Source organism: Mustela nivalis (assembly GCF_964662115.1).
Source record: "Mustela nivalis genome assembly, chromosome: 8".
In the NCBI taxonomy this organism is placed as follows: Eukaryota; Metazoa; Chordata; class Mammalia; order Carnivora; family Mustelidae; genus Mustela; species Mustela nivalis.
Genome location: NC_139027.1, coordinates 12,990,353 through 13,062,441, shown reverse-complemented (window position 1 = coordinate 13,062,441; position 72,089 = coordinate 12,990,353). Strand labels below are relative to the sequence as shown.

Genomic DNA, 72,089 nt, shown 5'->3' with positions numbered 1-72,089 from the left:
TCTTTATTTCCAAGGCAAGACTCATAACAGAGCTACATTTGGCCAATAAATGGGAAACTTATTTAAAAAAGTTAAGCTACTGGGGCACCTGGGTGGCTCAGTGGGTTAAGCCACTGCCTTTGGCTCAGGTCATGATCTCAGGGTCCTGAGATCAAGCCTGCTTCCCCCTTTCTCTGCCTACTCGTGATCTCTGTCTGTCAAATAAATAAATAAAATCTTAAAAAATATAGCTAAGAATTTCACCCTATGAATGTCACAAAAATGTATCAAATCACCCAGTGTGTAGACCAGTACCATGTATCTAGAAATATGCTCATAAAAATGACTATAGAGGGGCACCTGTGTGGCTCAGTGGGTTAAAGCCTCTGCCTTCGGCTCATGATCCCAGGGTCCTGGGATAGAGCCTCACATTGGGCTTCCTGTTCAGTGGGGGAGCCTGCTTCCTCCTCTCTCTCTGCCTGCCTCTCTGTCTTCTTGTGATCTATCAAATAAATAAATAATTTAAAAAATGACTTATAGATGCATAAGATCCTTGTCCCACTCACTTTTTCTTCTCCCAGTGACAAACTCTTGTGGGCCCACTTACTACTTTGTATAACTTAAAGCAAAAATCTTTCTGGGGCTGGTCTTTTCCCATACAGTCTTTTCCCAACAAGAGATATATACATATATCTCTTGTTGTGTGGATGAAACAGCTAATGTATGCCTGCCTCTGCCTATTGATCTGTCTCAACTCCAAGTTTCCCTCTGCAAGAGAGGTCTTTTCAGACTCTAGTAGATACATAGTCTGCCCCTCCCCCTCCCCGGCATCCATTGTTATTGATGCCATCATCCCGTTTTCTTTCTTGGAGCACTTCTCATTATTTGAATTTATATGATTTCTTTATTTGTTTGTTTTTTAAGATTTTATTTATTAATTTGACAGACAGAGATCACAAGTAGGCAGAGAGGCAGGCAGAGAGAGAGAGGAGGAAACAGGATCCCCACTGAGCAGGAAGCCTGATGCAAGGCTCTATCCCAGGACCCTGGGATCATGAAGGCAGAGGCTTTAACCCACTGAGCCACCCAAGCGCCCCTATTTATTTGTTAATGAGTTTATCATTTGCCTTTTTTTAAAAATTACAGGCTCCAAAAGAGTAGGAACTTGACTCATGTCTTGACTGTTTCTCATGGATACTACAATATAGTTAGATACTAATTACGGGAACACTCTTCCCAATGCACTGAATGTTAATAGCCTCTCCTTACACTGAATGATGCAGTCTTTCCAGTGACATATATGGCAGCCTTGTTGTTCCACGATGGATGCTTAGTAAGTTCTTTGTGCACAAAGTAAGTGTGTAACAATAATGTGAAGCACTTATCTCTTGCCAGGTCCTAGAATAAGGGCTAGAAATGCAAAAATGAATAAAACACAGTCTCTGCTCACCATAAGCAAATCCATACTCTGGCACTGAAAAGTTTTATTTCCTTAACGTGGTTCTAAGGTCATATACAGCTACCTTTACATAACCATCAATATATAGAAGCCATTTGAAAAACATTTTACATTTTAAATAATTTCTTTTCATAATGATCATGATCATTAAAACTAACACATGATTTCCTGAGTGACTGCTTCCTACAAAATTCTGTACTAGTCACTGCTGAGGCACAGACATGACTAAAAGATTGTTTGATATTTACTGTATCCCAAATGTGGTTATATTTTCAATTTTCAGGGGTGCCTGGGTGGCTCAGTGGGTTAAAGAGTCTGCCTTCAGCTCGGGTCATGATCACAGGGTCCTGGACTCTAGCCCCGAGTCAGACTCTCTGCTCAGCTGGGAGCCTGCTTCCTCCCCCCTCTCTCTCTCCCTGCTTGCTTGTGATCTCTGTCAAATAAATAAATAAAACCTTTTTTAAAAAGTTTTCAATTTTCATATTTTTACGTGACAATTTAAGTGACACCTGAAAGCCACTGTTAGTGTGGTATGTTGGTTCATATCTAGGATACAAACCTGGATACAAATGCTCCCAGTAATACAAGCTGTGGCACCTATTCTATCCCGTGTGTGATGACAAGGAGAAGGAGGGTGAAGGGGAAGATGGTTAGCTGATGACCTAGTATAAAAAAGGTAAATTTTGCCCTTTTAATCACAAATTTACATCAGATGATCCAACATGAATATCAGAGGTTTCCAGATCAATGGGTAAGCCTGAAGGAAAGCATAGGTTTTCTAGAATCTTGTTTTGGAGTTCTGTAGTCTTCTTTTAATGGGGGAAGGAAGGCTGTTATTAGCAGGGAAGAGTGTATTTTTTCCTCTTCATCTGCCAATATTGCAAAGTCAGCACCCTGCCTCTTACCAAATACTTCTTTAACCTCAGAGACACTAGATCCTCAAAAGCTATTGAAGCCAAATTCCAGTGGAATTAATGCCATGACCAAAAACAAGGGCTGTTTTCAAGACATATGCTAACCCCCAGTGCTGGTGTTGTAGCTGCTCCCACCGTGCAATATACATTAAAGAGCACAGGACATACCATATTAGATGCCAAGGACACATTCAAGGTCATTGAGAAAAGGAGAGACAGCAGTGTCTTAAGACATATTTTAATGCCTTGCCTAAGAGTCTAATCCTCTTTCTCTATGCTCTGATGTTTCCTCCCCTAAACCATCTATAACTCTATCATGAATGTCTGTTAGAGCTTAATTTCTCTTTGATCTTCCCTTTCACTACTCTGTTAATGAACTACAATCTCATTTAGTCTTTCAAAGTCTCATACAGGGGACCTCAGAGACCATCACATGCAATCCTTCAACTCACAGATGAATATTTGACAGAAGAGTGGATGCCCAGAACTAACCTAACGATAGGACTTCTCTCACCAGAAATGTGAGAAACCTCTACTTTATGAAAATATAAAAGGAAAAGGAGAAGGAAGATCTTAAGGAAGAATCTGGAGGCTGCATAAATGTCCAAAACATAGCAACTCATAGATTTACTTATGACTCATGTAAATTTATGCAGTAGTGAGTATGCCAAATGAGTGAAAGGGGCCACATGTATCCCTAGGTTGAAAGGACAAAACAAGTTCCCTCTGTCTCTCTCTCTCTTTCTTCCGCCCCCCTCTCTTCTCTCTCTCTCTACCCCCACTCCACCCCCTCACCATCTTTATCATCCTCATCATCCTAACACATAAACATTCAGAAAACTATCAGAAGAAGAGTTAAGATACCAGTAGAGAAATTGTAATGTTGAAAAATGTAATGATGTAAGCCAAGAGGGCTAAGAGGGAACATTCAGGGATGATGTCAGATTAGGGAAATAGAAAGATAGTAGAGTTGTCAGAGGGAATCAAAGATATTTCTAGAAACAAGGTCTGGTGAGCCAAAGGGAAATTAAATGAATATGCTGATGTTTACTTTCCCAGCTCTTCATAGGAAATTGAAGATGGTTTTGTGGAAGGCAAGTGGGGAAAAGGTGAGTCTATAAACTATTATCCACTCAAAGCCTTGATTTAAAACATTTGCTTTCAAACACACTAAGGATTCAATATTTAGTTGTTAAAATTTGCAAAGTGATTTTTTTCTCACAATTTATTTGAAGAAAATACCTTGAGGAATTGGAAATACGCCAAACAGGAAAAAAAAGATGTCCAGCATAAAGACATACTGTTGGACTCTTAGGAGCCACAAGCCAGGGGTGTCCCTACCGAAGAGTTTTTTTCCCCTTACCCTAGCTCCTAGCCTTTGTGGTCTAAGATGGAAGGGGGGCTTGGCTTTCAGGAAAAAGCTGCCTATCATTTGGCTTCAGAATATCTTGGATATATCTCCAGCCATAGGTCACTCTTTCATTGGTGGAAAAGTGAGGACAGGAAGGTTGTAGACAAAATCCTGTCCTACCTTGAATGTCCTTGAAGGACAAGACTGAATGGTGTGTTCCCCAGTGTGGGGCCTCTGCGAGTAACTGGAAGTAGTCAGGTATTCTGAAAAGCTAGATCAGACTGGGAAAGAGAAATAACATGATTGAAGGCTAGCTTGGCTCATAGGAGGGATTTGTTCCCTCACCTGCTTCCCTCCAATGCCATCACCTAATGATATTAGTTTCCCCTGATGGATCAGAATCCACTTCCAAAAACGGTCCCAAATCCACTCTGCCATGGAGCCATGGCTGGACAAAGCAAAGGACCTAGAGGCTCCTAGATGGAGCTTATGGTCATTCCCTCAGTCTCTGCTGGGTGCAGGTCAGGAGACTCCTCTGTAAGCCACAAAGGAAGGCGAGAAAATTAAGGATCAGCAGATTGTTTAGGAAAAACAAACTGGAGCCATCACATTACTGCAACTAGAAGAATTCGGAGGTCAGTAGTTCATTGCACTGCCTCTGGTTGGCTTCTACCTCCGGAGTGACAATGTCCTCAGGGTCATTGCAATGTGTGGGGGAAGTGAGGTTTGGATGGGAGGCTGCTCCAGGTCTCTGGATCTCACTGGGCACTGCAGGCAGGTCTGGCCTGTGGAAGAGAAGAGGCTAGTACAGCACACCCAGGGCAGAATATGCAAGGTCAGCCCTCCCAGAATACCTGTGGATGGCTACAAATGGAAAGGAATAGACAAATGGAAGGAGAAGACAGGGAGATGAGGGAGAAGAGTTGAAGGTAGTGGTGAGTGGTAGAAAACAGATGTGTGTGTATCTCAGCCCTCCCTGCCTCTTCTCTCCTGGACCTGTAAATAGCAAGCACACTGTCACGACCTGCTTGCCATGAGGTACAGTTTCCCAGACCTTTCATTCTACTTTCTCCATTATTTATTCTTCACAATCAGCCCACTGTACAGCCTTTGCAATCCCATTTGATGAATGAGTATGTTGAGGCTCAGAAACATTTAGGAGTCCCTGGAGTCACCTAACTAATGAGGGGAAGAAGGTTCTTGCGTCCCACTTGTCAGAACGGAAGACAGGAGTCACAGCCATTCCCCTAGGAATCCACCAAAGAATTCTTCATTGCTTAGAACTCTCAGGGAGCAGAAAGGGAAACAGAGACACACGTTGAGAGGTCTATGGTAAGACAGGTGGAGAAGGCCAAAGGCCAGAGGTTAAAGAGAAAGAGCTGTGAAGGAAAGAAAATACTCCATCCACAGCAGTCGACCCTGTGTTAACTGATGAGTTTCACTTCACAGACTTTGTCCTGGGCTAGGTGGTAGATGAGAAGATGACCAACACCCATGCTGCTGACTAAGGCCCTCGGAGGAGGTGGCAGAGTGGAAGAAAGCCACAAACAGACTCTTCCCCAGGCCTTCAAGAAGGAAGAAGGAGGGAGGCTGTGTGATCATCAGTCGTGACCAGAGAGGGCAAGATGAGATCGGGAAGGGCAGCCCCTGGGCAGGATCCATGGGAAGCAAAGGGAGATAGAAAGAGCCCCAGCCGGTGACCTCACCAACTGCAAGTCCCTGATCAGCCTCCCCACAAACCTCACATTCCAGAATGAGTCAGTGTCATCTTTGATTCCTGCTGTGTTTTCTAGGGGTGGAGGGAAGGGCCCTGGTGGACAAAGAAGGCTCCTCAAAGCATGAGTTTGGCCCAGAATGCACCCAAAATGTCTGTTCTTTGCAGCTGTCCACAACCTTGGGATTCTATTAGGTAGAACACCTCCCATGCGATGGCACCCCTGATGTTCTCCTTAAAAAAACAAAACAGAAAACAAATAAGCAAACAAACCCTTTGTTAATTCAATCAAAAAGTCACTCGTTCACTTGTTCAAGAAACACAGTTGGGTGACAGGTAACTTGCTAGACAACATATGTGTCTAGCCTTGAAGGTCCCAGCCTTCTGGGGGACAGTGCAGTTTGGTGGGGCAGCTGGGCAAGTCAACAGATGATTTCAATTTAGTATGACTGGAAGATGTGATCCAGCCGAGTGCTGAGGGAGCTACACTGAACCTAATCAGAAAGTGGATGGTGAGTAGAAGGAGAGTCTAGGGCAGTCCGGGGTGGCCTGACTGTGCCATAATCCTGTGGGAACTAGACTCTATCCCAAAAGATCCCAAAAAACATTCTGCAGTATCCAGGGTGTGCTTTTGTCCTTATGACCCAAATGATTCATAGACCCCCAGCCATCACCACTTCATGTTGTAATACAGGCATGAGCAACAAACCCCACAGGCCTCATGCTATTCAATAGTCCTAAGGATTAATAAGTGTCTTCTTTGGTGCTTATCTTTGTCATCATTAACTCACCCATGCCACCAACCTCGGTATTTCTTCAATACCATCCTGAATGTGGAGCATGACATTGTACAAAAGGATGTAGTTAGATCCATCCACTCATTAGTTACCAGCATTGTACAAAATAATTTTTGCTGTCCTTGGACTCATCAGGTCTTTCTAATCCCTCAACACACATACGTGTGCGTGCATGCACACACACACACACACACACACACACACACACACTCACACACAGATATGGTTTGGATTATGGGTAGGGACCCCAGAGACCCGGGGCTTAAAGGTACCATAAGGTGTTCTGAGACGAGCCATCCCTCATAGCTTTTAGTTTGCAAGAAATGCAGCCTTCCCATGGGACAGGTCTATTAGGACACTGTAGTAACCGCCATGAGGCTGAATGACAAAGTTAGGGCCCCCAGGCCTCTTCTGGGCCTGGTACTTTCCACATATGCTGAGTTGACCCCAAACTTGATTTTGGTCATGGACTTTACTGATCTGGTCTAACTTGTAGCTTTATTTACAAATTTATGTCCTTTCTCTTTATTCTTGCTACTGCATCTTTCTACTTGGAAAGACTGAGCCCACAGCCTAAAAGGTTGCATTGTCTAAGCGCTGTATGTGGATCCAGACCTTCAGCAGCTTTGAGCCAGACCCTTATAAAGTTGTATGATATGAGATAAGTCACTTCAGTGTTGAGCCTGCTTCTTATAAAAACAGAGCCCTTAATAATCCCTGCCTCAAGGTTTTTATGAACATGAGCATTTAAATGCAAATAAGCTTGGCAGAGCCTTTCAGTAAGAAGGATAGTTCCCTTTCTTTTCCTTTAAAAGGGTTTTCTCTTCCAAAATATTTGCATCCTAGGAAATGGAGGGTCTCTGATTAAAGGGGAAGTAACTCAGTTGCAGAAACTCAGCGCTGGCCTGAATTTGAGGAAGCTTCCATAACTAACAGCACAAATTTCCTTTTCTCTTGGCTGACAGAATTGGAGGCAAGAGCCTGATACTTATCTTCTTCCATCTGTTTCTGTGTGCAGACTTATTATAACGGATGTTTCTATTCCAAAACGGTGGCCCCTTCTATACAAATGTGCAAAACATTTCTTTTAATTTCCTTGTGTTTTGCTCTCAGGCTTCCAACTGCAAAACCAAGAGGTGCTAAAAAGATGGCTTCCTCCTGACTTCTCTGCCAATAAGCAGTCCTTGAGGAGAAGAGGGCCATGAGGCCAACTCTGAGGGGGCAATGTTACCTCCAGAGACCTCTCTCTTCCCCCAAGTTTCCCAATATCCCTTCAACCCTCTTTGAGTAAACCCTTAGTTTGAGTCAGATTAGTTTCTTCCATGTTCCTCAAACATAGACTTTTTTCCCCACTTTGCTGGTTCTGATCTATTCTTTCTGTCCTTTGCCCATTTTCAACCTTTACCCAAAGTCCTGTTTCTTACCTAAACCTCCCACACCTTAACCCCCACCCCACCCCCAAGGTTGGTTTGTGCTTTGCTTTAACAGTTGGGAGAGTGCGGGTGGGACAGGCTGCCTGGGTGGCTCATTGGGTTGATCTTGATTTTGGGCTTTGGCTCAGGTCACGATCTCAGGGTTGTGAGATAGAGCCCTTGAGAGGGCTCTGCACCAAGCATGAAGCCTGCTCAAGATCTGTTCCCCCCACCCTGTCCCTCCACACACTATGTGAGCATTCATGCATGCTCTCTCTCTTTCTCTCTCTCTCTCTCTAGAAAAGTGAATAAATAATCACTGGGGGGTCTGGGGGGTTTATTTGGTTAAGTGTCAAACTCTTTTTGGGGGCTCTGGTCATGTTCTATGGTCCTGAGATTGAGCCCCTTGTCAGGCTCTGCACTCAGTGGGGAGTCTGCTTGAAATTCTCTCTCTCCTCTCACTCTCCCTCAGTTCTTCCTCCTGCTCATGCTCTCTCTCTCTCTGTATCTCTTTCCTTCAGATAAATAAATCTTCAAAAATTTTAAAAAAGAGTTAGGAGAGTGGTAGGTTATGTTCTTAGGCTAGTCTGAGAGGACTGGGGCTTCAAGCATTGCTCAATGGGAAGCAGAGCCTTTCCACAGGCAGAGGCAGACATGGAGGGAGCTTTGCTAGGATCTCATGAAAGAAGTCAGATGGGCCAGCCTTCCTGCAACCCCTCTGATTCGCAGGAACCTTCATTCCCACAGGTCTGAGTCTGTACTCAGAAACTGTTATGAAAGGAATGTATCCCCCCCCACCAAATTCATATGTTAAAGCCCTAACCCCCAGTGTGATGATATTAGGAGATGGGACCTTTGGGAGATCATTAGGTTTAGATGAGGTCATGAGGTCTCAGTTCAGATTGCCATAATAAATGGCCATAGACTGTGTGGCCTATTCAACAAACACTGGTATCTCACATTTCTAAAGGCTAGGAAGTCTAAGATGAAGGCAGATCCCCCATCTGGTGAGGATTTCCGGGCTGCACACATTCACCCTTTAATTGTATCCTCACATGGCAGAGAACAAAGAGAAAGGGCAAGTCTGTGGATCTTCTTATAAGGGCACTATTCCCATTCATGAGCTCTCCACCTTGACAATGTAATCACCTCCAGAGGGCTCACCTCCTAATACCATCCCATGGTGGGTTAGGATTTCCATGTATGAAGTGTGAGGGGACACAAATATTCAGTTTATAACATGGCCTGAACTGAGACACAGAGAAAATTCAGAGGACATCGATATCCCAATATGCTTTTACAAAATGCATATCCAGCTTGGAAATCCAAACTATTTGATATGCCCTGACTCTACAGCAGGGCCTAGAACCTAACATTCTGGGGCTGTGCCTCTTGAATAGGAAGCTTGTAGCAAAGTCTCCTATCCTAGACTGAGCTGATCTTCTCTCTAGAAACCTGTTTTGTTTTGTGGTCTATTTTCTGCAGTTGCTTTTACTCTAGGAACAAATGAACCCATGTGCCATGTGCCATGGGCATGATTTTACAAATAAATTGGTAATTTAAACCTCAAAATAACCCACTGAAATATATATGACAGTTTCCATTTTATGGGTAGGGAAACTGATATTTAGAGGAATTACTTCCTCCAGCACCATACAGCTAGGAAGTGGTCTGATGAGACAAGTGCAATTTTCTCTACATCCAAATTTCTATTTCTAATGCCATCCATTTCAGATTGTCAATTCAGAATGCAGAAGTTTCTATAGACATTAGATTAGCATGACGAATCAAACAAAAGAATTCCCTGAATCATTCTTTTTTTTTTTAAAGATTTTATTTATTTATTTGACAGACAGAGATCACAGATAGGCAGAGAGACAGGCAGAGAGAGAGGAGGAAGCAGTCTCCCCGCTGAGCAGAGAAGCCAATGTGGGGCTCGATCCCAGGACCCTAGGATCATGACCTGAGCTGAAGGCAGAGGCTTTAAACCACTGAGCCACCCAGGCGCCCCATCCCTGAGTCATTCTTAAATGACATCTCAGACAATAAATCCTCAAATGTATAATCACATCAATATATCTAGACTTCATTCTCTTTAGGTTGATCAAATAGGGACCATTTTTTCTTTGGACTTTCCACTACATCATCCATATGTCATTAACGTGGCCATCTATAACACTTATGATATTACATGACAAGTGGAGTTAGAAGAACATTTCACAAAATAGGAGATCTCCTTGAGATCAGGAATCATAACTTAATGGCCAGTGGATATCAACACCACCCCCAGACCCAGGTATGGCCCTGTAGGTCAAGCAGCCTCAGACTTCAGAGTAGCTTCCTGGATATTTTCTAAGTCTCCCTTGGAGACTTAATACCAAAGGCCAGGTCAGACCAGCAGTCCCATTTCAGTGAATGGAATTGTGCTAGGGTCACATGGCCAGGCCCTGGTTCAAGATTTCTGGGAAGGAAACTGGGGAGAAGTACTTCTCATTGGCCAGCATAGTATTTATCTCAAGGAAGGGCATGAAATTGCCAGGTACGGCTTCCATGCTGATATTTGTGACTTAAATGGTTATAAAGAAAATTACTTATCTGGAGCCCTGTATACCCAAAAGGCAACCTTGAGCTGTATCTGAATCTATACCCCCCTGGCACAAAGTATCTGCTCAGTAAATACTTGCTCAATCAATGGATGGGTGGATAAATGGTCTGCGATACTTCAAAATAAATTAGGAACACCTGGATTTTTTCCTGACTCTGGAGTTGGCATTAAAGGTCATTTTCCAAAGACAAAGTATATAAAACTCACTCTAGTATTAGAGTCCAGTGAATTGTTCCCAGAGTCAGCTTAACTCTGGGAACAGCCAATACCAAGTGGTCCATTCGGAAAGCCCAGAAAACCATTAAATGTGCCTATATTCCTCAGTCATGGGAAACCTAGCATCTTGAAAAGGCTGTCCTCCCCCTACCCCACCATTATAGGGTCACCAGGGCCAGAAAGTCCCAAAGACATTTAAAAAGAGCCTGATTTATCTCAATCTTGCTCAGGGCTAAAATGACATTATTTTTTAATTCCTATGCTGATGTTGAAAATGAAATCTTTAAGACAAATGGCTTTTGAGCAATGGAAATTCCAGCCTCAAGAGAGAGGAAGAAAATGAGCTTTCTCTAGCAAGGGTTGAAGCCACCAAGCATTGTGGTATCTGATTGGCTATATATGTTATATTTTGAGTGAGGACTGACAAGAGCCTTATGTGAAACCCTTATGTGATTCTGTGGAAGATACCTCCCTTATTTCTTACTACGTGATTTCCAAAAGAATTGGGCCTGTTGTCAAAAATAACATGCTTCATATGAAATACAGATTTATTAGGACTCGGGCAAGTTATTTATGATCTTGGCTTTATGGCTTTAATAACCTATTCTTCCAAGAGGGTGTCTGAAGAAGGAAGGCCCTATGGCGAAGGGCCAGTGAATTACACACCATGATAGAGGAGGAGGCCACACATTCCTCTCCCTTAGATGGCTAGTCCTTACAGATGTCCTGAGCAACTAGTCTGTGGGCAGCACCGCATTAAGCAATGAGTGTATACATACGAGACACAGGTCCTAAACTCAAGGACTTATAATCAAACTGCTCTAACATGAATACATCATGAATCATTTAAATGAATATTTAATTTACACACTAAGATTTCAGTTCCTAGTGGACTGAGATTCTTAGAAATTTCTGAACTTAGTATATTTTGGGAAGGGCCCTGAATATTAGATTTGTTTGTTAGGAATTTAAAAATTAATAAAAATATTTGAGTAAACATATGAATGAAGTAATATATATGGGAGAATTCAAATTACTTTCAAGCACAAAAAGGGGAAAGAATGGTTAGAGGGTCAGGATTTGGAGTGGACCAGAGGAATTCAGGATGAAAAGGCAGATTTGCTGATTTTATTCTACCTCAATATTTCTACTTAACTAATACATTGACTTAAGTAGTGAACATCCTTGTTAATAATTATTGACAATGAGTCTCAAATATATTGAAATTTATTCCTCTACCAGTATGTATGCATACGCATTATGCATTGTGTATGACTAACTGTGCATAGATGACAGGTGTTTGGTATATGATATGTACATGAGGGTGTGGTGGGATGCAATCATGAAATATGTGTTGTGCTTGGATATATATATTTTAGGTGGAGGGAACTTAACTGTGCTAGGCAGAAATGTATCAAAATTTTCCTGTCACTGAGCCCCGCCCTGTGGGCCTTCTAGTCACTACCAACAAAAAGACAGAGCTGAGTTGTGCTTTGGATCCTGAGATTATCCCGTATAGTTCCTACTCCCCAAAAGCTAACTGACCACTGGAGCAGACAAAACAAACCCTAGTGAAACACAGGGGATAAGTGAGGGCTGAGATAAAGTATCATCTCTATCCTCTGGTAATAAAGAAAGACACAGCCTGGAGACTTAGGGAAACTGATGTGAGAGTTTTTAAGCTGTATTTGTAAGATCTTAAAGTTGGGGAAAAGATGAGGTGAAGAAAGATTTCCAGGATGAGGGTGTCAGGGATAAACAAAGGCAGACACTAGTGAAGGTGGGCTCAGTAAATACTCTCAATCAGTAACATACTCTCGCAATAGGAAAAAGTGTCCAGAGTGAACTGAACCTACTTCCATCTGCACAGCAGCACCCAGAATTTTTAAAGGAAGACTGAGGGATTAAGGAAAGGGGTGAGTGGAGGCTCAATAGAGTCAGGGAAGTGAAGAATTAAAAAAAAAAAAATAGTGGAAAGGAAAGCTTGGTTGCTTATTGAAGTTAGACTCCTACTTTCCCACAAATGCTGGGATATGGGAGACACATCTTTGGGTATTGGCTGCAACAGTGAATTCTTTTGATAGTCTTGAGTTTTCGCAAGCAGGCACTTTAATGGAGGCCAGAGTCATGCTAGGCATGTGGCCTTGAGCTGTTACAAACTACGTCAGGGTTTTGCTCAAGTTCCTACAAGCCAAGATTAAGGCTTCATCCAGAAAGGGTTCAGAAGAGCCTAGCTAGAGCTTGGTCAAGGAGAGAACTTTGTCAAGGAACAAAATGAACTGAGGTATTGAAACTTGGCAGTGTATAGCACATGTGGTGAGTTACAGGTGAAAGGGACAATTAGGCCTCAGGTGCATGAAATAGAGGTGCAGGTAGGAGAGGGTTGGTGCAGGAGATGAAGCCAGAGATGTCATTAGAATCCAGCATTGGGAAGGTTTTTTGGGGTTGTCTGATGGAGGGATGACTATTTTCCTATGACATATGAACTCTGATCAAGGAGATACAATTGATAGCAGAATAAATATGAGGGAGTTATGATATGTAAGCCAGACTATTTAATTACATATTGTTCTTCATTTAATTTCCTTTAACCTTTTTCAAAGGGGGAAGATAGTCCTTTAACTCTTAGAAAGACCTTATTTACATCTTCCAGTTGAGTATAAGTTGTGTTATTGAGAAGTAATGGAGATTGTTACTTGTAACACTTCTGGTAGCAAGTGACAGGAATCTAATAGACATACAGGGATTGGATTGAGACAATATCTCTCTAGATCATCAGAAAAGACATTGCATTGCTTTGGCTAGCTATTCATGTCTGCCAAGGTATCCCACAAGATTGTCCCTGATTATTACTAAAATGATCTAGAATCTTGCTACTCAAAGAATGGAGCATCATCTGAGATCCTATTGGAAACACAGAATCTCTGGCCTATCACCAGAAATCAGAATTTACCTTAATTCGTTCCTCAGGGGATATGTATGCACATAAAAGTTCTAGAAGCACTTATTTAAGGCACTGTTGCTTCTGTGCCAACCACTACAAAAAGGCAAATGTGGAAATTTAAAGGAATGAAAAGAAGGATAAAAGTCATGAGCCTTGCAAGCAGGTAGAACTGGGTTCCAATTCTGATTCAGTGACATTGAGTAAGTTATGTATGTTGACATATGTAAACATTGATCAATTTCTGGAGCATAGGAGGTGTTACATACATGTTTTTCCTCATTTTCACCTAAATCTTGGGATACTAACACAATGTGCCTTGGGATAAACAGTCTGCATAACATTTCATGAGTAGTTACTGGTATTTATCTTGAGCAAAGAAACAAACATTCATGTATCAAACTTCTAAGATTATAGGGCCAAATTATATTGCAGCATAATCTACTCTAATATGGTTATTATAAAATTAGCAAAAGAAGTAGAATCAGTAAAAAAGAAAACTGCAAATATGCAGCATTGTTTTACACACCAGATGGTAGGAAGAGGCTCCGATGATACTGATATTGAAGGTGGATAAAAAATGATGATTCAGGGCATGCCACATGGAAATGTTAAAATAATTAACAATTATGACGTGAATTAATGAAACCATGGCTCTAAGGGAAGAAACAAAAAGGAAAAATGTCAATAGTGAGTCTAAAATGGTAGCATTTGGCAAGGTGCTATCGGAAAGACAGCACAGGAAAGAGTTGACCAGTTTAAAGGCAGAAGTAATGGGAAGAACTAAGTTAACAAAGAGGGTGGGTCACCCAGTGCCCATGTCAAGAGTGCCCAAGAAAGTTAAAAATGGAAAAGACCTTTCCAGAGGGTAGATCCAGAGGCCAAAGAGAAGAAAGTTAGGGTGTGCCCCTGCAGAAAGCAGAATCAGAACCCAATTAAGGAATAGTCTCCTTCCTCAAGGTAGGGGGCTCCAAGATATTCCCCCAGTTGGATTTGAGAATTGTCAGTTCTGTGCCTGGTGAGTGCTCTCATTCTTTACCTTTCTGTGTGGTAGTATTTATTATAGTAACCCTGCCCCTATTCTGTGATTGCATATCGCCTTTTTGGAACCTGTCTTCGGATCAAGAAAACAAAAATGCCCAAACCTAATGTAGAAACTTCTGTTCATGCCCCTGACATCTTGGATGTTGGCAGATTTGTGTTGAATGAAGGAGTCTTTGGGTTTTGCACTGGGGGCAGGATAAGGGCTTTTTTTTTTTTTTTTTTTTTACAAAAGTAAAGCAGTCATTTGATGACCAGAGGGCAGATGTTATTGACATTGTCGGTATTGACCAATATTTGGTCTTTTCTACTTCCAGGTTCACAGGGAATTGTATTTCTCCTCTGCTCAGCTAGGATGCACCATGAGACTGCTTCTGACCAAAGAAATACAAGCAGAAGTAACAATTGTCATTTCTTGGCCGAAGCAGTAAAAAGCCCATGTGAAATCATCTACTTTCTTTCTTCACTGTCACAAAGACCAGAGAAGGGAGTCTCTGTCCACCTGGGCCCTTGTGCAGTTGGAGGTCCCCCTTGAACTATGTTGGACATGCCATGTGAGCAGAGAAACATACCCTTGTGTAAGCCGAGAGATTTGGGGAATTAGTCTGTTACTGTCACGTAATGTAAAGCTACTTTGACAAGTGCCATGACAGTCCCACAGAATCTTTAGAGCACAATTACTCACCCAACTCAGGCTAACCTGTCAAGTTCCAAATGGATTAAAAACACTTTTATTCTAGGTCCCTCTGTCTTTCAGTTTGCCAATGGCACCACAGGCTACAGAGATTGTCACTGCTATGAACGATTAGCTTGCTTTTCCAGCTCTTTTCGATTTAACAAATCCAATCTGCTGTGCTAATTTTAAATCAGAAGATGCTGCAATATGAGTCATTAGTTTGTAATTGAGAAATATCAAGCAGGATTTGCCAAAATGAAGAAAAGCAGCTGACTGAAACATAACTCTTTGGCAGGGACAAAGTAAACACCACTCCAGTCAGAGGGAACAGCAGAGAATACAGTCTCCCCACTCTCTCTCCATGGAGGGGACATGGGTGACAGACAGTGGGACCTCAAAGGACACTGAAGTGGCGCTGCGCTTGGGGTGGGCATCTGGGGCATTTGGAATAAGGGAGTGGCTTTGAAGATAAATGAAAGCAAATTCTAGAACAATTCCATTGCCCATCAGTTAAGCAATCACTTGTCAACGTATATGCATTACTTATTATGTGTCAGTATTAAGCTGACACATATCAACTGACCGAAAACGATGATGTAAGATATCGGGATTTTTTCTGACTGAGTTAGAGGCCATTTTCAACTAGAGGATAGAATTGTCTGTAAAAACTCCCTTGGTAATTTATTCAAAGAACTGCACATTTCTCCAGAGAAGAAAGACAAGACAGTTTCCTTCCAAACTCAAAGCTCACACAACCTAAAGGTTATGAAAGTGACCAAGAGCTTACTTGAGCAAAAAAAAAAAAAAGAAAGAAAAGAAAAGAAAGAAAAAGAATCAGGTTCCATTCATGTTAAATGGTCTGGGCTTGCTGGAGTCAATAACCATTCAACTGGGAAGAGTCAGTGCGAACTGTGGTGATTCCACCAATCAAACTCTGGTTCTGTGTCCGCAGACTAAAAGTAAACCGAAAAGTAGAAGCTCGCTCCAAGTCAAAGGGCCAACAGACACAGGGAAGCCATGAGGCTGGTTCCCAAAGTTTTGTACCACAGTCTCTCCTCGCTTCTCAGACCAGGACCTCCTCTGAGGAAAACTCTGATTGCTTAGAGTCTCATACTAGCTGGATGAAGTTGTTGCTGCTTTTTCTTCTGCAGGTGAACAAACACTCAACAGACCAGGCTTTTCCTGAGCACCTTCTAGGCTCCTGTCTTTGCCCCAGGTAGGGGAGAAGGTGACAGCTTCCTGCTATAAGGGACAGATGGGGAGAAAGTTTGCAAACAGACATACAATCTCCAGGCCCCATCATAAAATCATGTAGCAATAAGGGGGAGGTCTGCTGGTATAGTTCCTGCTTCCCTAGCTCCAGCCTGTGAGGTTTAAGCCCCTGTTCTTTGTCACGGTCCTCTGGCTTTTGCATCTGCTGGTCCTTCAGTGTGGACAGCACTCCCTAGTCTCCTATGTGTTGAAACTTCACTTGTTGTTCACTGCCCCTGGTGTCCACTCTTCCACAACATTTCCCTTGGCTTCCTGAGTCAGATTCTTTGACCCCTTCTTGCATTCCTTTTGCCTTGACTGTGTCGGTGTTCCTCCATCGAATCCCACTAGGATGTGTGCTCCTTTGGAGAAGGGCCTGTGAGCCCTGTTTGTATTATTTTTACATACCACGTGCTACTAGTCAAAGCTCAGTTAATGACTATTGATTGCATTTATTCTGAAAGAAAGAAGTGCCCCCCCCCCCACTTTGGGGAGAGGTAGAAAGACAAGCGTTTTGGTGTTAGCTAAGAATCTTGGAGTTAGGTCGCCAGAGCATGAAAGATAGGACAATACTGGCTGTGAGGGATAGATCGTCTCAAAGGGGGAGTGGGGAGGAGGAATAAAAAACATGTGTTGGGACAGGAAAGTGAGGTCTCAGGTCTGAGCCTGGTGACTCCAGACAAGTCAAAAGCAGGAACGACAAAGGTGACCATCAAAAATTTAAGTCTGGAACACAGTGGGAAGGCAATGGGATGAAATGTTCTGTTGTGAACGCCATCTTACAAACCTACCTCAAAACAATATTACTTCCCTGAGCAAATAGCCAAGTTTCTACTCATATGGACAAACAGACTCTTCAGGTAAATGAGGTAAATGAGCCTGTGGGTTCTAAGAAGGGGTCTGGAAATGCTCAATGGGCTTAGCTCAGGGATTGTTCTCCTCCCCTTGGTCATGGCCCAGAAGACACTCCATGGCTCTGAGGAGCTGCTTCACCCTTCTTGGTGCCCATGGTGGAATCTATGGGCTCCATTTTACCCGTGTGATCTTCCACGCATGCTCGGCTCTATCACCACATTCGCAGGTCTTTCCATCATGTTCTCCTCTTTCCTACTTGATTGTTACTTACTACAGTAAGTTACCCACCCAAATGTTTCCATGAAATGATTCCATAAACTTAAAAAAAAGAAAAAACAAACAAACAAACGTAGAGCATTTGTGAGTTCAGGGTTGTGTTACATGATATCTGTTTACTCATTGACTAGTAATAAAGACAGTTTTGTGTAGATATTTCCATGTAAAGTGGATAAAGGCTGAATGACCTGCGATGGAGAAATATATCATATATACCAGGGAACTAGCCCTCCTGCCCATGCTTTCCAGACTATTCTTCCCTCTGCACTGGGTTGTCTTCAAGCAGTCAGTCTGAGAAATATTTCCTCCAGCCTCCTCTCCAGTTACTACTGCTTGTATGGGCAGACCCTGATGAACCCACAGATTAGTCTCATATTTCCTGCCTCTAGATACGCTAAACCAACAAAGTTACGAACGTGCTGCCAATTTCCCTGCCTGTGGGACTCCTAACATCTCGATCACGTGTACATTAAATTTAGTTTGTCAAACCTGGAAGCAGTCTGGGATGGTAACGATAAATAGCAACAAAATTCCCTGCTAATACTAATTCACTCCCCACTAAGTAAGTGCTGAACAAATATTGAAAGAATACTGGTTTGGTGGGGATCCAGAATATTGATCTTCCTGGAGAAGCCATGGGTCTCAGACTGGTCCTGAGTAGAGGATCCTTTCACTAAAATAATAGAAAAGGCCCAGGATCTCCAACTTCTCCAAATGCCCTGCTCTTTACCTCCCACGTGATCACTCCTCTTTCCCTTGCCACTGACCCTGAATACCTTCAGGCCCCTTTGCTCATCACCCTTCTCTCCACAGTCCCACTCCAGCTGGTGAATACTGATTTGGACGCAGAATATGAATCATAGTCTCCGAAGGGATGTCAATCTCAGGCACCTGAGTCTCCATTAAGAGGCACAGATAACCTAAAAAATCAAATTTATAGGTGAGCCAAGTATTCTTCTTTTCTTAGATTCATTCAACAAAAATAAATACTGAGTGCTTACCATGTGTACTATCATAACTTTTTGAAAATTATACCCTTTTTCCTGATCCTGGAATTTCCTTTTTCTCTCATTTTCTTATGTTTCTACAGTATCATTTAAAATGATCTATCAGTGGACTGTTCCATGTCGACACGCTGGCAGAAATTTTCTATGATTCCACATTTTATTCTATTCCCAAGGCAGGATCACCCTCCATGTATAGAGCTAGTTTATAGATTTAGTTTACAAGCAACTGATTCTGTTATTGAAAACTATAAGTATAAGTGACAGAACCCAATTCAACCAACTTAAGTTAAAAAAAATTAGAAGAGAATAGAAGAATTCGGAAGTAGATTTCAGACCAAAGGAAAGGGGACAGAAAGGAGGATGGCTCTGAAAGCCTCCAGACTCGAGACTCTGGACCTTGAGGCTGTTGCCTCTACTCTTCCCTGACCATTGGATTCCTTGTTTAGTCTCCTTTCTGTAGTGAGTTGTATTATTGTTAGACTTCCTGTTCACACCCTTAGCTCATCTCTAATAGGGAGGAGAGAAATTCCCTAGGTGTCCGTGCGTCATCTGCGGGGGAGCCCATGACAGGATTGTTTTCATCATTTTGTCACTTGAATCACTTATACCAGAGATGAGGACACTAATTAAACTGACCTGGTTCATGCACCAGGCCCAGGGGCAGAAGAACAAGGAAGCAGGGTATTTGCTTAATAGTCTACCGTAACCTCGTGTTTGGGGCTGGAGAAGAGCAGGTTATTGCTAAGGTGGTTGGGTTTCTGTGGGGATTGTTTTAGATGAGAAAGGATAAAATGTACAGTGTAGGCAAAAATAGCACATGCCCACATACTGCCTGTCAGTTCAGGTCCTCTGAGAAGCAAATGCCGAAATGGAAGTCAGGATGCAAGAGATTTACGGGGGACACTTCCTGTGAAGAAAAAGGGGAGAAGAAGCATGAACAAGTAGAGGCTCCTCAGAGTGGGATGCTGGTCTGACACTTCTAAAGAAGATGGAAGACGGCTGTGCAGGAAGAAGCTCAGTCTCCAGTGCATCTCTGAGCAGGCTGGCCAGGCAAGAAGGAACCCAGGCACCCACTGCCCATTAGACCAGTCTTGTGTGAAGCAGGATGGCCACGCGCTCTGTCTCTGCTGTGCTCAATAATCTGGGAGCATCCCAAGAAGAGTGTGGCCTTGGCAGGACTGCTATGGTAGCCCTTGAGAGTGTGGCAGCCAGGGGTATCAGCTGAGCACAATCCTCACAGGAGATTTTCTCCCTGAGAAAGATCTGAGTCATGCGCAGCCGTGGTGACCACACTGATGCTAGTGATCCTGGCACCTCCTGAAAGTGAATCACATGGCTAGCTCAATAATGGAGCTGAGAGCAGAAGTCAACATGTTCCACTCCTAGGTACTTGAACTTACCACTGTACCATACTTCCCCAAAGCAGGTGCTCCCATTGCTTTGGAATCTGCTTCTTGTTTGGCCATTCCATTGACGTGCATTGAGAAGGCTAAGCTTTATCCTGGGAAGGCTTTCATTCCCAAGACAGAGACCTGATCAAGAAGCCAGAAGGAAAACTGGTCCAGCCAAAGCAGTAGGAACCATGGTAAGTCTCCCTCAGCGGCAAGGTGATACATGAGCATGTTAAAAATACACCAGTCTTTAGCCTGATGGTACCATAAATCCTGAAATCTTGTCCAGCTAGAATGGATGATCCAGAACCATAAAACAGTGACACAAACAACTCAATATTGTTCAGTTTAAAAGCCCCATAGGTACATTCTTCCTAAACACAAAATCTCCCATCCAACTTGTCTCCACTAGAGGATTAGATTTATAAACTTTATATTACCAACTGGTTAGACAGCAAGAAATACATCAAGAATGACACAACCACCTACAGAGCTCAAAATTCTGGTATTTGCTCCTCCACGGAAACAGGAGCTGAAGGCACATCCACCAAGTGGCCAATGCACATCTCGGCCTCTGCCCACCAGCAGGAACCCGTAGTCACACCAGGCGTGTCAGTGTGCTGACAAGAAGAAATATAATCATTTTTTTAAAGTTGGAATCTAAGGCATGAGAAGAAATACCTTTGTGGTGTCTAGACAATCCTGCTCATCTTTAAATATATGCGAGGCCTAGAGTTGGTCATGTACATAAATCATACAACATTTTAGTAGCCACTGACCCTGAAATTCACCCAGTTTACTGTTTTCCATTCATGACCTGGTGGTGCTTTGAGAGAATTTATTGCCTATAACCAGGGGTGAGGATGGATGAGATGATTAGGATAAAGGAAAGAAAAGGAAGGTGATGCCAGTACACAGGAAAGCATACAGCAGTACCTGACTTAGGAGGTGGACACATCCATTTACCAAAGAATGAATCCTTCTGGATCTCTAGATATAGTTATCATACAAGTCAATCAGGTAAACAGAAGCATTTATGAGATGCACACAGACCCATCTATTTAATACTATTTTGCACACAATCCAAATAGTCTTGTGCTATCTTGATTCCAAGTTCATAGTCAATTACAAAGTGCAATTTATAGGGGATCTTTAGGGGTAGGGAGTTTTTGAGTGACTCAAGGTGACAGCTAACTGGCTGACAATGACGTGAAGGACAATGAAGACTTAAATGCAGATACAAGAGCTGAATAAGCAGTAAGATCTAGAGTTTGTAGCAGAACATTAAATTCTGAGCATTTCAATACTCCTTGGCACTTCTTATAGTGACGAAATTGCTACCATGAATACTGCTACATCTAGCAATAATTACAATAGCTCACACAGAGTGCCTACTATGTGCCAAGTATTATTTTTGAAGCTCTTATCTTGTGCTAACTCATTTAATCCTGTATTTCTAAGGGGTAGGCATTATTATCTTTGTTTTACCAACTTGGTAAGTGAGCTAAGGAGAGTTTAAGTAACTCTCTCAAGATTATAGGATTCCTGAAAAACTATATTACGTTCAAATAAACCCACTTTGGCTGAAAACAGATAGTGCTATTGGGTATTATATCCAACTGAGGTATAACTGAACTCTACATCTGAAACCAAGAATTTACTATATATTAGTTAATTGAATTTAAATTAAAAAACAAAAACAGACTGTGCTAGTTATTTAAGATAATTGTCTATCCAAGATAGTTACAAACCATCCCTAAACTAACAGGCTTTAGCTCACTTTAACAGACATTTATTTACCTGTTTATGTACCTGTGTCATTCATCGAGCCAGGTAGCAGAAATTCACAGATGCTAGGACTCAGTTCTACTCCTCTAGGGGATGTCTTCGATGAGAAATCTGATTCACTGATAATGTCGATTTCTCTCTCTCCCTCCTCTCTCTCTTTCTTCCTGTATGTGTGTGTGTGCTAAACCTAATGCTTAAGAGAATTATCTGAACAAAGGAAAGTTCAACACAGTGAACACATGTGCTTATTTGTATTTTTGTATCTATAAAGGTTACTTCCATCTCACTTTTATATATTTCCCTTTATATTTTATATGGCACTCATATAAAACTATGAGAAAACAGGGCAGTTTTCAGGAAAAAAATAAGATAGAAAATTAAAGATGCTTTCCCAGTGCCACCACTGAACACTGTAGTGTGTGTGGCCTGGCTTACAGCCTGGGTTCTGGAAATCTATCCCTTTGGTGAGGGTTTCTAGCCACAAGAAAGGGCAAGGAAAAATAGAGAAGGTGTCAACTGAGTGGAAGAAAAGGAAGAGTGAACTATGTCTCATTTCAGGACATATGCTTACTCACAAAAGGCCATGACCACATGAACACCCTTTGGCAAGAAGGAAGATTTCTGTATCTACACAATATTAACTCAAAGGGCTGGACTGGGGGTTTGTACCTGGGGCCCATACCTCTCCCAAAGAGATCCATGGGCAGAATTCAGTGGATTCTTAAACTTGTTTGAGGGGAGAAAAAAAAAATCAAAATTCTTTAAAACTGTTGGAGCTCTTAGACCTAAGATCTCACATGATCAGTTTCCTGGAGAATGTTGCCAGATTGCTTTAGGGTAACCCCAATCCAGGTATCATTCAGCCACCAACTACTAGTTGCCCAGACATCTGCAATAAATTCTCTCTCTACAATTGTTTGTTGATCAATATGTGGAAAAGGATGAGTCATTTTCATTATGTGTTACTGAACAGTTTCGGATACAAACTGTATCAAAGATGTTGATCTAGCCAAATATGAGCTCATTGATCGCAAAAGTGAAATCTCACTACATCAGAGTCTAACTCAAAAGTCCTTGGAGAGTTCTGGTATTCCTTAAGAGAAGACTCTCCTGGCCTTTAAATACCATCTATGGAAGTTTTCATTTCAAATGCCTCAATATATCTCTGTGAATTGGGATTTCTACACTTGTAACCATCAAAATAAAACAAACAAAAAAATCAACATTGACTAAATATGACATGTGTGTTGCCTTGACAAAGACCACCCCACAGTTCAATATTCTTATTCAAGCAAGTGACACTAGCCAAACTACACATATTGATGGTTCTGTAAAAACTCCCCTTCTAGCTTGCTTACATGTTTAATATTTTATTTTGCTCTCTAACATGTTCTTAACAGTACCATAAATTTTAATTATTTTTGCCTATCACTGGGTAGCTGTCAGATGAGCACTGGATGTTACACACAACTAATGAATCATTGAATGATGCACCAAAAACTAGTGATATACTATATGTTGGCTAACTGAACATAATAAAAAAAAATATTCTTGAAAGGGAGTTCATTTTATTTATTTTTTAAGGATGTATTTATTTATTTATTTATTTTTAGAGATAACACATGCAAGGTGGAGGGAGAGAATCTCAAGCAGACTCTCCACCGGCTGTGGAACTCCACTTGGGGCTCAATCTCATGACCCTGAGATCATGAAGTGAGCTGAAACCAAGACTTGAATACTCAACTGACAGCCACCCAGGCACCCATCATTTTTTTAATGTTATAGCAATGATTCCAATCAACGAGTTTCTTTTGTAGCACTGCATTAATATTTTAAAGCATTAAAAAATATTTTCTTCTGAAATCTATCCATAGGTTTCACCAGGCTGCCAAATATATCTATCACACAAGAAAAGTTAAGAACCCATCAGCTAGGCAATGTTACAGTAACTAGGAAGCCATGAGGCATAGAAAACCAAAGAGTACCTAGGTGTTCCTGAGATACACCATGGGAATGGCTAATTCAGCATTACCTTTTATTTAACTATATTAGTTAGTAATGTGTCAAGTGTTATAACAAATAGCCCCTAAGTGCCAATGGCTTAACACAGTATAAGTTTTCTTCTTGGTTATCTCCCAGTACCAGGAGAAGTGAACAGGTCAGTAGGGAAACCCTCTTTCACACAGTACGTCAATGACTCAGAATAACAGAGCCTGGGTCACTTTCAATTCAGAACTTTCAAGTTTTCCATGGCTATTGAGTCAGACAACTGGAAGAGGAAATGAGCATGGAGAAGTACAAATGGAAGGTTTTTATGGGCATATTAACTTCTATTCACAAGCCAGAATTCAGACGCATGACCTCAAGGAACTGCAAGGGAGCCGAATATCTTGGAAGGAGAAGAAATAGGTTTGGTGAACATCTAGCCAGTCTCAGCCACTTGGCCCCACAAGGAGAAATACAGGTTATAGCCATAATACACATTCTGTCTCTAAAGATAGCACCACCCTGCATTTGTTTACCTTGCAAATTATATATAAAAGGATGTTATACAAATCACTTAGAATTACCTGGAGAACTTCTTGAAAACACAGATCCTGGATCTACTGAATAGGAAGCCCTCAGGGTGTTTTATTTTTTAAGTACTCTAATATAGAATGATAAAAGAGATTACCTAATATCTTTAGTAGGGAATAATATCACTACAGAGAAGTAGGCAGAAGAGCCAAAACAAGAAACTCACAAAGAGAATGGATGAGGGAGTAGGAAGTTACAGGAATGAAGGATACAGTCCAAGAAAGAGGCAGCAGCCAAAGGCATTGAATGCCCTGGAGATGCAAATGAGATAATAAAGACAATCTGCACAGCTTGTGACTTCATTCTAAGTTCAGATGTGTTATTTCTTTTTTTTTTTTTTTCCCTAAGAGACCTGATATGATCAAACCTTTAGGACCACAACTCTGGTTAATGGTACAGGTATTCTTTTGCCTTTGAAAGATTAGGCATAGGAAACAATTTACTAAGATATCAGGATGACGGAGACACTGGTTTTGGGACAACAGGATGGGTTTGGTTTGGGGAACAAACTTAAGAGGTCTCTGAGACAATCAGGACTGCCTTTGTAGACATGATCAGAGCTCAGAAAGGATATGAGTCTACAGTTTACAAGTTAGGTTTTATCATCCAACATGTGATGTTAGGCTATGAGCTCAAAGAAGATTATACAGAAAGAGAATGTATAGTTGAGAAACAAACAAACAAACACAAAACAAAACAACAGAACACAGGAATTATCTGTATGATTCAAAATGAAATGTTCATACAATCAGAGTGATGGTCCAAGCCAGTGTCTGGATGACATGACACAGAATGTGACAGGTATTCAGCTGGGCAGCAACTTTAAAAATCTCCGTTTTGGATCTCTGTAGGTATCGTACAACTACTGCTCACTTCTCCTGCTTTTTTATTTCAAAGAATCCGCTGGAGAAGCTATGAGAAAAGTTGGCTTAGGTATTAATCCCCTCCTACTAATAGGGAATTCTTTTCCCTTTTGAGTTCATTTCTTGGTAAAAAGCGTTCAGTGTTATGTTTCTTTTCTTGGCTCTTTCATCTCCAGATAAGAGACATCATGCCCCATACACAACTGTCTTGCCTCTGGTCTCCCTGTGGACATCTTCCATTCCACCATCCCTGAGATGGACACTTCATGGAGGAGGAGAGAGACTTGCACAATCATGATCAAATGTATGACTTATTTTTAAACTAACAAACAATCCTTCTGACTCCCTCAGGAGACAAAGTCTAATATTTCCAAAAGAAAGTAGATCAACACTGCGGGCTAGCTCCCTGGGATATACTGTAAATAGCCTCCAAATCAGGAGTAAAAAATGCAATTGGGTTGGAAAGAACGAAGACAAGGCCCAGAGAAATGACCACGTTGGCTTGTTGTTTTTCTGAATATGTGTCCACATTGGCTTTGCTCAGCCTGATGTCGGCAGAATATATTTATCACTTCACACAGCCAGGCACTGTCATGTGCAATCAGTTGACATCTGGGGGCTGTTTCATGTTTCTCTCCTTCATCTGCCCTCACTCAAGCATTTGGAGACATCAGTTACTAAACCAAGCATGAAGAGAGAAAGCAGTGATAATTAGGTCATCTTCTCTATTGTACTGCACATAACAAAACTCTATTGAAGTAAAGGATGGAATCATTCATTCATTGATTAGCAAATTTATTTCCTGCCTGCATGAGTCTCATACGGGGGCTGGCTTCATTAAGGAACACAATTTAAATGAACAGACCTATGAAAATGTTCAGGACATCAAATGTTGGGAAAGGAATAAGACAACGTGTTTGTTTTTATCCTTCTCTTCTGTCATGTCAGGAATTGTGAGGTGGGTTTTTATTAACCATTTTCTATGCTGCGTGTGTATGGGGCAGGAGTTGGCACATAGAAGGGTGGGTCAAGAGCCACCACCATGGTGGACAGTATGGCATCCAACATGGGTTCTAGTATCGTCTTGGCACGGAAGCTAATCCCTGATGCAGAAACTGTTTTATTCAAGGAATTGAGGTTTAAGAGTAAGGCTAAAAAGTCTAGAAGTCTATTCCATAATGAGCAAACATCCAAGCTTCACCCTGAGGCAAACTCATTGGGTGTGTGTGTGTGTGTGTGTGAAAATAACTTTCTCTGGACCTAATGGAAGCTCTTTTATTTACACCTAGAACACCTCGTGCTCAACTTTCTGCAACAACTGATTAAAACCACCTCAGTTTTGTTCTAATTCTTTTCCAGACTCTATCCAGGTCATTTTCCAGAAATAGCTTAGACTACACTTTTTTTTTTTTTTTTTTTTTTTTTTTACTAAGATCAAGGCCATCTGAAAGCGGGTTCCTTTTGCCTCTCTATACAGAAGAATTTGGTGTAGCTTCTCACATCTTCTTCTCTTCATCCTTGGAAGAAGCTCTTCCTTTCTATCAGACCACCACAAGATCCCACTCCCCCAATTACCCTCAGAATCCATCACTGCCCCCTTCTCAGGGCCTCCCCCCACCAACTATTTCCTCTCTCCCTTTCTTCAGTCACTCCTTTCTATGTTCATTATGTTTGAAATTTTATAATGTTTCGACATTAGGTGTGTGTAGAGGGTGGCTAGCTGGCCAGGGAGAGACTGCCCTTCCAGCACTAGTTAATTCTTAGAGCTAATAAGCAACTCACCTGCGAACACACCTTTCACATGCATCCCCCAGCCACCTCCTTCATGGAGCTCACATGTAGCAAGCCAGCATTTCCCCTGCCCTGAATCAACTTCAGGCTGGGTAATAGGTAGCTAGAGACTGCTTCTACATCCCAGAGTCCGCAGACATTAGTCCAATAAGCCAGTTAGGAACTGCTTCTCATGCCCTGCCTTGCCTTGCTCTCAGAAAGCTCAGGAAAGGCTCTGGATCATGGTTTCTCCTCACTGCTTCTTCTGCCTCTAGGAAAAAGTTGGTGTTTCCTTGTGTGGCCTTGTGTTGCATGGTGCGCCCCTTGTCTTAAAAACTGTATATAATAAGCTTTTCTTTCAATGCCATCAGTCTCTCTGTATAGGCATCTAGTCATCTCCATAAATTAAAACCCCATGGGTACATTTTAATACACCTTCCTCTCCCCATCCTTCTCTTCCTACTTCCACCTCCTTCTTTTCTTTGCTCTGTCCCTCTTTGGGTCCTTCTCTTAATTTATTTAATGTATTTTATTTTAAAATGTGGTTGTTTTGGGAAAAGAATGCTTTAGAAATTTAAACATTGAAACGACACAGAAAAATGTACCAGAAATCTTTTGGTCCAGAGAATAACACTGGCGACGTTTTGGTGAACATCTCTCTAGATATATCTTGTATCATTACCTAAACAAGCATATGTATATTCAAGTGTATTTATGTATATATAATATTATAAATAAGTGGGATAGCACTATGAATCTTCACTCAATAATATGTGCATGGATTTTAATAAATAAATAATAAATAATAAATCTGATTAATAGATTTAAATGTACATTTAAATAAATAAAGATCCATGTCATTAGATTTGATTTAGTAGCTAAAGAAAATTTTAGGTATATCACAGTTTATTTATCTAATTTATCATATATTTTTTTTTGCCAATTTGAACAATGCATGAAACATCTTTATTTATTTATATTTTCATATTTATATATCTATTTTCTTCATGTAAAGTCCCAGATGTGAGTCTGGTAACTGAAAGGATATATCACTCACACCCACTTATAGGAATTATCAAACTGAACACCACAAAGACTGCTATATTTTCTATTTCATCCCCCTCCAATAATGCACAATAGTAATCATTTCTCAACCCTTCATTAAAAACATTAATCTCAATCTTTTTAATTGAATCACCAATCTAGCAGGTAAAAAGATTCCTTTATTTGAATATCTTTGATTAAGAAATAATTGGTTTTCTTTTGTATGTTGATCCTTTATATTTCTCCTTGTATAAATTATTCATTTATCTTCTTTGCTGCTTTTTCTATCTGACCAGTCATTTGTGTTTTTAACTGTTGTGTAAAACTCTTCAGGTGTTCAGAAATCCATCCATGCCAGACACTTCCTGTTGGCTATTTTCCTTCCAATTTTCTACATTACTTTTTGTTAAGTAAAAGTTGTAATTTCTTTTTTCTTTATTTCTAGAAGGAGAGAGAGAATCTTAAGTGGCTCCACGGCCACTTCCGATGTGGGACTCCGTATCACAACTTTGAGATCATAACCTGAACTAAAATCAAAGAGTTGGACATTTCACTGAGCCACCAAGCCTCCCATTAGGTTCAGGTCACGATCCCGGGGTTCTGGGATTGAGTCCTTTGAGGGGCCAGTGTTCAGTGGGGAGTGAGCTTGAGGATTCTCTCTTCCTCTGCTCCTGCCCCTGACTCTCTCTCTCTCAAACAAACAAATAGATCTAAAAATAAATAAATAAATAAATAAATAAATAAGAAGAAGTTCCAATTTCTAATGCAGCCCAATGTATCCATATTTTTCCTTTTTGGTTTTGAGCTTCCTTGGAATTTTTAGACAGAATTTCTTAGCAGCTACATTATAAAACATCTTCAGTGGTTTCAAGTTAACAGTGTCATATTTATCCAGCTGGGGTTTATGTTAAGCCCCAGGTAAGTGGGGACCTCCTTTCCCTTCCTCCTTTCTTCATTTTCCAGCACATGACTCTCTACCTTCAGAGTCATCTTGGTATAAAACCCAAGCTTCATCTGAGACCCTTCACTTGTATTCATCCCACAAATCCAGGTAGTAACTTAAATAACCACAATAGACTTCTGGTGTTTTTTGTTTTTTTTTCTTTGTTTGTTTTGTTTTTTTCCAGACTTGAGGAAGTGTCCCCACATCTGTTGTCTCACCTGAGCCTCACCACAAACCAGGAGGGATTAGATGAGCCTTCAATAACACATATGAATGGACATTGCTGGGGAGGAAGACCAGGGGGCCTGGAGAAGCTGTGGCTTCCTCCACTAGTTCCGAGTGAGAAAAAGGGGAAGGTCATGCCAGAGTCTGTCTGAATCCAAAAGCCACACTCCTTTTCTAACAACACATAGCTGCTGCACACATCCCAGTACCTCTGGGACACGTCTCTATGCCTCTCCTCATCTCCAGCACAACTATTCCAGTGCAAGTTTTTATTCTCTCTCAGCTGCATTTTTTCAGGTGTCCCTACAGAAATTTATTCATGGTCTTAGATTAATCTTCCTGAATTACAGTGCTATTTGCACTCTCGGAACACTGCAGCCTGTTGAATGTGCCTTTGCCAAGGCACGTAAAGACCTTCAAGATAGGGTGTCAGTCTGTTCTCCCCCTTTGTCTCCCATTAGCCCTATATATGGACTGTGGGTTTCAGGGAGCCAAGTATTGGCCAATACTCGAGCATGACTCCATGCTTCCCTATACTCACGCCTTGTTTCAAGCCACAAGTTCTTTTTACAAGAACTACTGTCTCTCCTTTCTCTCTTTCAGCACCCTATCCTGCCTTGAGGCCCAGCCCAAATTCCACATCCCTCATGAAACCCTTCCTGGAACATGCCAGTATTCTTTCTTTCCCCTTTAACTTCCCCCAATCCTTTATCTGTGACTCTCCCATGACTCATAACTTTCTCCTTCAGTTTGTGCCAACATCGTACTTTCCTTATCGGGCTGTGGACTTCTTGAGTAAATGGATCAACTCTTCTTTAACTTTTTATTGCCCATTTCCCAATACCTAACACAGGGACTAGCACAGGTAAATAACTCAAAACTGATTACTGAGTGATGTGTAAATGAACCATAAAATGAATGGCTAACTTTGGATTAGTTTGGAAAACTTGGGAAAGCCTCTATATTCCCAGAGGTTTTCTCCTTTTACCTCTTGTGCCCATCCCAGTGCCCACCAACACACACTTACCTGGTCACTAAAGTCTGCCATCCCACCAACAGAATGCCATGATCTCCATTTGTTACTCTGATCAATGCAAAAGCCTCATGTCCCAAAGGACCGGATACCCACAAATATTATATTATCTGTGATAAATGAAGGACTCGAGAGCAGAATTTTCCCTGAAGTCTGGGGATGGCTTCAAATGGAATAAAACAATGTGCCCCATAAGGCTGCAGAAGTAGCAGCTGAAGGAAAAACTGGGCCAATTTAGAGGAGTTAGCCCCTGACACAGGACCCAGCTGCTTTACAATTCTGTGCATCAGTTTTATAGCCTTTGAAGTTGTACATATGAGTGTCTCCTCCTTTGTGCTCCCTTCCCGCATATGACAACCTGGGAGCCTTCGGGGGTGTGATGGTTCTAGATCCAGTGCATTGGTGCTTGAAACAACAGACCATGTTACACACCCCTAGCACCCCTCTGCCCAGGGAAGTTCTTGTCCTCGGTTGGGCCATCATCTCTCAAAGAAAAGAGGAGTTGTTGTATGACATGTGGAAAGATGGTATGTTCACAAAGAAAACTGACAAACAACACTCTCTTGCCCCAAGGACAAGGCATTACTTTAGAGAGGGCTGAGTGCCAATTTGTTATAATTGAATAAATCAGATTTCTAATGTTTAATAACAGATGTTCTGGCTACAACTCATGAAATCATTTAATATTGCTTTATGCTCTGGTAATAAAAAAAGTCATCTGGCTCCACTTGGCCCAGGTTACATATCTTCCTTAAAGGGTCAAAATGATTTGATGCAGTTCTTGGATCAAAAGGGCTGATGATTTTTATATGTTATGGCTGTGGACGGGGTGTGCTCACAGAACAGGACAGATGCTGGCATAATACGGGCTTTGCATCCAATAGCCTGAGGTATATCTCTGACCACGAGACTTGCCCTCAATCTTGACCTTGGAGAATCTGCACGCTACCCAAAAGTCTCACTGTTTCCACTCTTCATATTTCCTTCATTTGCCAGTGCCAGCATCTGAGGAAGGCTAAAGCAGGTTGACCAGCTACTCTGGGGGAGATTGGCAGGGTACCAGAGCTTAATGCCTACAGCCCCAAAAGGGAGCAAGTAAATAAGAATGACCCGACTCTCTGGTAACAAGCTTCACAGATGAGTTTGGATTAATCTGGAGGTGGGGAGCAAGGGAAAATGTGTTTGATGAAGGCTAGTAATAAATCAGAAGAACTTGCAGCATGGATAAATGATGAATTGCCAAGATGACTCAGATATTAAAATAACCAAGTTAATCAAAAAAGATCTTTTAAAGAAGTTGATGATAAAACAAGGGGATTCCTTATCCTCAGAGAAAATCTAAGGGAAAAATTAAACAAAGGCAAGCAGAGGTCAAAGAAGACAGTGGGATAACTTAAGCATTGCTTGAGAAACCAATTGAAAGGAGGTAAAGGAAGATCCAAGGCTATTTAAAAAAAAAAAACACCTTTGCTACAACTCCTAAAAGAGAGTGATAATTCCTTCCAGGGAAGCATGATGTCAATACTTTGTAAAACAAAAGGCCAGTTCTGAGCTACAACATAAACATCAGGCTGGGTAACGAATTCTAGAGAAGTGGGCTACATGCACTCATGACATCCTGGAAGTAAGAATGCAAGGTAAACCTCACAGTCAAATTCACACACACACACAGGACCCCAAAACAGGCAGAAGCAAGGTAGAAAATAATCTAGGAATTGCTTCTGAGATTTCTTCTCTCTCCTCCCAGCAGTGTTCCCATGATACCTGCCGTGAGGAAGCCCCTTCCCCTCATCCATGCAAAGGAAATCGCATGTTTAGATCATGACTCAATTGTACACTGAAGTGCCAGGCGCCATGTCAGATTCTGTGGCTCCAGATACATCAGGCACATTCTGAACGTACAAGTATCTGACACCTATTTGGGGAAAACAATGTTCAAACCGACAACCACACACACCAGGATAGAACTGCGTGCAAAGGTGTGACGGGATCCCCGAGGCAAGATGAACATTGGGGACATGGTCTAACTTTGCATGAAGCCCCTGGGAAGGTGTCTTACTGCCTCCAGAGGTCCAACCTGGTTCAGAGTGCCATGGTGAGGATTTAGTCTACAGTTTTTATGCTGCTGGATCAGAATCCTTGTCAAGGCTGCGTAGGCACAGACGGAGAAAGCTCTTGTGATCATCTAGGAAAAATTCAGTTCACCAGGTTCTCTGAAGCAAACGTTAAGGCACATTGCTTCAAAAGAGATCATGGGCTATTTCAGGATTCCAGTGATACTATGAAAGGTGTAAAAGTGTTGTGATCCCCAGGGCATTTCTGTTTATGTGGACAGAAACAAACGCAATCGATAATATTGGTGCTCAACCCAGTAAGGAGAAGCATGTCAGAGAATCAGAATGTCAGGGCCAAGAAGGATTAGAAAGAGTATCTAATTCAACTCTCTGGATGATAGATAGTGAGACTGAGGCTTAGCAAGAACTGACTTGCCAAGGCAATGGTTGGTTAGTGGTAGAACAGGAAGTCAGTTTTAATCTAACTATATTTTTTCTGAAAGGCAGTATAATTTCATACTCACATTTCAATTTTAGTAAAATTTGAGTGAGATGAAATGCAAGCTAATGACCTGTTTCTGTATTGACATTTTTATATGAATAAAGCTTTCAATTTCTTTATCTTAGACATCTTATTTTGGAACTTGCAGTCCAAGTTCTAATACTCTTCTCACCATCTTATCAGATTCAATGAGGAGGCAGAAGCAGCTTATTTCCTTGAAGCACAAAAGTCAAAGTGTTGGAATACTTAGAGTCACATTGAATTTAAGAGTATTTACAGTCCTAGATATTCAAAAGAGAAAGGCAGGCCTGTGTCTTCCCGAGTAGGGTGATCCCATAGTGCCAAAACCCCACTCTCATCACAGTCCAATCTAATTGCAGGCTTGGGAGATGATAACAGTGATGCAATACTGAAATCGTTTGTTGAACACTCCCTGTCTCCCCCCACAAGGACTTTAGGCAGCACCAATGATGTGCTCTGCAGCTTCTGCCTCCTACTCACCTCTGAAAGGCCCAGCCACTGGCACTAGTGAGCCAAACTCCTAGGTGTCTGGCTTTCCATGTTCAAGGAGCTCAGAGCAGGAGCGTCCTGAAGTGAGCGGTGGTACAGGTTGGAGGACTGTAAAAGGCTTCCCCAGGACCAGCAGAGCAGGGCTTCCAGAGGAGGGCAGAGCTGCTCCAAGACCTGCTGGGTGTGGAGAGTGGCTGATAAGGGTGAACAAGCACTGACTTAGAGAAAAATACTGCAAGTCACTGGTGTCCCTGGCGCTAAAATTCTGGTTCTGCCACCAACTCTGCATGAGGTCAGGCAAGTTCCTTACTATAGTTCATTGGTTTTAAAGGAACACCTCCCCCCCCCCCATTTTAAAAATCTCTGAAATTCCAATGTGTCTTGCAACTGGTGGAGTCTTACAGTTATAATTACCAAAGTTTTTAATTTCCTTTTGTGATGGTAAGTAAAAAATGGCATACCTTACAACTAGTGGCATGTCACATTTAATAACATTTAGTAGTATTTCTGATCTTCTGTTTGTAAGATAAAAATAATATTAAATTAAAATTTTAATATTTGAGGTTTAATGTAACGGTTAGATTATATGATATAAAAAAAAAATAGGAAAGTATCCAATATCTAAGAGTGACCTCAATGGTAAATGTAGATGCTAAATGATAACACTGTTGGCTGCCTGAGCCAGGCAGGGTCTGTTCCCAGTTTCTGGTGCAAAAAGCTTACCTGGGAAAGTCAAATAAGAAAAATAGCTAGTATCTGTGGACTGTTGATTTGGTGTCAGAGAGCGTACTAGTTTGCTTCACTTTGTCTGACCATGCTCCAAGGATAGAACGTCAAAGATCATACTTACCTGTCCAAGATCCCACAGTTAATGACAAAATGAGGACTTGAATCCTTTCTCTCTGACAGCAACCCATGCTTCCCAACATCAAGCCTGATTACCACAAACCCTAGGAGTTCACAGAATCCTTCCAGGCTCTGTACACCCGACCTCTGGGCTCTAAGAAAGGTGGATGATGGGCTTTTCCATGCATCTTAGGAAACTGGATTAATATGTTGAAACTAGGTGTCAGGAACTGAATGAGGACTAGCCCAGGTATTATAGAAAAGAATCCTGCAAATGTGCCTAACCCTGACTCAACCTGAGATGGTTCCTGCCTCCTCCTGGTGTGAAGCTCCCACCTGACAACCTCAAGTAGAAGCAAAGGGGGTGGGGAAACACCCTTGGGGTCTTGTTACAATGGTTTGAACTCAAACCATCTCCTGATGGCTTCTCTGGGCCAAGGCCAACTGCAATGGTGTGTTCCTCACAAGTAGTCTATTCCCATTTCTGGGACTCCCTGAGGTGTATTCAATAATGCACTCCTCATTCTGAAGCAGATGGAAAAGTGTTTAAAAAGGTGCCAGGTTTATTTATGGAAGCATGAGATTGAATTTAAGAGATGCGCTTTGCCAATATGAAATGTGAACTCTCAAAACAGGAAGTGTGTTTTACTGCCTATTTATTTTATTGCCGTATCAGCTGCCCAGAGCCTAAGAATCCTTCCTCTCAGGAATTATTTATTTTCTAACTTCTGAACCAGAACATCTTGACCATCAGCCCTCAAGCTCCTTACTGCCAGATTCCCAACTACAAACATGTGCCTTGCTGTCTCTCAGAGGGGAGCCACTGAGGCTTCAGTGAAAAACATTTGGACTCTCGTATTTTGTACTGAGTCTTCTTTTTTTTCATGGAAGTAGAGATGTTTCAAGTAAGTTGAATCAAATGACCAAGAGAACGAAAAAAATTAAAAGCCTCTTAGAGTAACAGAGGAATTATTGAATTTTCTCATATACCTCAAGATACTCAATAATCAATATTCTGTCATTACCACTGAATCATTTGGAAGAATTTAATGGCAGAAAATGAGTATCTGGATATACACAATTGAAAAGTGGGCTGAGGGTGGTGTCAAATGAATATGTAATATAAAAAAAAAAAAAAAGGACAGGGCTTCTATGTAAGAGTTTTTCCAATTTTTAGGAAAGCCCATCCCGTCTAGGCCACTAGAATAATCTAGACCATTTTAGTCTGAATGCTTCAGAAAAGGTACATTTTCACATGTGGACTTTACCTGCAAAGCTCAAGCAGCTAAAAAGCTCTCAGGCAAAAGATGTGTTACAATGGTGCCATCTTCTGGATACTCTCTGAAACACAGCTTTTCTTCTCCCACTTCTCTCCCCCTCAATGGCTCCCCATTGCTGACAGAAACAAGTCTAACACTGGGTGTGGTGAAAAAATAATGATACTGTTATGCTGAAAATAAATAAATTTAAAAAATTAAAAAAAAAATGTGTACAACCCCCCCTTCCCCAAATTTCTAGCATTCAAGGCCTTTTACAATCTAGCACAAGTTTATTTTCAGGTGTCCTGACACTCCTTACCTGGGTAGTATGCGCCACTTCCCAGGATAAAAAAAAAATTTCCTGTCTATTCCATCTTAAGCCCAGCATTAATTCAATGCAATAAGCCGGTGGAGAATCACAAAGCAGTTGAGGGATTCGGGGCCGGAATCCCAATAGGAAAAATGTGAGACGGGAAGGGGTGTCCCAATATCCAATAACCGAATTATGTAGGACACCACGTGTTCATAACGACCTGCTCTGTGGTTAGTTAGAAGGTTAAATAGCAGAAAAGTGAGCAATAGGAAAGCAGGAAAAATCACAAACACACACACACAAGATATACATACTAAAATAAATATGAGAAACAGAGGCTAAAATCACAAATGATCAAAATGTGCAAATTAATATCTACCACCATCATGTTAGTTCACCAAATTTAAAACGACTGGTTGTAAAATGACACTGGGCCATGTTGGTGAGTATTTAGAAAATAGATCATCTCATACCCCTGTGCAGGGTAGCATTTCTGCAGGGCAATTTGGGAATACTTGTCACAAACTTTAGAAATGTATTTACACTTTTATCTAGAAATTCTTCAAAAAATGTCTTTAGGATATTATCACAGTTTTTGTACTAAGCTATGTCCATTAGAATGAAAACTACCACTGCAACATTAATTGTGATAGATAAAAAGTTGAAATGCATCACATGACTAACCACAGGATATTTGATATATTCATATGGTAAATTTAAATAGCCATTACAATTGGGGCGACTGGGTGGCTCAGCGGGTTAAGCCTTCAGCTTAGGTCATGAACTCGGAGTCCTGGGATCGAGCCCCACATCGGGCTCTTTGCTCAGCAGGGAGCCTGCTTTCTACTCTCTCTCTGCCTGCCTCTCTGCCTGCTTGTGATCTCTCTCAAATAAATAAATAAAATCTCTAATAAATAAATAAGTATATAAATAGCCATTACAATTGATATGTGACAAAATGTTTAGCACATATATACTGTTCCTATTCTTTTATTTAGTGAAAAAATGGAAGACTGAAACCTTGCTTGTTCTGTCTATTTTTGTTTTTAAAATATGTGCATAGAATAATAATCAGGGTTGCTCCAAAATATTAGTGATGTCTTATCCAAGAGGCAGCAATATGAGCGATATTTACTTTCTTTTTCTTTTGTAATGAGTCATATATTTCCTACTTAGTATATATATTTTTTTAAGATTTTTATTTTTTTTTATTTGACAGACAGAGATCACAAGTAGGCAGAGAGGCAGGCAGAGAGAGAGAGAGAAGGAAGCAGGCTCCCTGCTGAGCAGACAGCCTGATGCGGGACTCGATCGCAGGACCCTGAGATCATGACCTGAGCTGCAGGCAGAGGCTTTAACCACTGAGCCACCCAGGCGACCCCCTACTTAGTATATTTTTAAGAAATAAAATGATGATTAAAAAATAATAAAAGTGAGGGGTGCCTGGGTGGCTCAGTGGGTTAAGTCACTGCCTTTGGCTCAGGTCATGATCCCAGGGTCCTGAGATCGAGCCGGCGTCAGGTTCTCTGCTCAGCAGGGAGCCTGCTTCCTCCCCTCTCTTTCTCTGCCTTCCTCTCTGCCTACTTGTGATCTCTGTCTGTCAAATAAATAAATAAAATATTTTAAAAATAATAATAATAAAAGCGAGACCCATATTAGGTTGTATCAGTACATAATTTTCAATTTAACTGAATTTAGCTTGTCGTACTTTCTTTGGTTTGAGTCAGTGCCTATTACAGTTCAAGGTCTCTGGGATGCTTAATATTTCCCTCTTCACCAGGTCCCATGTGGGTGTGGATATAGTGAAATGGTGTCTGAGTAATTAATGCCAGGTAAATACTGTAGCTGAAAAAAAAGTGATTTGGAAAGCAACAAACATACCACTCTCAAGAGGCATAAAAATGGTTATGTATTTTAAGCTAATAATCCCATTAGAAGGGTTCTGTCCAAATGACATCCTTCCCTTGACTGAAAAAAAGGTATTCATGCTTCAAAATGTTCATTGCTGAGTTATCATTAGTAGGGAACAGTTTGCAAACAATTTAAAAATTCAGTTATAAGTAGTGGTTAACTAAATTCTGGGATAGGCACTCAATGAAAACTTTAATTCTTAGGAAAGTTACAGAGCAGGATTTAAATGTTTATGGCACAACAGTGAGTGAAAAGTAAGTGGATTACGACAGAGCTGGCTTCTCGTGACTAGAAGCACATAGAAGTCTGCATGTGGGGAAAGAGGAAAAGGAGATAGTAAAGAAACGCTTAACAAAATAGTCTTGAATTTTGCTGTTTTTTAATTTGAAATAAAAGAAACCTAGGCTAATGGTTGCAAATCTCCACCCCAGATGGGAGGCTAGAAAGCAAGCCCCACAGTTGTCCTGTGTGATGGAAAATTGAGACTCTTAAAGATGAAGAACAGAAGCCCCTCATCTCCGTGCATGGCGTCCTAAGCAAGTCTGCTCACAGAAAGCTCCATTCTCTGGTGGCTTTCTCAAAGGTTGTGTTTCGTCTACTAAAAATAATAATAACTATAATAAAAATAACGATGCCTTAGCTCTGATGTCTCTGAGCAATATGTAGGGCTCTGACCTCCCAACCCACTCTCTTTGACTCAGTGACTAGAGATTTTATAACAGGAACTCTGATATTCAGTTTATATAACTTAATCTGTTTGTAATTTTCTCTTATACAGAGACATCCTATTTTGCAGAGCAGTAGACCAACCCTCCCTAAGTGACCTGCAGCACCTAGATCCAAACAAGGAAAGAGAGATTTTTAAAAAGAGACAAATTGCCCTTTAATTGAAGGAAGAATGAGCCAGCTCCATGCAGCATTCTCTGGAACAGCAGATCCTCTGAAGACATGCTTCTGCTCTCAAAGAGGTTGGCCTGGCAACTCACTTACACACTCCACTTGGGGAAAATTCTTTTCAGCACTGGCCAAAATGCCGATCCAGGTTCCTTTGCCTAGCAGCCTTGAAAGCTTGCACACATTTACAGAAAATACTTTCAAATGACTCTGGAGTTCTGCTTTATGTTTCATGTTCCTTTGAACTTATTACCTCTTTACAATGTCTTGGACTATTAGTTTGGGAACATTTAAAGTTAATGACTATATGGAAAGTAAAACAACACTTTGATGTTGTCCAAGCCATCCATTTCTCTCTTTCATACACAGGAGGTTATAGAAGGCTGGCCGATGCCAGATCAAGTCATTTCAGGAATAAATAACTTATTTGGGGGTCTATATGGATTGTTGCTTGGGGGGAAAGGGGATAGATCAGCTCTGGAATGTCTAAGAGAACCAGAGCCATGATTAATGAGGGTCAACTTTAAAACTTGAGCACACACAGATAGGATTACTTCACACAGAACAGACTCTGTCTGACCCAGGCTTCCCCAGCAGGGCCCCCTGAGGTACATCATTCACAAATCTTGTTGGTTTCAGGGATATACTGACAGCAAAAAGAGATATGGAGAGGACCTCTGTGGACATAAGGGACAGAACCCAAAGTACCATAAAATGCAAAGATAATGGCTATTAAAGAAAGTTGGCCAATGTTTCTAGAAAGTCAAGATTCAAGCATTCTGGTTGGGTGTCTTTCAGCAAAGTGTAGTGGGCTTTTCCTGGTAACAGTCATTGGAGTTTTTGTTGGTTTGTTTCTTATTTATATAGGTAAGAGCTTGGAAGCTCTTTGTGGGATGGATTTCTCTGCAATGCATAGCAGACTCAGAAGCAGAGGTGGTCCCAAGGAAACAGTGAAACAAAGGAAAAGGGGGAACTGACTGCTCATCCTAGTATTCTTAGATAGTTCCTGCATCTGAGATTTCTGAAGTAGAAACAGAAACTATCCACAATATGCTGCCTTATCTTATGGAAAGCCCAGCAAAGCCAAGAACAGGGATGGAATCTCTAAAACACAAGAGAGACCCAAAGGGTATTCAGCAGAAACCCTAGAACATCATTCCCTGTTCTCTTTTCCAAAACAGCTAAATAAATGTTTAAATGTGTTAAAAATTGTGTTAGGTTGTCTGTGGAAAACCGTAAAATGATGCTTTTTCTCATACAGCTTGTTATTTAAAAAACACAACTAACATTTGCATCTCATCATTGGGCAAGTATTTGTTGTGCATCTACTATATGTTTGGGGCTCATCTAGGCATGGAGAGACAATGGTAAAAACACAGATAAGATCCCAGTTCTCATGAAATGTGTATACTTTTCTCATGTAAAGTGTAAGAAGACAGACAATAAATAAATAACAGCAAATGAAAATTGGTTCCGTTGTTTAGAACGATGAAGGAAATGAGAAGAGTGGTTTGGCAGAGGGTGAGTGAAGATGGAGCCATGTAGACTGAGTGATCAGGGAAGAAATCCCACTAAGGAAGACATACGCCAGCCAGGACTGTTTGGAAAGAGCCTTAAAGAGAGCAGGAGAGTGTTTGTAGGCAGGGAAACCACCTGCAAACATCATATGGCAAGGCCTGGCTTTGCTTCTTCAAGAAACAGAAATAAAGTCCCTGGAGCTTAAGTTTCCAGGAAGAGAGGGTGGAAGATGACTTCAGAAAGGTGTGCAGAGATAAGCTTATATTAAGACCTTTTGGCTCTTAAAACAAAACAAAACAAAACAAACAAACAAACAAACAAAAAAAAAAAAACAGAGGATGGGCATTGTGCCTAGATGACTCAGTCAGTTGTGTCTTGTGTCTGCCTCTTGATTTTGGCTGAGGTCATAATCTCACAGAGTTCTGAGATGGAGCTCCACCCCAGGCTCTGCCACCTGCCTGAGTCTCTCTCTCTCCCCCTCTTCTCCCTCTGCCCCTATCCCAACTCTCCCCCCACAAAAAACAAAACAAAACAAAACAAAACCATTAGCCAGGGTAGGAACTTTCCATTTTATTTCAGGTGCAGCCAAAAGCCACTGGAAAGATTGAAGCCCAGGAGTGACATAGGTGATTTATTATTATTATTAACATATACTGTATTATTTCACCTGGGGTACAGGTCTTCTGAGCGAAATAAGTGACTTAATTTTTGTGTGGAGATCACAATTATTGCCTTGCAGAGAATGGATGGTAGAAATAAGAAGGGTGGGAGGAGGAAAGAACCCGGGAGGTTGTGAATGCCTTGGGCAAGAAGTCATACGGTCTGGACTAGATGATAATAGGGAAGCCTTTGGCGTCCAGGCAGTGGAGACCACAAGCCTCCAACTTGCTGCGACATCAGGTGGTGGGGCCACATTCTGAGACAGGAGTGGTGGGAAGGACCTGACTTAGAAATGTAATATTTCGGGAAAGCCATGTGAACTCAGAGTTGAGTTTGGAAGAGTTTTGGAGAAGAGGTGAACCTGAGCTGGATCTCTAAGAATGGGAAGAATTTGAATATATATTTAATGATGAGTTGCTGAGACTGATGTTAGAGTGTGACTTCACCAACTTCAGCCATAGTGATTTTTTTTTTTTTTTTTGCCATATCCAATGTATTTTTGTGTACTCATATATATGGATTTTTTTGTTTGTTCATTTGTTTGTTTGTTTGGCTTGTTTTGCTATTGTTTTGGGGAGGTATGGGACAGAGCCATGTCACCTTCCTCTTTGCCAACTTTGTCCTCCTCTGACTTGGAGCTGATAGTGTTAGGCACAGAGGAAGCACTCAGCAAAGATTTGTTGAACAAATAACTCTATTAAGATTGTCTAATGGTTTGGATTTCTGGATTTCAACCTCTTGATTCCAATCTGTTGTGGGTTGAATGGTAACTCCCCAAAATATATGTCTCTTCCTAACCTGTAAATGTGAACCTATTTGTAAAAAGGATCTTACAGATGTGATTAAATTAGGGGTCTCAAGATGTGATCATCCTGGGTTGTCTGGGAGGTCCCTAAACCCAAAAACAAGCATCCTTGTAAGAAGAGGAGAAGACCTAGACAGGGAGGGTCATGTGAAAACAGCAGCAGAGGTTGGACTTACGTTGCCACAAACCAAGGAAGACCAGAAGCCAGACGATACCTAAAAGCTGGAAGAAACAAAGAAGGCTTGTCTTCTAGAGCCATTGGAGGAAGCAAGGCCCTGCTGACACCTTGGTTTTGGACCTTTTCTTCCAGAACCATGAAACAATAAATTTCTATTATTTTAAGCCACCAAGTTTGTGATCATTTGTTATGCCAACTCTAGGAAATGAATATACAATCTTTATATCTAGCTCAGTGAAGCATTCAGTGGGGAGCTTCCCTGTCTTGTCTAGCAGGGCTCAGATGAGGGTCCAGTGAGTGAGTGAGGCACCCAGGCCACAGAATTTAAGGAGGCTCTCACTCCAGCATGTGCCAGTCTGCCACCCCTGCAGCCTCAGGGATTATGCATGGGAGGGGGGTTGACGTTTAGAATTCAAGACAAAGTTCCGGGTATATTTTCAGTTTAAGACGGTTGAGGCATTGTGACGAGAATCAAGACACTTCAGTATGCCCCTACAAATAAATGTTCATAGAGAACTCGTTAGAGACAACAAGCCCCCAGGAGACTCTGTTCAGAGGGTTGGCTACAATTCCCAATCATTCAGACACCTCATTTTGAGAAAGGAATAAAGAGAAACAATCTCAGGCTGAATGGTAATTCTGTTAGCCTTCCCCTCGATTCTCCTGGGGTGCCAAACACAGATGGCAAGAAGGAAAACTGGGGAAAATGCAGGAATTTCGGAGTGTGATAAAGAGAAGCCCTGAAAAGTGTTGGATAAAGAGAAATTTATAGACAAGATTCCAGCAAATGCAGGATATCCTCGGCCAGCATGGTTATCAGTCCAAGTGGTGACTTGTCCTGAGTTGTTTTTCCCCCAACCGCTCCCCAATGAAATAGAGTAACTGATTCCTATTGATGCCAATTAACCAGACAAGTAAGCTTCAATGTCTATATTTCTAGATTTTTTTACGAAGTTAGAAATTCCTCTAATTTTCAATGGATCTAGAGTTGCCATTGTTGCAGTTGAAGGGATTTGTATTTTATTAACAGCTACTCAAAAAAAGACATAAGACAAAGATAGACAGTAATACATAAAACGAACTAGATGATCTAATCTCTGATTATTTCATACACGATCTTCAATGCTAATCTTTTCATATCCAACTTCCAAAAGGTCTCCAACTGGATGACCAAGAAGAAATACATCCATTGCCCTCAAGTCCATGATTAAGTGAAAAGAGGGAATTCCCTTATCTTTTGTCTTTTGTTTATTTTTTTCAAGTTCTTGTTTTTATGGAGAGACTTTGTACAAGTCAGTTTTGTCCAGTGATGTGAGTCTTCAAGTTGGCAGTGACCCCTCAGAATGTCTTCTGGAACCAAATTGCTCATATACAGAGGCAGCAATTGAGCCTCGGCCTGAAGAAGTGACTTGCCAAAGTCCTCAGCAATTAAACAAAGGAAGGCTTGTTGGACCCTGTTTTGCCCATATTTTATTACATGTTTTATCAACGTTTTCTTTTAATCTTTTTTTTTTAAGATTTTATTTATTTATTTATTTGACAGAGAGAAATCACAACTAGATGGAGAGGCAGGCAGAGAGAGAGAGAGAGGGAAGCAGGCTCCCCGCTGAGCAGAGAGCCCGATGCGGGACTCGATCCCAGCACCCTGAGATCATGACCTGAGCCGAAGGCAGCGGTGCAACCCACTGAGCCACCCAGGCGCCCCTCTTTTAATCTTTTTTAAGGAGTCCTTTTTTTCTTTTTTTTTTTAAGGTTTTATTTATTTATTTGACAGAGAGCGACACAGTGAGAAAGGGGACACAAGCAAGGGGAGTGGGAGAGGGAGAAGCAGGTTTCCTGCAGAGCAGGGGGCCCTATGTGGGACTTGATCCCAGGACCCTGGGATCATGACCTGAGCTGGAGGCAGAGGCTTAATGACTGAGCACCTGGCCATCCCTTACCAACATTTCTATCTTAAATTTCCTGATAGTCCTATGATGTTGTCATTTGATAAGTGATAAGAACAAGATTCAGAACAAAGTGCATGTTGTCTTACAGCAAGCCTCTTCCTTTGTGGTCTTTCCTCCTCATCCATCGATCTACTCATTAGACATCTGCTCCAATGGAGGACAAACCTTAAGGATGCCTCCATGTTTCCTGCCCCTCTGATATTCACACCCTCGTGCAATGTCCTTCTCTTGAGTGTGGGTGGGAACTGTGACTTATTTCCGAACAATAGAATATGGTAAAGGTGATGAGATGCCACTCACATAAGATTCTGTCTTGCTAGAAGACTGACACTAGAAATGTTCTCCCTTAATCTCAATGCAGGGTGATATATTCTATACCATTTTTTTAAGCTTATGGCCATGAACAGGAAAGATAAGAAAGAGCAGTGACTCCCTCTCCTGTCCCCTGTCCTCAAAGGCTCCTTTCCCTATATCTCACCCCTTTCTCAGACACTTCCAATGGAAATGTCAGGATTGATGACAACCCAGAGTGACACTTCTATTTTCAGCAAGATATGGTCAGAAATGTGCTCCCCTATATCTAGGAGTTCCCTCTCCTTCTCTGGCAGGTGGTATAGAAATTTTGTGGACTGCCCAGAAGTTGGAGTATATGTCTTGTGATAGTTCTGTTGGTGTAGTAGAGTGTACACTTCCACACCTGGTTCCTAAAGTCCCCTGCAAAGTCCTTCAGAGAGAATGGTTTTCAGACAGAATAAAAAGGATCTGATGGAAGACTCCAAGGCCCTGGAAGATGGAGGGATCCTGGGTCCCTAACCTTGTGGAAGAACATCCTTTACAAACCGTCTCACTATGGGATGAGGAAGACCTAAACCTGTGTAGTGTTAATCACTGGGATTTGGTTTGCGTATTACTGTAGTTAGTCTACAGGGAAATTGAATTTTAACTGGTATCAAAGATAATGAAAAAGATAGGACCGATGGATGGAGACCTTTCTCATCATTGCGTGTAGCATTTTTGAGAGCTCCAGGATCCTCAAGTTAAACCTCGGTGAACATATTAGCCCCTGGGGGCTCTGAGGGTAGGAACTATGACATGGATGGAGTCTGTACCCACAAACAGCTCTTTGCCCTCCAGTCTAGGGAGTAACAACGCCAGTGCTCCAACCTTCCCATCAACATGGGCTCTCTCTCCTTAGCAAGCCCATAGTCCAGACTTCCCAGTTCATTTCTAGCTGGTTTCTAGGACTATACTTTTGGGGTGAGGCCCTTTCCAAGGGCTATTATAAACTCTGGGAAAAAGGCCAGAATGTTTCATATTGTAATGGAAAATAATCCTTCCACCCTCAATCTGCACATTTTATTTAAGGTGTGAAAAATGCTTTCCCAGCTTCAGCCAGGAGCATTCAGGTCTCCATGGGGACCTGGGCTGAGAGGGGTGGGGGGCAATGATTAGGTGAGGGAGAAAACCCTCCCTGCAGCAGTTTCCAGAGAAGCAGCAAGCGTGTAGTCAGAGGAAAATAAGACTTGACCTCCAGGCTGGTTCGTATTACATGTCTCCGCCTCACCCTGGTGCCCAGAAGCTCCAGCTCACACTTGGCCCGGGACCAAGGAGCAGTGAATGCAGGGGGACCCCTGGTGTGGACTTGGAGTTTAGAAGATGTAGCGCTGCATTTGGAGGCTGATTGGATCATCAGGCCAAGGGCAGGTGAGAAAAAGGGGACCCGGTCCAGGTTAGCACTTGGGGAGAGTAGACTAACACTCAGACCCTTAGGTTTGAGAGTTGTCAAGGAAGCTAAAAATCAAATCGTTTTCGAAGGGACAAAATAACAGAGTACTTTGGTGGGTGATGTGTGCAGTAGGTGAAGTTTAATTCGTTCACAGTTCTGGATCCTTATGTAAGTACTTCATTATTATGTTTCCTTAAATATTTGTGATTAATATTATACCATTTCCAACAATGGTGTCCTGGTGACTAGATAATTAATTATACAATACTTAAATTTGCAGATAAAGTCCGTCAGATGTAATGATGTGATATTTGTTGGCTACTAACATGGTGATCTTATCCTAGTTCTTTTTAAACATCTTTCAAAATTGTAAATGAATCATTAGTCGTGTTCTAAGAAATTCATTAATTTTTAAAGTATGATTTACTTTAGCATCATTAATTTGCAACTTTGTTTTATTATCTTATGAAGTAACATCGACATTTTCGAATTAATGATCTGGTATTTTTAAAAATATTGAGTATCTGGCTCCAAGTTACAGACCAACTAGTAAAGCTTCCATTGTGATTGTAAGACAACCATAGCCCAGAAAGCTTACTTTACAATTCAAGGTCTACTAGGGAAAAGCAGATCTGGGATTCTCTACTGTAGGACACACTATTTTCCCTGACTTTAGGCAAGCCAGTTAAAACATTAGGGCTTTTACCTCAGAAATGAGTTTTTCTCAAGTCTTCCACATTTACCCCCATCATTCCACATTGATTTTCCTTTTTTATAACATGGGTAGAGCACCCTTCATCAGTTCTTTTCAGTTAGACATTTAATCAGATATTTCTCCAGTGGTCTGTAAACACATCCTCCTCATCTGAGAAGGGCTGACACTTGACAATACCATCCACTACCTACCTACTGCATACCAAGCACTTGCAAGGTATTTTATAGGCATTATATAATTTGATCCTTATTACTAATTTATGGAGGAAAGACTATTAGCTCCATTTTGCAAATGAAGAGGTAGAAAGTCATAGAGATAAAGTTCCTTCCCAGGGACCACATATCTAGCCCATGCTGGGATCCATCATCTCTACAGTGGCATAAGCCACTTGTGTCCAGCTTGATTCCTCTTTTCACCCTACTTTCTCTGCATCTAATCCATCATTTATTTCTTCTGGTTTTTACCTCAAAATAGATCCTGCATCTAAACATCTCATACCATCTCCTTTGTTATGATCCTAATCCAAACCACCTACACTTCTTGATGTAGTCAGAAAATTCATTCTCTACATAATAAACTGACCTTAAAAAATCTTATGACAAAGTCCTAATGGTTCCCCATTTTGTCTTATACATTTTGTCTCCTAGCCTATGATGCCCTGATGACCCAGCCCTTACCTAAATGTTATGTATCAAAATAGAAAATAAGTTTCCCAATTTCAATGGGTATATTTTATTTATGGTTTGTGTTATGGGTGAATTGTGCCCTCCCCTTAAATTCTTGTGTAGAAGTCCTAACACCCTGTACCTCAGAATGTGACTGTACTTGGAGAGAGGGCCTTTAGCAAGGAAATTAATGTAAAATGAGACCATACCAATACTCCATAATTCTCTACAACTGGCATCCCTACAAGAAGAGTAGATTAGGGTACAGAGAACACACACAGTAGGATGATGTCCTCCTATGTGAGGACACAGGGAGAACCAATATGAGATAGATAAGAGGAGATTTATTATAGGAATTGGCTTACATGATTTTAGAGGATGAGAAGTCCCATGATCTGCCACATACAAGCTGAAGAACTGGGAAAGCCAGTGGTGCCATTCAAAGTCCAAAGGTCTGAGACTGGGAGAATAGAGAGTAAGGGCTGATGGTGTTAAGTCCTGAGTGTGAAAGTCCGAGAACCATGAGTACCCACATCTGAAGGAGAAGATGGGTGTCTCCACTAAAGCAGAGAGAGTGAATTCTCTCTTCCTCCACATTTTTGTTGTATTCAGGCCCTTAACCTACTGGATGATACCCTCTAGTGCTGGTGAGAGCAATCTACTTTACTCAGTCTACTGATTGAAATATGAATCTCTTTCAGGGACACTTTTATAGACACACACCCAACAATAATCACTTGACAAGCTGTCTAGGCATCCCTTAGCTCTCTCAGGTTGACACATAGAATTAACTATCACACAGCCCTAGCAAACTAATACACTCAAAAAAACTCTTACCCAGAAGCATTCAGGTCTCCATGGGGACCTGAGTAAGAGGCGGGAGAGAACCTACCCCCTCATTGAAGCATTCATTTTCCCAGCTTCCCTCAAACATGCATGCCCAGCTTCCCTGGCTTCCTTTCTTTCTTGAACTTGTTTAACCCATTCCTGATTTTTTTCCTTAATGGAATGATCTCTCTGGCTGTTGAACTTGGCAAGGGTGCCTTCCTCTTTTAACTCAAGTACCAGTGATACTTTTCACCTAATCCAGTAAGCCTCCCACCACTGTTTTGCTTTTGTTTTCCTTCATAGCACTTTTTACTCTCCAATGTGATTGATGTATTTATTTGATGAACTGTCTCCTTTGACCAGTTTCATAAGAGCAGTGTCTGATTCATAAGTAGAAGCTCATTAAATCTTTGTTCAATGAATGAGTAGATAGGTATGTCTCTAACTCCTTTAAACCTTATTTATCTATATTCCCCTGTCTCAATATAGAGCTTATCACAAAGTAGATTCTCAATAAAAGCCACATAAATTAAACAGGCTCACTAATAAACACTGCATGGATGTTGAATGAATAAAATTAAGAACATGTTTTATATATATATCTCATGCCTATAAGTCTCTTCCTTTATGACTTTGAAGTTGGGAAGAAATATGAACAGAAAGGAAAAAAAATCTGTTCTTAATAAACCAGAATATTGAATTTTTGCCCAGGGTGTCAGGAGATATGTGAGAAAGTGATCTGGAGGGTCACAGAGCCAAACTGAGGTCCTGTCTTAGTCCTTTCCCAGTCACCAACATCATCCCGGAGCATTCCTAGAACAATTTGCCTATCTCTGTTTAAAATTGGAAATTGATTAATTCCTTATTTCTAGTATAAAAAGGAATCTGAACTCTAGAGAAGGCCATCAATATGTTCAAATATCTTAAAGCACCAGATTGAAGATAAGACCATATGCTGTAGCCATATCCCCAGGCCACTTTAACTTCTGTGAGAACCACTACTTTGCTACTGACTTCAATCCTTTGTTTCAATTATCCATTCAATTAGAAGACAAATTTGATATACTCAAGTTTGTAGAATGAAAAAAAAAAAGTGACAGACTGGATAGATGGTCACCATTCTTGCTTCCCCTTCTGGGCACACAGGCAAATCACATTTCCTGGCTCTAATTTAGAAAAGATCAGTCCCCAGTACTAGTTTTTGACCATAGAATGTGAGTAGAAGTGTCATGTGTCACTTCTAGATTGAGACAGTCAAGGACTTTGCAAAATCTTCTCTCCTATTTCTTTTTTCCATAGGGATTTTAGAGACCAAGTGTAGATGGTTGCCATTCCTTAAGTTGGAAGATATCTGGGCCCCAAAATGACTTCATGGAACAGAAACTAAGGCCAACAAGCATTAGAATATTTCACATCGGCAAGAAAAATACTTCCATTATCAATATTATTATACTATTATTACTAATAATAGTATTATTCTATTATTAATGTTACTTCTACTATTTTGAGTCACTGACATTTTGGTATTGTTTGTTATAGCAGCTTTATGGTACATGTTCTTAATAATATAAATAAAGGGACTTAATAGGATTCCTTGGGTTGATTCTGGTCAGTGTTTAGGATTATGGATATTTTTATTTCTGGATATATTGAGAATTATCAATGAAAGTGTCTTATTATTATGAGTAATAGCAACTTAATGAACCATGGTGTTAAATGTTTTGGAATACAGTAAGATTATGTTATCTCTCAAATTTTTAATTTAATATTTTAACCTTATATGCATAAGTCCATATTGATTTAACATATATTATGAATGGGATCCTGATCACCTTGAAGTCATGGAGAAAATGCATTCCCTGGTTGGAGGAAGGGAGATAATGACTTTAAGATTTTAAGAAGTAAGGCATACAGTGAAGATGGACAGGAAATGCTGTCCTAGCCCGTTAGACCTCCTAAAGGGTTACCATAGTCCAGGATACATCCACATACTGATGCCAGCAACATGAGGGAAGCTCACACTTAGGTGACTCTGTAGTTCATCTGATACTTCTCTTCTCCCTCAATGAGTTCTATGATTACCACGAATCAGTTGTTTCTTTTCTCAAACCTGTTTATATTGTGAGTAGTAATAGCAGGTAGCTGCATCTGCTATTATACTTATATAATGTAATTAAGGGTTATATAAAAGGGTAAAATAACAATAGAAAAAGCAAATTTTTGTTTCAATGAAAACTAGATAAAGGAAAGTTACTGAAAAAAACTTTAGTTGAATTTGGTATCTTTAAGGCAAATGTCAAAGAGAATGTGTGTATGTCTGCATGGGTGTGTCTGTTGGGTGGAATTATATCATTTAAATTTCCCTGTGTAATAGACCAACAAAGATGTTATACATTAAAACAACAACTAATTATTTAGCAAATTATTCTGCAAGTCAATAATTTGATTTGGTCTAAGTAACATTTCTTCTGGGTCAGGCTGACCGATCATGGGTGGTCTTGTTTATGTAGCCACAATTTGCTGGTGAGTTGACTGAAGACAGTCCAAATGACGGGAGCCCCTCCCTGGATGGTCTTGATCTTTTATCCTCCACGTGCTAGCCCAAGGTGTTACATGAGGCTTCGAGGTACCAAAAACATCAGGAAGATAAGCCTTAATGCACAAGTGCCTTTCAAGTCTGTTCACATGTTTGTTGCTTATTGTGCCATTGGGTAATCCAAATCATACATTTTAGGCCTTTCATCAGCTTGAGACATGAATATTGAAAAAATGAGAATGAATCTGGGATAGAACCACAATTATCCCACCATAAGAGCAATAATCATAAGAGTTCTTCACTTAAGTCATTATACAGGTGTTTTTGAATTTCTTGTTCCATTTTAAAGAAACCAAAAAATCCTGAATGTCATAGATAACATGACAATACTTAATGTAAAAAGATATGTGTGTGTATATATGTGTGTGTGTGCGTGTGTGTGTGTGTGTTGTGCAACTGTGTGCTATTATATACATTAATATAATACATAATAACAGAAGTAACATAATAGAAGTGACTTTCAATAATAATATATACTTAAGATATATGTATACATATATGTAGTACATATAATTTTATTAAATAACTTCTATACCATCACACAATTAAAAGATATAATTCAAACTGGGGAAATATATTCACCAAATGGGAAAGGCAGTGGTTTACAGCTCTTACTGTAATATGTAATATGGCCTTACCAAATTAATATTTTACACTTTCTGTATTTAGTTTTTAAAATTATGATAGTAATTAGTTGTTGTTGAAGAAATTTATGTTATATATATATACAAATGCAACATAAATCAATCCTTTACCATCTTAATATTTATATATATATTAAAATACTCCCAATTGTTTTTTATTAAAATTCAATTATATTATACGTATTAGTCAGCCAATCACTTTTTCTGCTTGAAAATATATCATAACTACTCCTACAAGTCAGTAATATAGAACTGCTACTTTTTTCTAGAATTTTTACATATACATGCATTTTATATGAATGGCACCATTTCCACATGTTCATTTCATTTATTGTGATAAAATATGTATAGCCTAAAATTTACTATCTCGCCATGTTTAAGTGTACATATAGCTCAGTACAATAAGTACACTCTTATTGCTACACAACCATCATCACCATCCATCTGCTGGACAAGTTCCATCTTATAAAACTAAAACTTTGTACTCATCAAACAATAATTTCTCCCTCCAAGCTCCCTGTTGCCCCTGGCAACCACTATTCTACTTTGGGCCTCTATGATTTTGACTCCTCTAAATATTGCACATATATGAAATCATGAGTATTTGCTTTTTGTTTTCTGAGTTTTTCTGTGACTGACTTACTTCTCTTAGCATAAGGTCCTCAAGGTTCATCATGTTACAACATATGTCAGAATTTCCTTCCTTTGTAAGGCTGAATAACATTCCATTGTATGTATATATCACATTTTCCTCATCCATTCATCTGCTGAAGGACACTTTGGTTGCTTCCCCATTTTAGCAATTGTGAATAACGCTGTTCTGAGCATGGCTGTACAAATATCTCTTTGAGACTCTGCTCTCAATTCTTTTCAATCTACCTATAAGTGAAATTTCTGGATTATATAGTAATCTCATTTTTAATTTTTTGAGGCCGTCATACTTAATTTTGGAATTCAGCATTTTTACCAAAATATATATGTTTATTTGTACATGTATGGTTTTCCCTAATTCTTTTTAATCTGTGATGTAAGAACTTTTTTACTATAAGGATTTCCCCATTTTTTTGTTTAATTACTTTTTCCTTCTATCCATCATTTATTACCCTCCAGGAATTCTGATATTCACACATTAATGCTTTTGATTTGTTTTAAAACTTGTCTTTTCCTGCATAGCTTCTTTTTGTATCTTTGGCTTATACTCGAGATATTTCTCCACTGGATAAAATGAAGCCTCAGCCATTACATGCTTTCTTTCAAGGTATTCTACAACATTTAAAAAAAAAAATCAATCACTTCAACTTTTTAACCTTTTTCAAATTATTATTTATTTCATTCAACAGTTGTATTTTTATGAGTCTGTTTCTGGTAAATACAATAAACCAGTATAAACTAAATTACACTGCAGTGAAAATGCCAGGGTATTTCTCTCTCATTATATTAGGTTTAGCATGATCTAGCGGAAGGCTCTGCTTCTCACAGCGATTCAGAAACAAGAGTAACAGAGGCTCCCCTCTCTTAAACTGTCCCTCCTTTAGAACAAGTCTCCAAGATTTGCCACAGCAGAGTAAAAAGAGAAAGAGAGAACTATGCAAAGCTAAATCAAATCTTTCGCTTCCATGTTATTGGCTAGATATGGCCACAGGGCTCCACCTAACTGCATAGAGGCAGAGAAGCCCAGATTTCCATGGGCTCAGAGAGGAAGGAGAACCTGTTATCAATAAGCACTAACAATGTCCAGCTCTGAAACTTCAGACTAAGAATGGAGAATCAGGCAGATTGGGGAATATATGGATATTGATAATGGAAATAGTCACAAATCTATTCAAGGGTTTATGTAGGATAGAAGATATATTACAAACTATTTATGTATAGTAAAAAATCAGATCTGAAAAAAAGACTAAACTAGAAGGGTAGTAAAGCTACAAATATTTTAAAATAATAAAATAGTATGAAACCATAGTTTTTTCTAAGAATCTTTAATGAAATGGTAAAAAGGTTTAGTATTTACTGTTAACTGACAAAAAAATTTGTTTTCCATACAATACCAATTTTTATTTTAAAACATATACAGTATGGGAGAAAAGTTATACAATATTAATTGTAATTGTCTCTGTCTACATGCTTACTCATTTCTGTGTCTTCTGGTTTCTTTTATACTAATTTGTTACATTTCACATTTTCAATGATGAATTTCTTTTAGAATGGAAAAAATACAATGCTTTAAAAAAAAAAACTAAGAATTTCCTAATAGTGTATCTTAAGTACACATATATCAACTAAAGTCAACATTTAACTGTTAATTTCCATATGGTAAAGGACAATTCTGGCAATGTTATTAATTACTGCTTAGCATTTTTCTCACCATTTATTCAATTATGGTTATTGTTATTTGTGTCTGCAGTAATTCAATAAAAATATTTTTATGACAAAAATGCAAGAATATATCCCATAAGGATATTGGTAGAAATGCTATTAGGTTGTTGAATTATGTGACTTTTTCTCTATTTAAAAAATTCTTATTATATGTTGTTGTGCATTTACAATGAGTCAAATTTTATTTGGAAAAAAAAATGGTAAAACAGATCTTCCTTGACTTATGATGGGATTTATGTCTGGATAAGCCCTTCATAAGTTGAAAATAAATCAGAGAAAAAATGCCTTTCCTATACCTAACCTACTAAACATCATAGCTTAGCTTGGCACTAACTTAAATGTGCTCAGAACACTTCCATTAGCCCACAGTTAGGCAAAATCATCTAAGATGATGTCTAATTCATGATAAACTGTAGTCTATTGAACACTGTGCTGCAAATGAAGAACAGAGTAGTTGTATGGGCCCAGAATGATTGGCAAGTATATATGTTGTTCACCCCTGTGATCGTATAGCCAACAGGACCTGTGGCCACCACCACCATCCTGGTTCGCAAGAGAGGATCACACCATGTATCTCCAGCCATGGAAAAGATCCGAATTCAAAATTCAAAACACGATTTCTCCTGAATGTGTATAGCTTTCACACTACTGTGAAGCCAAGAAATAGTAAGTTGGACCACCATTAAGTCCAGGACTGTCTGTGTTTGGACAGGTAATTGCATTTAGCCAGGAGATAATCTTTATTAGAAATATTCTACCTAAACAAAATATAGAATTCTCAACTCTAAAAGAAGTCTAGAATCATCAAATTCGTATAATAAATTACCCTAATGTTATCCTTAGATGTTTAATTAGTTAATTAATTCAGGTTTTCAATATTCCACCAATATTTATTAAGTGACTATCTCTGTGGCAATCCTAGTACTAGGGATTGGCTTTTTAAAAATGTATTAAGACAAAGTCCATGCCTTTGGGGACCTCATAGCCCAGTGGGGGAAAGGGGCAGATAAAATGACAAATAATTGCAAACTACTATGCTCAAATGCAAATATATACTAAACAGAGACTAGAGAAGGAACAAAGAAGCAAGCAAGGCGGAGCTTGGGGGAGGAGAGAACTGTAAAGAAATTATTCCAGGATGGGGCACCTGGTGGCTCAGTGGGTTAAAGCCTCTGCCTTCCCTGGGTTATGATCCCAGGGTCCTGAAATTGAGCCCTGCATTGGGCCCTCTGCTCAGCAGGGAGCCTGCTTCCTCCTCTCTCTCTGCCTGCCTCTCTGCCTACTTGTGATCTCTCTCTGTCAAATACATAAATAAAATCTTAAAAAAATAAAAAATAAAATAAATTATTCCAGGGGTTAGAGGATAGGGTGGGGCCAGAGAGCTTTTCGCTTAAGCTGCAATTGATATCAGGCTTTGAGTGATATTTGTTGGAGAGTCCTTAGTTCCAGAAATTTCCAGAAAGAACCATAGATTAAAGATTTTGAAAAACAACAAAATTTTCCCGTCTTTCTTAATTCAACTAATACGTACAGCTAATAACTTGTTTTGAAAGAGGCAGAAACATGAGTCACCTGGAATTAGACCCACAGAGTGGACATTCCCAAAACACCAGCTACTTTGCATCTCATTATCTATTCTGATTTAGGGGGGGAAAAATCTCCAAATTCTAAGATAAAAGATATTTAAACACTGCCAACCTCAGAAGGCGTCAGGAAGAAGGCTATGCCTTTCTTTCACTAAACTGGAGGCAGCCCTCAAGACCCTTGACTCACCTCAGACAGTGAAGGCTTTCTGGCAAACGTGCCTGCATTAGGACATGGGAGTGAGGGATGTTGGGACCCCTTGGCTTCCACTCCCCTCGGTGACAAGTTATTTTCTTGAACTTATTGCATTTAAAGATGTTCTTTCTTATCATTTGTAGAAAATTTTACAACAGCCAAAGAGAAAGTGTCTTAGACTCCACATTCATCAATAGCTTGCTTACATGGAAAGTTGTATTTTATAAAAGGTTGACTCATGTGTTTATGTAAGCATATCTAAGTGTTCATGCTGTCCAGTGTGGCAGCTCACGATAAATCTTTTGAACAAATGGTTTTTTTTTGCATTTCTACACATGTAACACATAGAGTTGCAACTGAACTAATAATTTACATTTTCAGATGTTTCGTCTTTCCAAGCTAATTGACTTCCTGAGCTGGGACTCTGATGAAATCTGCTGAGCCAAATTCTCCCAGTGCCAAAACTACTCCCTAGTAGGGTGAGACCCATTTGGAAGTTGCATTAAAACTTCTTAAGGCTTCCAGGCAATGACTGTTTCAAGCAGGGCTCAAAGCTGCATTAGAAAAGTCAATATATCTTGAAACAGAAATATTTTTTAACGTAAAATGAAAGCATGTATTAACTTTTTAAAATGATGAACTGGAAATGCTCCTCTAAAGAAGAGAGGGATTAGTCAGATTTTTCTAGTATAGACTACACATCTACACATTTGTGTGATTACCAAACTGGACAAGCTAATTGAAAAGTAAGCTAAAAAGTGGGGAGGGGGTAGTAATTAAAACTCTATTTTTTTTTAAATCATTTATATGTTTATTTTAGAGGTAGGGAGGAAGAGAGAGAGAAAGAGAGAGAGCAGGGGAGGAGCAGAGGGAAAGGGACAAGTACACCCTCACTCTGAGTGTGGAGCCAGAAGTGGGATTCAGTCCCTTGACCCTGATGATTATGACCTGACATGAACTAAAATCAAGATCAGACACTTAACCAACTGAGCCACCCAGGCACCCCTGAACTCTTTGTATTCAATTTCATTGCTTTAAAATTTAAACACCTTCCTCAAGAAAAAGCAATTTCCCCTAAAGTACAGAGTCAATCACTATGGTCCTAAAGGATTCATGTTAGGAATGGAATGAAAAAAAGTAAAAAAAGATTAAAAAAAGCAATGTAGAATAGTGGGGATGTGCATATTTTTTAGATATCATTCTTACCACTTCCCAGCTATATGTTTTTCGGGAAATTTCTTAACCTCTCTGAGCCTCAATTTCTAAACTGGTAAAATAGAAATCATATTTAGTGATGTCATATATATAAAGGACTTATGTGAATAAATATTTAAAAAGCAGTAGCTAAGGGTTTATCTTTTTAAGCACTTAAACTTAAAAAATCATTACTTCAAATTTAAATCTGAAAATACTTTATGTGCATTTGTTCCTTCATAAGGAAGAGATACTCATATAATTTAACATTTTTAAAATAACTCAATAGCTTGTTGGACCTTGCTCTTTTCAAGATTGCAAGCCTGGATTCTTGCACTAAATAACCCTTATATTGAAATTTAGCTGTGCTTGCTTTATATTGTTTAAAAATGTTCTTACTAGTCATAATGTGGCCTGAAAGAGCCTTTTTTTTTTTTTTTTCAAAGCAGATCCAATCTTGTATTGAAAGAATGGGATGGGCACAGGGAAAAAACCTAGATATTATATGATGAATTTTAGAAATTTTCTAATTAAAAATATTTGGGAAGGAAATAAGTCATCTAATGATAGAGCAGCTGGAATTTAAACTTTCCAAAGTTTAAATTATACTCCAATCCTCCAACTGAAAGAAAATATCACTATCAAATAAATGGTCTTAATGGAGTTACCATACATATTCCTCCAATAGTGACTCAGTATTTTACACTGAAGTGGGTATTTATAAACAAAAGACCCAGCCCTTGTTCTTTCTAGCCCTATCAAGTTTTTATCTGGAAAATCATACATTTCTGTATTTTCTATTTAACCGTTTCTTAAGACTACATAGGATGATGGACTTAACAATTTAAAGAGAGAATGAAACAATTTTATTTTTTTACTTTGCTTTTCTAAATATAAAATCCCTATAGATCTCTTATGATGACAATTTGCCCCAATAAACTTATTTCCAAAAGAAGGGATTTTCCTTACATTTTCCAATGATTTAATCAGAGTACATTGGCGTATTCACTCCTGGAAGAGCCAGGAAAATCTATATGGATTATTTCAATGCCACAGAAATGAAAACTAGGAGGTACTTAGAGCATTTTACAATGATTTACTCACTCTGTATGACAAAATTTTCCAACTTTAAAATTAGCTGAAAATAATTTAATTTCAAGATTTTATTGAAATGCAAAGACAGATTTTCTCAGTGGCCAAAAGACATGGCCAACTGGAATTACAGAGCCCAGAGAGTGTGTGTGCTTTAATACCCTTAGACCACTGAGTTTTTGTTTAGAGTTTCCTGCTAATTTCCTCCCTTTTAACAAAGACGCAGATCTGGGCACCTTGGTGGCTCAGCCAGGTGAGAGTCTGACTCTTGATTTCACCTCAGGTCATGATCTCAGGGTCTGGGATCAAGCGCTGTGTCGGGCTCTGTGCTCAGTGGGGATTCTGCTTGAGATTCTCTCTCTCTACCCTTCCCTACCGTACTCTCTCTCTCTCTCTCTGTGTGTCTCTCAAATGGATGGATAAATCTTAAAACAAACAAACAAAAAAACAAGGAAGCAGATCAAGGTAAGTTAGTGTTGAAACATAAACTAAGCAAAGAACATTCTAATTATCCTGAGAAACAGAATTCAACTCTCTCCTTTTCCCCAAGAAGCTAGAAAGTCACTGCATTGAGGGAGTCTTAGAAACTGCTAGTAATATCTACGATTAACTATTTTGCTTTGTGGCTTTGCCGTGAGCCTAACTGTTTTCTACCAGCCCAGGATTTTGGTCCTGAGACCTCTTTTTTTTTTTTTTTTCCTCAAATACACACACACACACACACACACACATACACATACATATACATATACATATACATACACGGTGGGGGGGGGCAGAGAATCTTAAGCAAGCTCCATGCCTAGTGTAGAGCCCAGTGCAGGGCTCAATTTCACAACCCTGAGATCATGACCTGAGCCTAAACCGAGCTGGACATTCAACAGACTGAGCCACCCCAGGACCTTGGTCATGAGACCTTTTTAAACATTACTTATATAATGGCAAATGTGAGAGCCTTCATCAGCAGGAGTCCAATCGCAAGACGGGAACCACACTGTAATTTGCATAGGAAAAATCTAATAGAATTAATAGCCATAACAAGGGATTGAAGTAATGAAGAATTAGCTCATAAGAAATAAAAAGAACTCTGAAGAACACAGGAATCACAGCTATAGGGGGAAACCACTATCTGTAGAACTCCAATAGGGGGCCAGAGCAAGACCCTCCCACCCATACCCCGAAGGCTGAGATCCAGTCCTTGTGGAAGGGCATGGTCAAGGCTCACAGGGTGGCAGCTGAGTTCCCGTGGGGCATACCGATCTGCTCTCCAGGGAAAGTGACTTTCTGGGGGCGCTGTGCTATAAAATCCCTCGAGGGGATCACTTGGGAAAGCAATAGGCTGCTGAAGGCTAATGGTTGCTGGTGTGCTCCAGGCTGCAGGGGTCAGGAGCCGCACATATTCCCAGAGCCAGGGACGGGCAAATCTGTGCCCCACAAAGGCCAGCCACAAGGAAAAGTGTGACTGACAGGGCGGGAGTGATGCAAGAGTCACTGAGAGAGTCAGCTGAGAGAGCACACTCAAAGCAGGGGTTACTCCTTCTTCCTGCAATATCTGACGAAGATTTAACATTACACTAGATAGCAAGAGAAAAAGGATTTCTCCATATTTTCACAAAAGAGAATGGTGGCTGAATTTGGAGCTGATAGGCTGGCAAAGAACTCAAAGAAGCAGCAGCTGTGATGCTGTGCTGGGAGCCAGGTTGCCCTCACCATGGGTAAGAGAGACCTGGTGTCAAGGAGTCCTTATGCCTATGGCTAGAAGGCATTTTCAAAAGTTTAGGTTCTTGGGTGCCTGGGTGGCTCAGTGGGTTAAGCCTCTGCCTTTGGCTCAGGTCATGATCTCAGGGTCCTGAGATCGAGCCCCACATCGGGCTCCCTGCTCAGCGGGGAGCCTGCTTCCCCCCCTCTCTCTGCCTGCCTCTCTGCCTGCTTGTAATCTCTCTCTGTCAAATAAATAAATAAAATCTTTAAAAAAAAAAAAAAAAGAAAGAAAAGTTGAGGCTCTGAGGGGCACCTGGGTGGCTCAGTGGGTTCAACATCAGCCTTCAGCTGGGGTCAGGATCTCGGGGTCCTGGGGTTGAGCCCCATGTCAGGTTCCCTGTTCAGCGGGGAGACTGCCTCTCCCTCTCCCTCTGGCCCTTCATCCTGCTCATTCTCTCTCTGTTAAATAACCCAAATCTTTAAAAAAATGTTGAGACTCTGAGACTCCCTTTTTCACCCTGTGCCATTGAGTTATTACTATGATTTTCCTTGACTTCTTCTCTGCTCTCTTTTGTAAATCCCAGAACCTCTATCAGGAATAAACATGTTCAGGGGAGGGCACTGCACAAACAACATCCTGCTTGGGTTTGTTGTAGGGAGGGGAGAAAATATATATATATATATATATATATATATATATATATATATATATATATATATATATAATGTTCCTATTCTGTGTCAGCCTTTCTGGTAGGTACTTTCATGTCTTATTTTATTTTAAATTTAAAGAATGTAGGTATTTCCTCCCCATTTCATAGAACATAATTAATATGGTCAAAATTACTCAGCTATTAACCATCTGTTTAATACTTTATATGAATGTAAACTTGCAACTTTTGGAAAGTTGTAGAATCTTTAGATGCATCAATGTCATCTTTAGAATAATGGAATAGTAGGGTCTGTAGTAGTAGTATTGCTTTCATAAGAAGAAACAGATGAAAAGAAAGGTACCCCAGGCCACAAAATGTTAAAGCACAAAGCTGGAATTTCAACACAGTCTTGTGAAAATTCAAGGCCCATTTTCTTAACACCATGCCATGCTTCCTTTTAGGCTACAAAATCTTTTTAAATTTTATTTTTAATTTAATTTAATTCCAATTAACTGCTTATAAAATTTCCTTTAGACCAAGTATTTGTGAGGAAAACAAATTTTGCATTACCATGAAGATGGAAGCTTACTCAAAAAGGCAAAAATTTTTTCCCTGTATTTTTTCAGATAAAAAGAAAAAAAGAAACATCTAAAATCTAAAAAATATATGGGCACCTGGGTGGCCATGCCACCAGGCAGTCGAGCGACTGCCTTCGACTTGGGTCATGATCCTGGAGTCCCAAGATCAAGTCCCACATTGGGCACCCAGCTCCATGGCAAGTCCGCTTCTCCGGCTGACCTCTCTCCTCTCAAGCTCTCGCTCTCTCTCAAATAAATAAATAAATAAATAAACAAATAAAATCTTTTAAAAAATAAAATCTAAAAATTGTAAACTTTAAAATTCTGACCTGTAATTAAGTTAAATTACTTAACTTAAAAAAAGAATTCTTTACTTGATAGAATATTCAGTATGGGTTTTCTTTAAGCAACCAAATGTTTTAGTGCATTAAAAACACTATAGTTGACACACTTTGATTAGAATAGCATTTCCCATGGATACTTTTAGCAGTTTAGAATACTGTTATATGTATGTGCCCATGTGCATAAAATCACTGCATTAGCTTGAGGGTTATAGGTAATTTGTAAATGCCATGCATAATTAATTATAAAAACATAGTAAATTGGACATAGTTCTTGGTTTATGCCTCAATACAGTGATGGAGTCAGACCAAATCAATGGTTTCCAAACTTGGGTGCCCTGCAGAACCCTTTGTATACCTACCACATGGAGCAGTGAGCAGGGATTTTTTTCAGTTTTTTTTCTTTCAGTCACTTAGTTAACAAATAATGGGCTTGAGTTGGAAGCCAAATTGTCCAGTACCAGAGCTCTTTTACTCTACGATGTTTGTCTCTCCCCAAAATATCAACGCACTGTTAGTTTTATCATTTTAGCACACATGTTGCCACTGCTCCAGTGCCTAACAGTGCCAGACATCAATCTTGGCTGTCTTTATATTCCCACTCAAGAGAGTCTCCTGCGAAATACCCTCCCATTCCTGCTTCCACTCATCTAAAAATTCTATCTTTTCTTTAGCTCTGCCTCCTTCCACAGAGCTGCATGGCTACTTCTAATCTCAAGAATCTCTTATCTCTGGATGGCTTTGGTCGTACTAATACAAAACATTTCCTTTTTGATTTGAATTATTATTTTTATTGGTCATTATTCTAGCTTTTTGCATCTTGTATTCTTAACATGAATTCTATTTTTAACATGAAACCTTTATTTTTAGATATTTTTTCATGCCCTACGAAAAGGCATATAACACATGGAGGGTCAAGAGAAAGTATATTTACTCAGGTGCTCAGTAAACACATATTGAAAGAATGTTATCTAATTGTCAATTAATATTCTCGGCTATGGACACATAAGAAACACCATACTCGGGCCCCTGGGTGACTCAGTGGTTTAAGCCTCTGCCTTCGGCTCAAGTCATGATCTCAGGGTCCTGGGATCAAGCCCACATCAGGTTCTCTGCTCAGAAGGGAGCCTGCTTCCCTCCCCCTTTCTCTGCCTCCCTCTCTGCCTACTTGTGATCTCTGTCTGTCAAATAAAAAAATTAAATTAAAAAAAACCATACTCAGTACAAACATCATTAATTTAGTTGTGGTTCGAACAACAATGACTGAATGTCAGCTATGTGCCAGCCATTAAGCATAAAATGCTACTATGTATAAATGTGTAAGTCATAAATAGATTGAAGAACCCCAGGCAGATTAGCAGATGAGGCAAGCACCTAAACTGACAGCCAAACGTATGAAGAAGGGGTGGTAAGAGGAATTTCCTAGGCCTGACTGTTAATCATTTTCAGGGTACAGGGCAGGAAACAGATTAGGACCATGCCCAGGATTTTCATCTAAGGCTCCAGACGACTCTTATTTGATGATGGGGTATATAGAAAGAACAGCAGGGTAATTAGATTGATCATGAATTGAATTGAAGCAATGTTGAAGATAGGACCCCGAGAATATTCTTGAGGCAGGTGGATAGACAGACCTGAAGCTTCCTGGAGACGTAAGTCCAGACATATCCATTTACTCTGTGGATAGTAGTTAAAATTGTGCATGTGGATGAGTATATGTAGGAAGAGAAAACAGGATGGAAGGGAAGTAAACCTCTTTGGGACCCAAGAGAACACCAGTATTTAAGCAACAGGTATCAATTATACCCAAATAAGGCTAGATCAAGGAAGGAGACAGGTGAAGAAGGAATTGGCAGAGAAGGAGACTAAGAAGGAATTCTAAAAATAAGTCCTTAGACATTTGTCCTTCTTATTCCACACAACAGATGTTAAAACTTTTTGTCATTCTTCTCAATAGGGACACTACATTTGTACAGCTCTAGGGGGTACCATTGATGTAATATATGTGAATGGACCCTTTAGGGACTGTGGAACTCTGTGCTGGGATGGCGCCCCGGGTCCCTTTTCCATTTGACCATTTGACCTCTTCATCCTCTACGATGAAGCATATGACACGTGGAGGGTCATGGATGGCTCAGTTGGCTAAATGTCTGGCTTTGGCTCAGGTCATGGTCTCAGGGTCCTGGGATTGAGCCCCACATTGGACTCCCTGCTCAGCAAGGAGGCTGCTTCTCCCTTTCCACACCCATCTCCTCTCTGCCCCGCACTCATGCTCTCTCTCAAATAAATAAATAAAATCTTAACAGAAAAAAAGAGTGATTTCCTTGCTCCCTTACCTCCCTTTCACTATTACCTCAAAACCTTCACCCACCCTAAGCCTAAAGGTCCTCTTGTTCGTTTGTGTGTCATGGAAGCTCGCTCCTCTGTTAACGCTCTCCTGATGATGTTGTCCAGGCCCACACTCAGCTTGAACAGAAATTTTATAGAAATGTATGAAAAAAATGCAATGGCAATACACCCCCTCACAGTCATTTCTGCAAAGGTGTTTTTGTCAATTCATTTAGGATTTGCCAGGACTAGGGGATATTTCATCTACCGTAAAAATAAAACATTCAAAGGTATCATCAAATAGAGAACTTTGTACGTGCTCTAAATGAAAAGATGTTCCCCTAAAGATGCAGCCCTTACTGCCTAGTGTAAAATGCTTGTAGCTTTTATTATGTCTTAGATGAAAAACATGTTTTACCACATACCAGAGTAACAGACGTCAACTCACTTTTCAAATTGGGAACAGCTTTTCATTTTGTTCTATTCAACAATTTCTGGGTCCTAATTCAACCCTTCCCCCCCTCCCCACTACCTCCCACTATGATGCATTTGTCTTTTCTCGAGCAAAACAGTGTCACAAACTGCTTTTTCAAATGGCAAAGGCAACATGTACAAGGTGACAGAAGGGGAATTTTCAAGGTAAGAATCTCCCGTGCTCTCTCCCCTTCCATTTAGGAAGAATAAAAGAGGAGACCTTGATGATGAAATATTTACTACCTTAACATTGCTGATTGAACACAATCCACAGGAAACCCTGATACCCAGGGTAGTAGATCAGAGAGGAGGAAATCATGTGGCTGGAGAGCCAAATTTTGATTTCTAGCCTCCTGTGCAAGAAAAAAAAAAAAAAAAAAAAAAAAAAAAACAGCTGCTATGCTGCCCAAACCCAAAATGAAGTATTTGTCACAGTCCTCTTCCAAGTGCCACTTCTTTATTTACTGATGATTAGTAAAACAAGTTCATTATTTTAAAAGTTTAAATAAATTGAAAGCTTAAATGCAATTTTAGATGGTTAGTGATTGATACAAAAATTTGGGCATTATTAAATTGTAAAGTTTACTCCTTGGAGGAAAAAGTTCAGATCTCATTTATTTTATAACTGAAAACAAACTTTGAACCTAGTTTACTCTTATATGTTAAATGTGAAGTTCTTGGAGCCTAAACATGTTCATCATATATGCTCTCTGCTGGTGGGAAGGATAGATTTCATTTTGTTTTAAGAAACAATGTAGGCCAGGGGCTGAACATAATCCTTGAGATCAGGAGATCTGAGTTTTAATCCTGATTCCTGTTCTGGACAAGTCTGTAAATTTTCTATACCAAATTCAAAATGGGGAAGATACAGAACTTGCTTCCGTTTGCTCTAAAGAGCTATTACCAGCAGAAGTGAGGTGATCAGTGTGAATGCATATTAACCTCTTCAAACAAAGAATGGTGAAGAAAAACAAGACAATGAAAATTTATTGAAACAATATATGATATTTTTCCTTCAGCTTTTTTTAGATAGCCAAGTTTGAAGTCGGTGGTACCCATTTAAAAAGGAAAAAATCACAGAAACATACAGGGAAATTTGGAATCAATTTATTTAAAGACATGTTCTTTGCAGCTGTTGTTCATTAGAACACTTTTATTGACGTGTCCAGAAATCTTTCCTAGTAGTTTAGGCACGCGGGGGCTTTGAGCCCTATGAAGTATAGCAAATTGCAGATGAATTGGTCCAGAAGTGTAGGTTTATTTTAAAAAAAATGCTTTGTAAAATAGAATATTCTCAAGGGAGTGATTGGTGGGGGAAGGGAAGTATGTACTGACACTTAAAAGATCCTTGACCTTCTGGAATGCACATCCAAACTTCTGCAACAGTAGCCTAACAGAACTGAAACTCCATGTTCAAAATCACTTTAATAAAACCCACTTTCTCCAAGGATCCCAAACAAAATCGTCCAGGGATAGTTTATAACAAGGTGGTACTTTCTTTAAGAGACTGGTTTCACTGAGAAACAGTGGCACACTGTGTGGCACACCACAGATTTTCTGAGTCTTGGGAAGAATAAGAGTGTGCAAATGGACTTTGCAAAAGATGGAGAAGGGAAAAGAGTACTTCAGTAGATGGAATAGTATATTCAAAGGGCTGGAGACTAAGAGTACAAAGCAAGTTTGGAAGAACCATAAACATTATTTGATTGTTCTTTTCTTCTTTATTTCATAAACATATATGGGGCTCCTTCTTATGCTGGTATGACTCTTAGTAATCACTAAGACCCCTTTCCAGTATCAAGCAATTGGCAGTGCAGTGAAGGAGGTGGAGATCACACAATTTCCATGCTGGGTGTTGAGGTTTAGGCAGAGGTACTGATAAGTCCTGTGGGGCTCGGTGGTGCAGGGATGAAGATAGGGTGTGCATGTTTTCAGAGAATAGTATCAGCAAGACAAGAAGACATCCCAGCAAAATTTTAACTCCTGAACTGAGACCTGAAGAGCAAGGAGAAGGAAACCATATGGCAATTGGGAAGAAAGGGTCTTCCAGGTTAAGGATCAATGATTGGGGTTCAGTGACTGTGTTAATTTTTAGGGTGGTGACTCCCTTGAGAGTGGAATGGGGGCTCCCAGTGAAAGACCAGTGAAGGTTGGCACACAGCCACCATGAATGGGCTGTGTGGAAGAGGAGATAGTTAGTGAGGCAAAGTAGCCACAGGGCCAGGAGCTTGGCTGTCTCTCCTCTGGGAATATTCACTGAATCCTGCAAGCCTGTGTCCACCACTCCATGGGTAATAACACCCCTCTTTCTGCTCATTTACTTGTGCTCTCTGAAAAGAGGGCTGTAGCTTAGTCACAGCTGTGCTCCTACAGCCTGGATTCATCATGGACAGTGATTAGAAACGGGTACAGGGGAGGCATCATGAGAGGTAAAAAGTGGGCCCTGGGAGTCTGAAACCTAACACACGGTAGGTAGTCAGAAATGCCTGTGGCCGTGAGTTGAGTCGAAAACTCTGACCTTGCCAGCATTCTCACTTGGTGGTGAGTCTTCAAAAAGTAAGGATGTTGAAGAAAGACAAGGTCTTGCTGTTATTTAATCAAGCTGAGCCCATATTTCTGGAAAGTGGAGACAATATCTGCCCTTTAAGATTGGGGTAGGGATAATTAGATGTAATATATGAGAAAGACCTGGCAGTTATTTAGATCCTGAACACATTGTTGGTTTTATTTTAAATAAATAATGAGAAGGAATGAGGAAAACCATTAATCTGTTCCTTAGATGGGCTCTCCTCATCTGGGCTCATCCCTACTGTGCCTGCTTCCCCATCTACTCATCTTCCATGACGTGCCGAGTGACTCACTGAAAAAGAAAGGTTATTATAGTTGAACTCATCTGTCTTCCCACAACTTCTCATCCTCCTGTATCAACGCCCACACTTTCTGTCTTCCTCTGTCACCTTGGAAGAAGGGTGCCTGCTTCTGTCCAAGGACAACACCCAAACTTGCATACTAAACCTTGCCCCCACTTGGCAATTGAGATTTCTCTTCTCAAATAATTCTCACTCTCCTCCACCAGCAACTTCTCTTTCCCTACAGCATGAGAGCCATCATCTTACAACCACGCTGCCATTTCTCCCTTCATCTCCATATCCCCAGCATATCTCTGCGCCAGTGCACAACAATTTTACTTAATTGCTTTCTCCACCATCCTCCTCATGCCAATGTCTATCCTTAATCTTCTCTGATTTCTACTCTGTGCCCCCATACCCCTGAGGTTGCTTTAGACAACATCACTGATGGCCTCCATGTTGTCACATCCAATAGCTCCTTCAAGGTTTTGGCCTTAAGTGACATCTCAGAAGCCGTCAGGACAAATGACCTCATTTTGGAAACACTTTCTCTCTCTGCTTTAATGGAAACACTCCCTGATTTTTCACCTACCTTTTTCCTTGTTCCGTGTCAGTGTCTTTTGCTGGATCATTCTCCTTTACCAAATCGTTAAATGAGGGAGTACCCCAAAGCTAAAGGACCCACTGTCTTCTCCGTTTATGCTCTCTGCTACATGACCTCCTTCAGTCTGCAGCTTGCAAAACTACTCATTTTCTGTTGGTTTCCAAATGTACATCTCTAGCAATGATCTTGCTCAGCCGCCTCCCTGACATTACACTTATAAATGTAATGGGTGTCTCAAAGGTGACATGTTCAAAACCAAAAACCTCTTCTCCATTCCTAAGTTCAGAAAATGACCCCACCTTATTTAGTTGATACCTTCTACTTTTCTTTAAGATTTTATTTGTTTATTCATTTGAGAGAGAGAAAAAGAGAGAGAAAGAGAGAGCAAGCTGGAGTCTGCGCATGCGCGAAGGAAGGGCTAGAAGGGGAGGGAGAGGGACAGAATCCTACACAGACCCCGTGCTGAGTACAGAGCCCAAAGCATGTGTCTCCACTCAGGGCTCAATCTCTCAACCCTGAGATCATAACCCAAGATCACGAAACCCAAGAGTCAGTCATTCATCCAACTAAGCCACCTAGCCTATCCTGTCCCTTTCTTTTACTCATTCTCTGCAACCACTCCATGAGTACATTTTGTATGTAGGCACATTTCTCCAGCTACTACTACCATTCTAACCCATGCCCCCACGAGCTCCCTCCTGGACTGCTACAATGATGGCCTCAATAGCGTCTCTTTACACTTCCACTTTGTACTCCATACAATTCCAAGAGTGGTATTTGAAAACTGAAATAAGGGTTTTCCCCAAGATTCAGTTCATCCAGGATCTCCTGATAGCACTTAGGATGAATCTCTGACTCTGGTATAAGTATCCTACATGATCTGGCCCCAAACAAACTTCTCTACCTCTTCTAGGACCATTTCCAACCTCACTTCTCTCCCTAAGTCTCTTTCTTTCCATGAAACACACCAAGCTCAGTGCTTCTGATGACTTCTCTGCATGGAATGTTTTCTTCCTGATCTTGCCATGGTTGCCTTTTAGCCTAAATGTCACTCAGAGACAGTCTTTCATTCTATCTCACCACCCACTAACTGTTCTCTGCATAGCCACCATCACCCATCACCATCAGATTTCTTCTGTATTATTTGTGGGAATGTGTGTCTATTTGACCACTCCACTCCTAATGAGAATATCATCCTTATTGGAGCAGTCTTTGTCCATCTTTTACAACACATTATCCTCAAGACATAGAATGGATTTGGGCACATATTGGGCCCTTAAAATTAAACAAAAATGACCGTTGAGTGAATTGATCTCCTTAGGGTGCTGAAACGAAGCTTTGAGATCATTCGACACCCCTTATTTTAAATACGGTGAAACTGAAGCACAGAGAGGAATCATTATTTTCCCAGAATCATTTTAGTGAGCAGTGAGAAATATCTTCCACATTTGCCCCTTAGAACCCTCTTTTGTTTGAAATAATACCAGAGACCTGCATATAAAAATCAATATACATGAAACCCTAGTTTATATTCTGTGAGGGTACGTCAGGTCAGTTGCACAAACTGGTCTCAGGAATGAACCCTGATGGGACATATGTCTCACCACAGGTAATCTCTAAAATCCCAGCAAGTCCTATGGAGTAAAGAGCTGGGGTCCTGGAAGCCCTAGGAAACCGTAGCCCTCAAGTAGGTAGTTTCCACATATGTTTGAAGAGAGGACAAATGGTGAATTTTGTTAGAGTGATAGAAAACACATGTGTTTTCTCACTTCATATCCCAGAGAAGTTAGCTGTCAGTCTCAGCTCTTAGCTCCCATTTCTTCCACCCTTAAAAGACCAAATATGTGCCAACATGGCTACATCCCAGACATCTGAGCAATATGAGGCGAGATAATTGGGCAGGGTCGAAAAGAAAGGCCTTGGATGTCATTGGAAGGTGTTTGGCTTTTAAAATTTCTTTTCTTTAAAGTCAATGTTTCACCACTTAACATTTTAAGCAGAGGAGTGATGTGATCAAATCCAAATTTCAAAAGGATCTTGCCGGCTCTACATGTGGGGGATGGATCAGAAGAAGAAAAGATTGAGAATGAGGACGGATTCGAAGGTTGTTAGGCTAATCTGTGCAAAAGATGAGTAGGGCCAGAAAGAAGACAATGGCAGTCAGGATACAGATAAGTGGACAGATCTGAGTTATAATCATATTAAGGATGTATAGTTAACAGGACGTGATAATTAGGCTTCCTGTGGCCAGAGGCTGGTTTCTGGCCAGTGTAAAGAAGGTGGAAGGGATGCAAGAAACTCTCAGGTCATCTCCAGAACTCTTATCCTGGGTCCTATATACACCTTTCTGCTATCTGCTTTTGGTAGCTATCGCTGATTGGAGCAATCTTAGAAGCTACATTTACAGGATGGTAGGACTCCCCTTTGACTTTTACATGAGAAGGAAACATGCCTCTGTCTTAGTTAAGCCCTTTTGGTTTTACATATCCTTCTAGCTGTGTAGCATTTATCCAGACTCAGGTGTGGTGGAAGGAATGCCTATGTAAATCCCCAAGCTTCTGCTGTAAGGACTCTTGCAACAGCTTCAAAGGGCCAATGCCTGGGGCCATCCATTTAGGACTCCCCAGGACAAACCCATTTGATAGTTCCATCAAAGGGGGTAGTAGAGGGTGTGAGGATGTTATGGAAACTATGTCCCTGAGTTTCTGAGGGCTTAGAAATACTTCTATCCTTTGTTGCACTTACATTATTTTAGCCAAAATAAAGAACCAGAGTCTACACAAAGAGTGATGTAAAGGAGTATTTCTTACACTTTTGTTTATATTAGGAAAAAAGCTGACATCAACACAGACGTCTAACAATATATAACTGAGTAATTAAACGCGTTTTGTTACATTCAAAAACTGCACCATTCATAATCATGATCCAGAAGAATATAAAAGGTCATGGGAAATACCTCACTGTTTAATATTGAATGATGTAAAAAGAATTTAGATTTCTGTGTACTGATTATGCCAGAAGGAAAAACATCAAGTATCTGCTTGGAATTGGCAAAAAAGCAATTATTTTAAACAATCAACAATTCTCACTTTTAATTGCTAAGTCTTTTACTCAACCACTCCAGATTACTGAGGTGTTTACTTTATAAACAATGGAGTTTTTCAATTAAAATTGGTTGCAGTTATTTGTTCAGGAAACATATTGAAAATCTAGAGCCACTCTGGGCAATGCAGTAGTAGCCTTTTGCCACATGTGGCTATTCACACTCAAAACTAACTGACGTGAAAGGAAAATGAAAAGTTTGGTTTACCAGCTGCACTGGTCACACTCAATGGCTTCTTAACCACATGGGGTCAGTGGCTACCATTCCATCAGCACTGACACTGGCATTTCCATCACCATTGAGGTTCTAATGGACCACCCTGATCTGGAGTTTACCATGCCCTCTACTTTGTGCTGGGGCTCAGCAAAGAATACGACACAGTTCAGTCCTCCAGGCTCTCTCAGCCCAGTAGGAGAGGCAGATAATACAAAGAAAATCAGAATGCCCTATCATACTTAGGCATCTTCTGCCCCAACCTGCCAGATGTCATCCCAATTAACGACAGCTGGAGGGGCTCACCGTCAAATCTCCCAGTCCCTAGGAATCAATGTCATGGTATAATCACTAAATTGTGTACAGAAATAAAGCATAATTGACCAAGATGCTCAGGGAATGGTTTGCATTGCGGAAAATTAATTTAATTTCTTCCCTCAGTCAGTGTATGAGTACTAAATGCCAGCTATGTACCAGCTATGTTGTAAGTAATATAGAGATTCACTCTATTCTTAGAGTGAAATGGTCTCTGTTCTTATGGAAAGCATGTTCTTAGGGGCTGGGGCAGACAAAAGAAATATAGACACATAAAATATCTGGAATATCAGACAGTGAGAAGAGTTCCAGAGAAGAATAGAGAGGACCAGGTGGGAGGCTAGGGGATAGAAAGGAATGCCAGGTGGTGAGGTGGGAGTCAGGGAGTATAGGGAAAGGGGGTGCTATCTTAAATTGGATTTCATAGAAGGCCTCACTGATTGCATGATAATTACACAGAAACCTGAAAGAAGCAATTCACATTGGATCTTACATTTGAAAAAAAAGTCCTTAAGAAGCCCATGTGTTACAGGAGACAAGGTATTATTAATATAATACTAATCTACAATCTTTACTAATTTATCAGGGTCTTTATGCAAGTTATTATTGCCCTTGGGTCCTCAGTCTCTCCATTTTCATATTAAGTGTTTGGACTAGATGGTGTCTGAGAACACTTGTGGTTTTTACAAGTTTGACTTAAGCACATCGAGAAGGGGAAGAAAATTCTATGTGCTACCTGTCAGGTTCATATATTCATTCAACAGACATTAGCTAAAAATCCAATGTGTGCCAGGCTTGTTGGGAAAAGGAGAGATGACAAGGTTAAGAAGATGATTCTATCTTCAAGGAGTTTGCAGAGGAATGAGGGAAGTAGGCAAGACTTTTCCCTGTCACTCGGAGGCTTTGCCTGCACTTCTCTGCTGGCTGAGCAGTGGCCTCCCTGCCCTCCACACCTCCCAGCCACGTTGTACACTCATCCTGGAGAGGCCCAGAGCCCAAGACCATCAATCACAAGTGACTGTCCAAAGAGGGCTGGGCATCATGGCATCCCCAGGGTCCAGCCTCTCCCTTCAGGAGAAATGTGCCCTAGATGAGGGAGCTGTCTCCATGGATGATGATGATGATGGATGGCCCAAGGAAAGCATTTTTCATCTATGAACAGCACACGTGTGCATTCTCACTCCAGAGCCAGGTTCTGACTGGGATCCTGCTGTTCTCCGTTTTCCTAGCTGTTGTCACCTTTTCCCCTTTACTGACAAATGGACCCATTTTGCAGCCTGAGTGACTCATGACTGTTGGAGGAAGTCTAGATTAACTCATTGTGGCGGAGGAGGCAAATGAAGACAATTATTTCTAACTTGCGGTCTTCAACCTCCATCTCTATCTCAGCGCATCCCTGCTGAAAAGCCTTTCATGGTTCTATCTTGTCCGTGGGATCTTATCCAAGGTCCATTTCCATCCGGCTCAGATGATTCCAACCTTCACTCCCATGACTAAACTATGCAGGCAGAACTCTCACTCAAACATGCCGTGGATTTTCCCACATCCACACCCTAGCCACATGATTGATTCCTACCAACCCTTTGCCCAACTGTGTGGCTTCTGCAAAGCTGTCCCTGATTGCCCCAGGCCACTGAAATCTCTTGTTCTTTGCATGGTCATCGAGCACAAAGCTTGGGGTGCTGAGAGCTTTTGTTCACAGATGAAAGCTTGAAGTTCCCTGTCACTTCTGGGCCAGAGGCACCTTGTCCTGTCCACCCCCTCCTCTCCAGCAGCACCAGGCCCGGTGCC

At 40.5% G+C, this 72,089-nt stretch overlaps 2 long non-coding RNA genes across 3 annotated transcripts; one reads left to right on the top strand and one right to left on the bottom strand.

Annotated features, from left to right (window-relative positions):
- Positions 1-15,837: 15,837 nt before the first annotated feature.
- LOC309871066 lies at positions 15,838-33,026 on the bottom strand. Its single transcript, XR_014315003.1, has 3 exons — positions 32,962-33,026; positions 18,287-18,407; positions 15,838-16,347 (listed from the first exon to the last, which is right to left on the bottom strand). It is a non-coding gene; the product is annotated as an uncharacterized lncRNA (long non-coding RNA).
- Positions 33,027-40,388: 7,362 nt separating this feature from the next.
- LOC309870787 lies at positions 40,389-53,882 on the top strand. Of its 2 annotated transcripts, none has more exons than XR_014314811.1 (3): positions 40,389-40,561; positions 45,104-45,231; positions 53,588-53,882. It is a non-coding gene; the product is annotated as an uncharacterized lncRNA (long non-coding RNA). The 2 variants fall into 2 exon arrangements; XR_014314812.1 differs by lacking the exon at positions 53,588-53,882 and adding an exon at positions 48,761-48,896.
- The last annotated feature ends 18,207 nt before the right edge of the window (positions 53,883-72,089 follow it).